This window comes from Brassica napus, chromosome C7 (genome assembly GCF_020379485.1).
Source record: "Brassica napus cultivar Da-Ae chromosome C7, Da-Ae, whole genome shotgun sequence".
In the NCBI taxonomy this organism is placed as follows: Eukaryota; Viridiplantae; Streptophyta; class Magnoliopsida; order Brassicales; family Brassicaceae; genus Brassica; species Brassica napus.
Window position 1 is genome coordinate 38830420 of NC_063450.1, and position 71764 is coordinate 38902183.

At 36.0% G+C, this 71764-nt stretch overlaps 6 protein-coding genes and 2 long non-coding RNA genes across 13 annotated transcripts in view; 1 reads left to right on the top strand and 7 right to left on the bottom strand.

Annotated features, from left to right (window-relative positions):
• Positions 1–3015: 3015 nt before the first annotated feature.
• Positions 3016–7544, bottom strand: LOC106410105 (protein DETOXIFICATION 29). Of its 2 annotated transcripts, XM_048762061.1 has the most exons (8): positions 6889–7537; positions 5514–6055; positions 5342–5428; positions 4743–4799; positions 4396–4634; positions 3738–3856; positions 3531–3617; positions 3018–3436 (listed from the first exon to the last, which is right to left on the bottom strand). In XM_048762061.1, exons 1-8 carry the CDS (start codon positions 7195–7197, stop codon positions 3365–3367), a joined length of 1512 nt encoding a protein of 503 aa, XP_048618018.1. In that variant the 5' UTR covers positions 7198–7537; the 3' UTR covers positions 3018–3364. The 2 variants fall into 2 exon arrangements, with proteins under 2 accessions (XP_048618019.1, XP_048618018.1); XM_048762062.1 differs by lacking the exon at positions 3738–3856 and having other exon boundaries at positions 3016–3436; positions 6889–7544.
• Positions 7545–16459: 8915 nt separating this feature from the next.
• Positions 16460–16978, bottom strand: LOC125590613 (secreted RxLR effector protein 161-like). The gene has a single exon (XM_048764240.1). It carries the CDS (start codon positions 16976–16978, stop codon positions 16460–16462), a length of 519 nt encoding a protein of 172 aa, XP_048620197.1.
• Positions 16979–18678: 1700 nt separating this feature from the next.
• On the bottom strand, positions 18679–25203 carry LOC125589728. Of its 4 annotated transcripts, none has more exons than XM_048762065.1 (3): positions 23775–25203; positions 23267–23367; positions 18679–22509 (listed from the first exon to the last, which is right to left on the bottom strand). In XM_048762065.1, the coding sequence occupies exon 3, from the start codon at positions 21162–21164 to the stop codon at positions 20352–20354; it is 813 nt and encodes a 270-aa protein (XP_048618022.1). In that variant the 5' UTR covers positions 21165–22509; positions 23267–23367; positions 23775–25203; the 3' UTR covers positions 18679–20351. The 4 variants fall into 4 exon arrangements, with proteins under 4 accessions (XP_048618022.1, XP_048618021.1, XP_048618020.1 ...); XM_048762064.1 differs by having other exon boundaries at positions 23267–23370; XM_048762063.1 differs by having other exon boundaries at positions 23267–23429.
• A 5884-nt stretch (positions 25204–31087) lies between these two features.
• On the bottom strand, positions 31088–33730 carry LOC106410106 (protein DETOXIFICATION 29-like). Its single transcript, XM_048762067.1, has 3 exons — positions 33436–33730; positions 33242–33328; positions 31088–33143 (listed from the first exon to the last, which is right to left on the bottom strand). Exons 1-3 carry the CDS (start codon positions 33550–33552, stop codon positions 33072–33074), a joined length of 276 nt encoding a protein of 91 aa, XP_048618024.1. The 5' UTR covers positions 33553–33730; the 3' UTR covers positions 31088–33071.
• Positions 33731–37246: 3516 nt separating this feature from the next.
• LOC106384253 lies at positions 37247–40373 on the bottom strand. Of its 2 annotated transcripts, none has more exons than XR_002656773.2 (3): positions 38820–40373; positions 38312–38474; positions 37247–37554 (listed from the first exon to the last, which is right to left on the bottom strand). It is a non-coding gene; the product is annotated as an uncharacterized LOC106384253 (long non-coding RNA). The 2 variants fall into 2 exon arrangements; XR_007325890.1 differs by having other exon boundaries at positions 38312–38415; positions 38820–40370.
• A 6730-nt stretch (positions 40374–47103) lies between these two features.
• On the bottom strand, positions 47104–48760 carry LOC125589730 (protein DETOXIFICATION 29-like). The gene is made up of 3 exons (XM_048762068.1): positions 48476–48760; positions 48282–48368; positions 47104–48183 (listed from the first exon to the last, which is right to left on the bottom strand). The coding sequence occupies exons 1-3, from the start codon at positions 48590–48592 to the stop codon at positions 48112–48114; spliced, it is 276 nt and encodes a 91-aa protein (XP_048618025.1). The 5' UTR covers positions 48593–48760; the 3' UTR covers positions 47104–48111.
• A 9823-nt stretch (positions 48761–58583) lies between these two features.
• Positions 58584–62462, bottom strand: LOC125589731. The gene is made up of 2 exons (XM_048762069.1): positions 60898–62462; positions 58584–59246 (listed from the first exon to the last, which is right to left on the bottom strand). The coding sequence occupies exon 1, from the start codon at positions 62131–62133 to the stop codon at positions 61174–61176; it is 960 nt and encodes a 319-aa protein (XP_048618026.1). The 5' UTR covers positions 62134–62462; the 3' UTR covers positions 58584–59246; positions 60898–61173.
• An 8417-nt stretch (positions 62463–70879) lies between these two features.
• LOC106409982 overlaps positions 70880–71764 on the top strand; it is a 2672-nt gene continuing 1787 nt past the window's right edge. The window contains exons 1-2 of the long non-coding RNA XR_001282229.3: positions 70880–71350; positions 71489–71618. This is a non-coding gene — a long non-coding RNA (uncharacterized LOC106409982). The remainder of the gene's footprint in view (positions 71351–71488; positions 71619–71764) is intronic.

Consider the following 71764-nt stretch of genomic DNA (forward strand, 5'->3'; position numbering starts at 1 on the left):
TCTTCTATCAAATTTGTTTAATTTAAAACTATTAAAATATTTTTTTTAAAAACACAATAACCATATTATAAAAATTTACATTTTTCTGTATATTTATATTTTGAATTTTAAAAAATGACTATAAATTACTAAAACTGTTAAAAGTCTCACATTCAAATTTTTCGATCCATGGTTTAAAATTTTTGTTACGACAAAATACAAATGATTACAAAATCATATAAATAAAAGTCTAATTTAATTAATCATTAAGATTTAAAATATATATGTATATATATCATTCTAAATTAAACTATAAACCATATTGAATAAATAAATATTTTAGTTTCAAAATTTACTTTGAATAATTTTTTTTGATAAAAGTTTTGAACTAATATTGATAATTTTTTTTAAATTATCAGTTACTAAAATTATTAATCCCACAATAAAATTTTTGTTATCAGTAATTTAAAGTTTTTACTATTAAAAATACACATGATAAAAAAACATATGAGTAGAAAGCATCATTTAAAAAAAATAAAATAGAAATTAATATTAAAAATATATTATGTATGTTAATATCATTTAAATTTAATTACATATCCTATCAATTTTTTTTAAAAAAATGTTTGGATTAATAAAATTGATTTATACGTTCGCACCAATTTAATTATATATGTAATAGTTACTGACTTTTAATTATTCAATATATATTTATTATTTCATAATATGTAAGAACATATAATACATAAAATAATTTATATATATAATGTTTATCCTTCTAGTATTATATTATAATGATTGAGTTTTTGCTCTCTGTTCAGTGCGCCACGTCATCGTTTTGTGGGTCCCACTTTTAAAAGTGTGAAAAAAGTGTCAAGCACATGGTTCGAATCCGGGTTATTGAGATATAAACATCAACGTTTATAAACTAAATGATACTTTGTACATTGATGGTCAAAACTAATATATATTTATGAAGGTCGGAAATCCTTGCTTCTTCGATTTTTTCTGTGGGCCGGCCTACAAGTGTATTATGAGTTTCATTTTTAAATGAGATTAATCACGTTATATGAAGAAAAAAAAACAATTATAGTTTTCTCATATTGTCAACTGTCTTTGTTTAATATGCGTTAGGGTTCTTTTCATCATTGTCTTAGACAAGTCTGAGTTACAGAGTTGCGCCGTGTGTCTGTTCGTAATCTATTTTTCACCGGCGAACTCTTCATCTCCCCATCTTAAATTGTTTGATCATAAATATTCATGATTTGTAGTCCTTCTATAAACCCTATATATATGATGCTCATCTTTGATGAACCCAATTTGCATCTCCACAAAACTCATTGATTCCTCTTAGCTTTAACCATCTTCTAGAAAATGTCTCTTTCTGCCTCTCCAGTTCCTCAAACCGGCGTCCCCGGCGTCCGTCACTCAACCTTCGAGTCTCTCCGTCTTGGTCGTAGTAGTCAGAGCATAGCCTCTAACCTCCTCGCTTATGGGATTCCCTGAATTTCAAGAAAGACAGTGAGTTTATGGGAATCACAGTTCTCTTCCTTGATGAAAATGAAAAGGTAATTTAATCTTTGATTTATCACATTTATTTAACATAATTGTTTTTAATTGATTTCCTGATTCTTTGTTGAATAATATTATTTGCAGATTCCGTGATTCATGGGTTTATTCCCGCCGGACGTGCTAATCATTGCATGTCATCTTTGAAAGACGGTTCCATTGTGAAAGTCGATCGTTTTGAGGTTGCTATGTGCTCAAGCATGTACAAGATAACTGATAATTCATTCCTCATTCGTTTCAACTCACCAACTATTAATGATGAAGTCATCACAGGTGCTCCTGAGATCAATCTCCAGTCATAACTAGACTGTTCGACAATTTCCAAGTGATTGCAAACACAAACCTATAACTCCTAGGTATATTATCATATTGTATCTGGGTTTATATTATGTTTTGATATCATAACTGATATTTAAACTTGCAGATGTGGTTGGACATATCCGTTCTGTCCAGGGCTCTGACTTACCAAAGAAACAACTCGAGTCCTTATCTGTCTCCTCATTGATCCGTAAGAAATAATCAACACACAATTCCCTTTATATTATTATCTATATTGTGCTAACATTAATAATCAAAAATATTTTCTATTTTGTGATCGTCTATTTATCTCCCTTACTCATCAAACTAATTTTACACAAACTTTTATTTTACAGTTTAAAAGAAACCACAACAACCCAAACAATCAAAACATCAAAAACTAGAATTCCAAAAAACAACGAATCATTAATGATTAGCTCTTTTTTTTGTCTAATCTTAGAAATAAACTTCAAAACAAATATACCAAACCAATCACCTCAACTAAAACTCAACGACATACATCAAGCCAGCTAAAAAAAATACAAACTACACGGCCAACTATTTAACAATTTACAAACTTACTTTCGCAACGAAGAAGACGAAGACGGCAACCAAAATCAGTGAATTTACCTAAACAAAAAAGCAGAGTAAATTACGAATTTTGATAAATACTACTAACAATAATTTTTGTTTACATATTACCCATCAAATAAAAGATAAACAAACACAGCTACACCAAGAGATACAAGAGACAATCCCGATAGACACAAAGGCAACAACAACATCTCCACATGCTCACTACTCTTGTCTTATAAAAATAGCTTACATGCCCAATGTCAACATGCCAATACTATTGTCTTCTTATGAGAAATGCATAATTTCGTTTAAAACTGATTAAAGCCCAAATACTCAGAACTGTCACTCATTTTATAGTTATTTCTACAAGTCTTCATGTATTTGTTTTAAAGGTCGGTAAGAGCAACAAGTTTAAAAATAAAATAAAAACATATAACAAACATAATAAGGATAATTAAAATTATTACTTAATATACACAACTAAACTGAAGAAAAAATATATAGAAACAAAAGGTATTCTCAACAACTTTAATATAATTTATGTACTCTCAACAGTACAAAAAACAAATTAAAAAGACAAACAAACAATAAGTCTCAGTGACACAACAAACAACACCACGAACTATATCAATCACATTATTAACACAATTTAGTCCCTTCATAAGTAGAGAACAATGCATAAACAGTTCATCATCACAACTCTAACCCTATAACAATAAAAAAAATTGAAAAACAACTCAAAACGCAAAATTCACAACCACAATAACCCTAGCAAATATTGAGATGAAACAAGAACTCTGTCCACAATGTCCCTAGTTATTATAAAATTTAGGGTGAAATGCCTTCAACTCTAAAATTAAGATACAAAGTGCTGTTGATCCAAACACAAATGGCGAGCTGAGTTTCTTTGATATGAGTACTAGTTTACGTACGTAATGTCTTTTTAGTTCGAGAGTTGCTCTATTTCCGATACTTCTCCTCCCCACTCTCTTATCCTGTCATCAGCCATTGCAGCCTACATAACAACACACATCGCGTTCAGCTAGAACATCGAAGAGTTTTATTTAGAAACAAAAGTAAAGACTTTTTTCAATGCTGTTGAGTTTTACCTCCTTGGCCCAATTTGTTTTGCAGATCATCCACGTCAAGACTATTGTCTGAACCACAGTTCCCGTTAACATCCCACACCAGATTCCCTGATACATCAAAGATTTTGCAACATTGGTCTTTTGAGTTCTGATTTCTGAACTTTTACGTTTTCAAAGGTTGTATAAATTAATATGATGATAGACGTGAACTTTGGGTATCATTTTTACCTTTACACCAAAGTCGAGCTTGTATCCTAACAATAGACCAAATGGGATTCCAAACAAGTAGTAGCAAGCGATGTTAACGTACGCCACCACTGCTTGCCATCCAGCTCCCACAGCCACCCCTGATTTTTCCATTTAATCATCATATTGCCATCGGATTTATTAAATAAGTTTCTCCCATGCCAACGACACAGCCCAGTGTAATTTATTAGATGTATATTTCCTTATATCTAACAATTAGAATATCGAACATATATATATTCACACAACAAGGATGTGATATTATAAGAAACTAACTAAAATTAACTGAAACAATAGAAAAACAAGCAATTACCAAAGAAAAATAAAAATAGAACAAAAGACAATGTTGGTTTGTTTAATAAACCCAAGCCTAAACAAAAAGTTTGTCTAAGCAAAATGTTTACCTAAACAAAACTATTAGTTCGGACATACTATTCACAAACCGTAACCGAAACTCCAAAACAAGAACCGCACCAAAAGACCAACGTCGTCCAAACTTAAATCCATTAGTAAAACTAGAAAAGAAAACTAAACTTATTAAGCTAAAAGATAAACTATGTATGATCTAAGGCTAAAATACGGAAATTGAATCAAAGCCCAAATGAACAAGTTTTTATTTTGAGATAGTTAGACGGATTACCTGATAAGACAGGTTGCACATTATTGATGACAATGGAGAGTGCAAGTATTGGTGTGAGTTCTTTAACCAGAATGATGACTTCTTCATCGCCCACAAATAACGATGGATACTGATTCCTAAAGATGAGTAGAACGGTCGATACAATGACTCCAATCAACGTCGATGTTATCACTGCTACTACTAGTGAGAACTTGGCTGTTCTTGGATGGTTTGCTCCTAATTCGTTTGACACTCTCACACTGCACTCGTTTGAGATCGTTTCAAATGTTTATATTCTTAAAAGTTATAGGCCAGAGAAGTTCAATGAAATTTTTATTTGTGCATGTGTGAAAGACACGTGGTTTTACCTGACGGCTGTGTTCATCCCAATTGCAACCATGGCGGTCCATCCCAAAATGTTCATGCTACAGTTTCAATTTATTTTAAAAATGATTAGATGCATAGATTCAAAGAATAGTCTTTTTTTACTATACAATATTTTTACGATCATATCAGATTATACGTATGCCGACAAAAAAAATAATGAGCAGAAGGACATATTCGACATCCGTTTTTAGTTTTCTTATTGGTCCTTTCACCTTTGGTGTGTATAGTACAATATGATAACAAAGTTATATATTTTATATAGTACAATATTTAAACTTTGAAGAAATGAAAAAGTTTAATAATTATCCAATCAAACTATTTAACTAGTAGGGTTTCACTGCCCAAGAAAGCAACGGCTAAAAGATAAACGTACACTTAAGTCTGCCATGCTGCATGGTCTATGCACGATGTATTAATTATAAATTTCCTAAAGAAGATCTTTGATTGATGATAACTTTTTAAAAGAAAGAAACTGAACATCAGTAGTGCGTAAATGACGTTCAGTGACTTTTAAACAAAAAAAAAATGACGTTGAGGTAACGTGTATAATAACAAATACTAAATAAATTTTAATATTTACCAGATGGAGAGTGCGGCTACTGAGACTTCAGCATTCTTCAAATATCCAGCAAATAATATGATTGCCATAAAATACCAAACCTCCAGACTTCAAAAGTAAAACAAAAAATCAATTAAATTAACGATCATTCGTAACAATATTAATCAAGGAGACAGGTTGGGTATAGACTCACCAGAGCATAACAGCAGAAGCCAAAGACAATCTAACGAAACCCCACAAGTTGTGAAAAGCTTCCCATGATAAACCAGACCAAGCTTCACCGCACGTGCCACTAAATATGTACACGAGCTGTGCCACGTCAATGAACCACCAGGAGCCATTAAGCACGACGGCTAGACCCGCCATGCCCCACTTGAGCTTCTCCATGACAAACCACGTGATGGGCACGTGGAGAGCCAGCGCAGCAGCGGAAATAGCGGCCATGACCATTATCTTGCTTTGTGATTGGAGGAACTTAGCGGTTGGGAAATTAACGGCGTAAGCGAAGATTTGAGGGATCATGTAGATGGAAAAAACTCCCGCGGCGCTAGAGATCGCCGGAGTTTGGCCGATGGAGGCGAGGATTGGGGCGGCGAAGATATAGAGGAGAGTGAGGATAAGAGCCGTCACGTTTAGGATCACCCATGATCGCTGCAGGTAAACGCCAAGCATAGATAATTTCCCCGCTCCAAACGCTTGCCCACATAGCGTTTCCAACGCACTTCCCATGCCAAGCTAATCACGTTCACAATCACACCCATACGTTATTACAAAAGAAAAGAAAAGTATATGAGTATTAAATGTGAACGTTTCGTTAAATACATAACTATTTACATTGATATACGACTGGTTGATTACAAAGTCTTTTTGTTGCAAATGTTAAGATGTTGATCATAAAATCAAATTTGTTTCCAAATGTGTAAAGGTGTTATATTTGTTTTGACTGGAAAATAATAGAAATAATTTTCATTTGTTTGCCTATAACCAAATCGGATGATAAATCGATCAACAAAAAAGTATGTTTTGTGTGGCAGGGGTGCATACTAGACGTCCTAACATAAACCTCGTATATTCATAAATAGTTGCTATTTGTTTACACCCACTGCAAATAAATATCTAAAAAGGTACTAAAAATCCTAAAACTAACTTATGCCTGGTTCGATTTATGCATTTGGATTAATGCCGATGATAAACAAAATTGAATCTTAAATTAAACATATGACCATATTAGTATATAACTGTTTAAATTAAATACTTGGCCTTTGAAAACAAAAATATACTGTGGTTGAAACTAATTTATATTGCGAGGACAATTTTACTCGGTTCGTAAATGAGACCATAAATAAATATACATAAACGGCCACTCACCTAAAAAGTCACTTTATGGTATTTATCGTAATTTCTTTATGCACTAATGTGAAAAAAATTTGAATATGTTTTTTCTGAAAGGAAGATTTTTTGAATATTGAAGAAAACAAATAAGTTTGTTATATTTTTATTAGTAAAATGCAAACATTTTCCACGTTTTGCAAACTCGCAAATGTTGTAAGGGGTGTGATGTAATTTACCATGATGCCAAAGGAGAATCCGGCGATAACAGAATTTTCCACAGAGACGGCGGCGAGAGCGATGGTGCTGACGTGACCGGCGAATACCTGAGTAACGGCGCCAAGAGAATATTGGTTAACGGACGTGAAAATGGCTGGACCGGCTAGGTACCATAGCTTTTTGGCCTCCACGTTAAACTCCTTGACGAATCCACCAATGGTTGTGATCCGAGGAATATCATTAGCGGGTGAGAAGGGAAGATGGGTCGTCGGGTCGGGGTTTTCCGCCGTAGAGAGAAGCGCCTCCGTTAGATTTTTGTCTTTTCCCATGTCGGATAGAGAGATAAGGAGAGATTAAAGGAGGCCAAAGTGAAGGACCAAAGAATGAGGATCTTGGGATTAATCATTCATGAATTATATAGAGAATTGGTGTTGTTTATTATATTGACAAAAAGTTGGCATATATATTACATATTCAAATGAAGAGAGAGTAACTATTTAGCAACTAGCTTTAATTTCAATTAATTAATTACCAAATGTGGGACAAATATTGTTGTGTAGTGGAATCATCTCTTATATATTAAAAAGTATGCATTATAACATTTTACCTATCGTGTCATCAATACGATGATTTTTAGAATTACTATATAATTAAGTTGGTCCGTCTAATCATATAATATATTTTTTATTAAAGTAATCATAAATTAATTATTAATGTATAAAAGGATAATTTTCTTCTTTTTCAAATAAAGACCACATAATTACCTAATATAATTAAAATATATTTTTCAGTTTACTGATTTCGAATAATAAAGATATGGTAACAATTTTTATATCAATCATCTTTTTGTTCAATTTTATCTTATTAAAATTAAATTAAATAATCATATTCACCATAAAATAAAATTTTAGATTTTTTCCCATATGTAGTATTTTGATTTTTTTTTAAAAAAATTAAATTACTAAAAAAATTTAAAGTATCACATTTAAAAATTTGTGACCAGTGGTTAAATTTTTGTTATAAAAAGATACAAATGATTATAAAACTACATGAATAAAAATTCTCATTTAGTAGATATTCATATTAAAAAATATATATATTTTAATACATTTTAAATTAAACTATATATCATATAAATTAAATATTTTAGTTCTTGAATTTGCATTAAAAAATATTGAGAAATTAATATTTTAATTTTGCTATTTGCATTGATTTTTAAATATTATTATAAATTACTAAAATTAATAAATGTCCACACTAAAACTTTTGCTTTCAGTAGTTTTAATTTTTTGTCATTAAAAATACAAATGATTGTAAAATCATATTAGTACGAAGTACTATTTAAGAGATAACCATAGTAAAAAGTATACTATATATGTTTTTTTAGTATCATTTAAATTTAACTATATATCATAGAAAATAGATAAATATGATTTTTTTATTTGTTTATCATAACAAGATTGTAAATAAAAAGAGTGACTGTTTTGATTTATGTGTTCATGACAATTTAATTTTATATATATATAATAGTACTACTTACTTCTCAATTATTTTATAATATGTAAAAATGCAAAAATAAATAATTGTGTATGTATTAAAATCTGTATACTGAAAATTCGTGTTGCGCAAGACGCAGATTTTAACTTACATATAAAATATAGAATGAATTCAAAGGTGTTTTGGTTACCATACTAAATTGACATGTGACCTTTGGTTAAAATTTTGGTGAAAGTTAAAAAATATTTTTAGTCTATTACTTACTAAGCAAATTTTGTTCGTATCGAGAAAATGAACGTGACGCTGATTCACAGAAACCAATAATATAAATTTGTTATTATAAAGACGCTTAATTAGATAATGACGAGACGACGAAGGAACATTTCTTTGAATCGCGATGGCCACGTTATATGTTAATTTAAAAGACCTGGCGGCTAAACAAATTGGTAGTAAAGAATCATCAGAGGAGAAACAGTTCATTTTGGTGTGTAGTAGTACCGCGGATCAAACAATCGGTTTAAAGTTAAAATGAGATTTAAGCGACGAAAAACTGGATTTACAGCAAAGATCTAAGAGGATAAAAATTCATTTTGACAAAAGCAGCCAAGAGAGACGACGTCCTCTTCACAAACTCTAAACCTACTATCTCGAACACAATGAATAGTTGTTAACACTAAGCTAAACGAGAAGAGAGCCGGGATCACCTGTTTTTTTGCTTGTCCTGTCACGTTTACAATTTGGACTACTCTAACAACCACTTTGCTCGGCTCTATAGCTTCTGTGGACTGGTCCACCACGGTGGCCTCTCTGAAGCGACAGTGTCAAAACAATATGGATGTTATTCTACTTAAGATGGCTTTTCACACTACTGTGTATACCACTTGGCAAGAAAGAAATTAGAAAGGGCATCAGGGAGTTTGGTTGACAACGGAAACCATGATTCGTCGCACTGATAAAGCTATCAGGAATATGATATGCTCTTTGAAGTACAAAGGCACCCATAAGCTGGAAGTTTGCTTCGTCGATGGTTTGAGGTGTATTCGAGATGATATATTGATTAGGTGATCTTTTTCTTTTAAGCTCAGTTTTTGATCTAGATCCAACTTTCCATTTGTAAATCTTCATTATTTTTTGATTAATCAATATAAAATTTAATAGAAAAAAAAACACTAAGCTAAACACTGCATTTCCTAATGCCTCAAACTTTGAATGTCGTGCCAAAAACCAATTATCAGTTCATGAAAATGCTTAAACAACCGTACAAATAACAACCGTACACCACTTGCTAAAATTAAGTGTTTTAACGTTAGCGTTGTGTTGTAAAAATAGTATATGTTTTGTTTTTCTGCCACTTCTTTTTCATATTATTCTTGAAAAAATGTTATTGCGTTTCTCTGAATGTCCTGATTTCATACATACTATCTTTGTTGATTCTTTTAACATGAGATTCATTAATAGTTAAGATATTTTCATTTTTGTTTGTCTTCAAAAATGTAAAGAAGCGAAAAAGGGTTGGTGAAATTTTCTATTACACCTTCTCAAAAAGAAAGAAAATCAACAACGGGCTGAATCAAATGCCCGCTGCTGGCTAAACCGAATCCACGAAGATTCGTTCCTCAAGCTCAAGAATATATTCCAAACTCCACTGCAAAGCTCTAATCAAAAATCGCAATAAAATAATGGCGAAAAGAACTAGTCAACATAAGTCATAGCCTATGTAATATTTAAATTAATTAAAAAAACTAGTTAACAATAACATAGTGCTTGCGTAGAAGCATATGTTTTTGCTGGAGCGTATAAATTAATAGTTGATACTTGACTACTATTACATCGTTCTACGAGAACCCCAAAAAGTCACAAAAACCCTACAAAAAACACATGGAAGATTTGAAAGGACATGAAACCGTAAATGCAAAAGCTAACTCACAGAAACAGAGTAAACCAGAGAATATATCTACAAAAATCCCTTATATATTAATTGAGGAACATTTGAAAAGATGTAACCTCAATTTTGTATTAATTAAAAGAGGCCCCAATGCATAGGTGGCACTCAATTAGGTAGTCAATTACATTCAATTGAAAAATAAGTAGGTCCACATTCGATTTTTATATGTTGTTAGATACATAAGTTGGTCAAACTATATGATATAATGATATGATATGATATTTTCTTTCCTTAAATAAAACCTACGAAATTACCATAAATGACTAATATATATATGACAATTAATGAGTTTAATAATAAAGATTTGATAACAATGTATATCTCCTCCATCATTTTTTGTTTAATTTTATATTATTAAAATAAATTAAACAATCAAATTAGCTATAAAAATAAAATTTAGATTTTTTCGTATATGTTATATTTTGAATTTTTAAAAACGACAATAAATGACTAAAACTATTAAAATTATTATGTTAAAAATTAATGATCAATGGTTTAACATTTTTATTATAAGAAGATACACATGATTTTAAAACCATATGAGTAAAAAATATCATTTAATAATAAAATAAATAAATATATATATATATATATATATATATATATAAACACTATATACCATAAGATTACATAAATATTTTAATATTAAAACTTTCAATGAATTTTCAAGAACATTTATAAATTATAAATTTATTAAAGATTTCAGATTGAAAATTTTGTTATCGATGATTTAAATATTTTGTTATAAAACGATATGAACGATCATAGAACTGTATGATTATAAATTCTTATTTAATAAATAACTATACAAAATATACTATTCCTAGAAAAATAGGTTGGTTCATCTTAACTTATATTACACTTTTTATTAAACTAACTATCGAATTGATAAATAACGTACCAAAAAATATTTTGCACTTTCCTTAAATAAAAGCTACGAAATTACCTAATATGATTAACGTATATGTGAAAATTAATTATAATGAATAATAAATATTTGATAACAATTTTTGTATCTTAGTTCTTTTTTTAATTTTATATTATTAAAATATATTTAAAAATCACATTAAATATATAATAAAAACATTTATAATTTTTCTTATATGTTATATTATGAATTTTTCAAAACGTCTATAAATTATTAGAAATTTGAATATCCCCACTCTGAACATTTTGTGATCAATAGATTATTTTTTTGTCATAATAAGTTACAAATGATCATAAAATTGTATTAATATGAACTTTTATTTAATATTATAAGAAGATACACATTATTTTAAAACCATATGAGTAAAAAATATCATTTAATAATAAAAAATATATATTTATATATATATATAGATTATACTATATACCATAAGATTACATAAATATTTTAATATTAAAACTTTCAATGAATTTTCAAAAACATTTATAAATTATAAACTTATTAAAGATTTCACATTGAAATTTTGTTATCGATTATTTAAATATTTATAAAATGATATGAATGATCATAGAACTGTATGATTATAAATTCTCATTTAATAAATGACTATATAAAATATACTATTCTTAGAAAAATAGGTTGGTCCATCTTGACTTACATTATATTTTTTATTAAACTAACTATCTAATTGATAAATAATCTACCAAAATTTTTTTGCACTTTCTTAATTAGAAGCTACGAAATTACCTAATATGATTAACGTATATATGAAAATTAATTATTATGAATAATAAATATTTGATAACAATTTTGTGTCTTAGTTCTTTTTTTAATTTTATATTATTGAAAGATATTAAAAAATCACATTAAATATATAATAAAAACATTTATATTTTTTCTTATATGTTATATTTGAATTTTTCAAAATGTCTATATATTATTAGAAATTTGAATATTCCCACTCTGAAAATTTTGTGATCAATAGATTATTTTTTTGTTATAATAAGTTACAAATGATCATAAAGTATAACGCATATGAATTTTTATTTAATAAATATTCAAACTAAATAATATATATATATAAACACTAATGATTTAAAGCAACAAGATTGGCTGATCAATTTAGTCGTCCAGTTGAAATCTTTCAAAAGTATGTGAAAGACTAAAGTCAAAGTAAATATTGATTTAGAATAGTAGTTATATTTTACTAACCAAATACCGAAAAAAACCGAACCGAACCGAAACTAACCCGATATCCGGGTTGAACACCCGTAATCCAAATGAAGCCAAACTATTGTTTCATTCTCCAAAATATAATAAAAATAATAACTTAATCCCGCGCAAGGCGCGAGTCTTATCCTAGTATGTATTATTACTAGTATTTTTTTAAAGCGAACTTACAAGTATTTCTTTAAATAGAACTCGAACAAGATCAAGACTCTTATTAACTTGTTTCTCTAGCCTTACACGTCCTAAGATCGAGTACAAGATCTCTAGAACCTCTACTCCTTAGCCCTTAGTGTTATTCATTCGCTTACAAGCTTAGCAAATATATCTACAAAGATATGTATTATTACTAGTATTTTTTTACAGCGAACTTACAAGTATTTCTTTAAACAGAACTCGAACAAGATCAAGACTCTTATTAACTTGTTTCTCTAGCCTTACACGTCCTAAGATCGAGTACAAGATCTCTAGAACCTCTACCCCTTAGCCCTTAGTGTTATTCATTCGCTTACAAGCTTAGCGAACTCCACTCTTATGCTAAGAATACAATTCTCTCGCCAACCCTAATCCACATGTCGAGTATGACTATATATACAATACAGCCAAGTCGGCTATCCACGTCTATCTACCCAGTATTTCCTATCTACCCAAATAAGGCAAGTTCCCTAAAACCTCTCTAAAGTCTTTTAGAAAACTTCCATCGTGAGATCTCCCTTCTCCAAGGTGAATCTCTTCAAGCTTGCTCCCCAAGATATCTTCGTATCAACTTAGCCTTGATCCTCAATCCATTCTTCAAGTCGCAATCTTCATCTTGATTTGTTCATCCGCACGTACACTTCTCTGTTGCAGACTGCTCCACTGCTGTACTTGCGTCTGTATCAGAACGTCCATCTGATCTTTGCATCTACAATCTCCCCCTTTTAGCTTTGGATGTCTCTCAAGTACCTGCACAGATCCGCTCAAACAACCACACATATTCGAACATATATATCCTGAATAATATGTGCATTAAAACTTGAAATGAGGTTCAAAACATGCGAGTTCAAGAGTTAGAGATAAACATAAAAACAAAACACCAAAAACCAACAACATTGTTTTATCTCTCACTCCCCAATAATTAAAAAAACGAGAAAAAACTAAATTTTTCTCCCCCATAATCTAGTTCCCCTGGTCATCATGCTGCTGCGGATCAACTGCCTCTTCTTCTCCCCCTGCTTGAGAGCATACAAAGTTAAAATTCATAAAGATCAGAGCAAATAAAGAACCAGATATACAACTTACTTGGAAACATCATGCTTGCAATTTGTCCCATGACGCTAGTCAGAGTCTGCATCGCGGTTGCAAGCTGTTGAATTGCTTCGGAGGTAGTATCTAGAGCAAGCTTTGCTTCTTCAGCATCTATCAGTTGTCCTGGAGAAGCAACTGATCCGAGGTGAATGATCTGGAACTTTCCAGTAGCCCGCAGAGACTGTCTTGGTGGCACATACCCAGAAGGATCAGTCCTCTCAAATCGAGGAGTACTTGGAGGTGGTTCAGAAGTAGGTGTTGCAGTTGATGTTGATGCAGATTTCCTTTCCTTCTTGGTCTGCTTCTGAGCCTTCTTCTCAGACTCTCATGCTTCCTTTTTATTCTTGAGATACTCTTCTCCCAGACGAGGGTCCTTCTTATATGGAATCACATGCATAACTTTTTCTCTTGGTCTTCGCTGAACCATGTGCTGCATCTGAAGCATACCATAGATAGTACGAGGGAATATCAACCACCTTGTATCCTTCTTTTCTCCATCTTTTTGAATAACTCCGAGGTTAAGAACTTGATTGTAGACCAACACTCCTACGTCAACACGGACTCCATGAAACATCTTGTAGACAAGTTTTGCACGATCAATGGACACCGCATTCTTATTAGATGAACGTACCCAGTTGTATGCTGCAAGAACCAGCAACGCAACTTTACACGGAGACAAGAAGCTTGTCGTGAGATTCTTCATCTCCCGTGTTCCCTCGGTCAGGAAGTCAACAAGCTCATCACTGTTGACTTCATCCATGGTTGCCTCTACTTCTAACTCCTCTCCTTCAAGTGGTGAAACATCGAAGTATTGATCAATCATAGCTGGAGAAAATTCATACTTTTGCCCTCGTACTGTCACTATGACTTCTGATCCTCTGGTCATCTCTCCAGGCAATGCTGCATAGAATTCCTTCACGATCTCTCGAATGTAACCTCCTAGGCCTGTAACAGTCTTCTCAAGTTTCCCTTTCTTGATTATACTCAGATAACCCCATGTGTCTTCTGAGCTTAGATCCACAGAGCGTTCTGGAATAATCTCTCTAGAGGCAAAACTTGCATACCTTCGCTCTGCAAGACGTTCTGCACCTGAAGTTGTTTTGGCCTTCGCTTGAGATTTGATTCCTGAGACAGAGGTTTTCCTGGTCGATTTTCTCACATGATTGCTCTGGGTTGCTGATGATGGAGCTTTCCTCTTTTTCTCTTTTTCTTTAACATTGATTGGTGGTTCCACGTCTTCAGCATCAACTTCTTGAGCTTCGTCTGAGTCAGTGTTCTCCGAGCCATCTTCTTCCTCAGATTCACCTGAAGAGACTTCGATTGCTTTTCCTCGATTTTCTTTGCAAGCCTTAGTTGCATCAGCTTCCTCTGGAATCGCTTCAGAGGATTGTTTACTTCTTCCCTCCTTCACGTTCTTCTTCTTCCTTGTTGATCCCACTAGTTCTGACTCGACATCTGATTCAGGATCCAGTTGTTCGGCTCATGTATGAAGATCTTTGGACAATGGTTGAGACGTCTGGCTCTGTTGTGGCGTCGTTTGCTCTTCATCATCAGAGTAGTCTACGAGATTCAATGATGGTGGGTTTGAAGATTTTCCGGCGGCGGAAGGGTTCTTGTTCATCGACATAATTTCTTGAGAGAGAGAGAGAGAGTTTTTCTTTCTTTTGGAACTTTTGAGCTTTGAGAGCAAAGAGAATTGTGAGAGAGATAAGTTGGCGTCTAGGGTTTATCAAGGGGTAATCATTTCCTTTTTGGTGCATTACCCCATGATCTCCTAGATATTCGCAATATCTCCCACTCTCTCCAAAATGGAAGTTTTTCAAATTTAAAAAATTCGAAATCTTCCATTTAGGCTCACACGATCTCTCTCTTCCCTTTCCTCTGATGTTGACACGTATTGCCCACTTATGACTTGCTCGGATCGAATCTTCACTGTTCCACTGTGACACTCGATGATATAGACTAGTGATATTAACTCAATGACTTTAGCTGACACAACCACTTAGACAAAAGAACATTTAGTACATTAAACATGCAAGCAATGAGAGAACACGTGTCACACATATTAATTTTTTAACTTTGAGTTCAACAAGCATATTTGTTTTACCTTTCCCGTTAGCAACTGTTCGTCGAGTGATCCAGAGGTTGACATAGCTTCTGCTACAGATGCACCCTTCTGCTCTACTAGATCCTCATCTGATCATCATGCTTATTTCATGTCTAGCTTTCGCACAAATATGCCTTTATCATGTCCTGACTCAGTTTTTAACCTTTATTCGTCATGAGAAAGCTGGGGGTTGTTACTTCTTTTCTTTTTCTTGCCTTTTTTTTTTCTTTTCTCTTTTCTTTTCTAAGAGTTTTTCTCGTGCTCCCTTTTTTTTTATGATGGGAGACACATGACATCTTCTCCCCCTTGTTACTTGATTGCTCTCTCGATGCAAAACCTGTACTTTTTGAGATCATGACGGCATATTTGGCAGCTCTTTTCCACTACTCACTTCTGATGTAAGACAAAATCTGAACTTTGGGTGCCTCTGCATCAGCTCTTCTGTCATCCCCTGTACATTTACACAAACTTGTTACATCTCACAAACCCTAATGAAGTTTCAAAGAGTAACAAAACGGTTAAGATCTAAAGGTTTAGTGAAAAGATCAGCCAGTTGTAATTCTGTGACAACGTGTTCAATCACTACCTGTTGTTCATCGACTAGTTCCCTGATGTAGTGATGTCGAATGTCAATGTGCTTGGTCCTCTTGTTGTCACAGTAGACCAGAAATGATCCAGTATCCATGCCATAGTCGTGCAGCAACTCCCCATGGCAATGTATTCTGTTTCTGCGGTAGACAATGATACAGAGTTCTGCTTCTTGCTTAACCATGCAATCATGTTGTTTTCGAGAAAGAAACATCCTCCACTGGTACTCTTCCGGTCGTCTACATTTCCTGCCCAATCTGCATTGCAGTTTCCAGGAAGATTTCCATTCGATCCCTTTGAGTAGTAGATCCCAAGGTTAGTCGTACCTTTGACATATCGAATGATTCTCTTAGTTGCCTCCAGATGAGACTTCTTAGGTTTTGCCTGATACCTAGCACATATCCCCACGCTCAGACTTAGATCTGGTCGACTAGCCGTGAGGTATAGTAAGCTCCCGATCATTCCTCTGTACAGCTTTGTGTCTACTGGTTCACCCTCCTCATCTTTGCAACTCTTGTTTGTCGAGCTCATTGGAGTTTTTGCCTCCTTGCAATGATCTAGTTGAAATCTCTTCAGTAGTGCCTTTGCATAGGTACTTTATGAGATGAACACACCTTCCTCTGTCTGCTGTATTTGTAGCCCGAGGAAATATTTCAACTCTCCCACCATGCTCATCTCAAACTCTTTGGTCATGTCTCGAGTGAAACCATATACAAGTTGTTTAGATGTTCCTTCAAAAATGATGTCATCAACATAGATCTTAACCACCAACATTCCTGTTTTGTTCTTCAGCACAAATAGTATTTTATCAACACTTCCTCTGATGTATCCTTTGTCAACCAGAAAGTTGGTCAACCTTTCATACCATGCTCGAGGTGCTTCCTTCAACCCGTATAGAGCTTTGTTGAGTTTGTACACATACTCAGGATTAGTTGCGTCTTCATAACCCTTTGGCTGATGCACATATACTTCTTCAGATAATATCCCATTCAGACATGCACTCTTAACATCCATTTGGTACAGTATGAAGTTCATGATGCATGACATTCCAATGAACAGTCTGATAGACTCCAATCTAGCCACTGGAGCAAACGTTTCTTCAAAATCAACTCCCTCGATTTGCGAATACCCCTGAGCCACTAATCTTGCTTTGTTTCTGACTACAACTCCATTCTCATCAATCTTGTTCTTGAAGATCCACTTAGTCCCAACTATGTGACCATCAGATGGCTTCTCTACCAACTCCCATACATCATTTCTGATGAACTGCTCTATTTCCTCCTGCATGGCTTGAATCCAGAACTCATCTGAAAGTGCTTCGGTATGATCTTTTGGTTCAATATTTGAGACAAAACATGTTGACTGCACCATTTCTCTGAAGTTGATCTTCACACCTCTTGTTCTTCTCCCTTCATTCACGTTTCCAATGACATCGCTAGATGAGTGATTTTTGTGAATGTTTGGAGTGATCGTCTCCTGAGTCAATTCTGAGGAAGTTGTTGTGTCATTCGTTGATTCAGTTGATGGGTCTTTTGTTGCATTTGATAGCGTAGCTTTCTTCTGTTCCTCATCGTTTTCCCATTCCACTGATGTGACATCATCGAACACAACATTTATTGATTCTATGATCATCAAAGACCTCGAGTTGTAGACTCTGAAGGTTGTGATGTTTGCTGAGTATCCTAGGAACATGCCTTCGTCGCTTCTTGCATCAAACTTGCCAAGATGCTCTTTGTCGTTCAGGATGTAGCACTTACACCCAAAAACATGAAAGTAACTGAGGTTTGGTGTTTTTCCTTTCCATAGTTCATAGGGAGTCTTGATAGTTCCTCTTTTGACATAGACACGATTTATGATGTAGCATGCGGTGCTAATAGCCTCTGACCAGAACCTCTGCTTTACATTGTTAACATGCATCATAGCTCGCGCCATCTCCTGAAGTGTGCAGTTCTTCCTTTCTACTACTCCATTTTGTTGAGGAGTTCTAGGTGTAGAAAATTGTTGAACTATTCCGTGATGTCCACATAAATTACTCATGGCTTCATTCTGGAATTCTCCCCCATGATCACTGCGAATTTGCTTCAGTCGTCTCTTCTCATTTGTAACTTGAAGAGTCCAGATCTTGAAGCTTTCCAGTGTATCAGACTTTTCACGAATGAATCTGACCCATGTAAACCTTGAGTAGTCATCAACCAGAACTAGAACATACCTCTTCCCTGCTATGCTCTCTGTCTGCATAGGACCCATGAGATCCATGTGTACCATTTCAAGCATATTGTTTAACTGAATATCTTGAATCATCTTATGTTGAACTTTGACATGCTTTCCTTGATTGCACGGTCCGCATACAGGCTTCTCTGTTTCCTCTAGTTGAGGAATGCCTCTGACTGCACCTTTTCTGATGATGTTGGTCATATGACTCATGTTCATGTGACCAAGTCTTTGATGCCACAGATTTGTTTCATCATGTGCAACAAAGCACTATTGTACACTCTGCCATACATAGCAATTGTTAGCAGATCATACTCCATGGAGCATGACTCTGTTTTCCTCATTCACGACTTTGTACTCTCTCTTTGTGAAGTGAACTATCAACCCTTCATCACACAATTGACTGATGCTGGTTAGGTTTGATTTTAATCCCTTGACTAAGAACACATCCTTCAGAGGTGGTTTGGTTTCAACAGTCTTTCCCTTGCCTTTGATCGCCCCTTGGCTTCCATCTCCAAATGTGAGTCTACCCCCTTTCAATGGCTTTATCTCTCTGAGATTTTTGCGTGTTCCTGTCATATGACGAGAGCAACCACTGTCGAAGTACCATGGATTTTTATCTTTGGATATCAATGCTACTGCTTCTGATATAAGTGCCATGCTGCATCTCGGTCCTTCGTGAATAGATCGTTGAGTTGGTTTCACTGTTGTACGTCCTAAATCAGATTTCCTGATCCAGACTTGATTTCGAGAGCCATTCCACCAGTACTTTCCCTGTCTCAGCAGCTGATTTACTTTTTCCCGAAAGTGATAGCATTTCTTCTTGATGTGACCCGGTTTCCCATAGTAGCAACATCCTTTTTCCTTCTGAGTCTCTGATCGTCCCACCTTCTGGAGATTCTTAACTTTCCCAGCACCAGTTTTTGAGGTAGTAAGTTGTTGTTCTCCCTGTGAGGTTTGAGCTTGGCACAAATTTGATGGGTTCTGTATCACTTTTTCCATACCCAGTGTATCCTAGACCTCGAGAAGTCTGATCCTGTCTTCCCAGACTCATGATTTTATCAAGTTCCTTTGACCCAGTGAGCATTCTGACAGTCTTGTAATGATGTTCCAGCTTGGCATTTAAGTCCGATGATCGAGCCTTCCCGTTTTTCACTTGTTTCTCCAGTAATTCAATATGAATAGCAAGTCGTACATTCTCCTTTTTCAGATCTGAGGTATTTGCCTCCTTCTTTCTTTCATCATCAAGTTCTTTCCTGAGGTTTATCACCGCGTCTTCCAGCCAGCTTTTCTCCTTTTTGAAGCATAGATTCTCCTTACCAATCTGAACTACCGTCTGACACAGTTCTTGATAGCTAATTCCATCATCACCATCTGCACTTGACTGATCATCATCAATATCAGTTTCTCCTTCCACAAATTCTGTGATGCCAATGAATGCTACGAAGTTAGCCAGCTCCTCTTCATCACTGTCTTCTTCTGAGTCTATCTCATCAATTCCGATCATAGATTTCTCACGTCTCCTCTTCTGATCGTTGACGCATTCCAGTTGAGTGTGTCCAATTCCTTTGCACTTGTAGCACTTGATTTCTCTCCTTCGAACAGTTGGACAATCAGTTTTGTAATGTCCATACCCCTTACACTCATGACACTGAACCTCCGCTTTATGATCGTTCTTTTCCGACTCAGATGTTCATTTCTCACCTTCTGCAGCACGTTGTGATGTACTTCCTCTTCTCTGACCTGATTCGGCTATACGAAGGACTCTGTCAAATCGCCTAACAAGCATACTTACTGGATCATCGTCATCTTCTTTGTCATCTGAATCTTGTGATACCAGTGCAACTCCCTTTCCTTTCTTTCCTCCGTCAATCTCCATTTCATGTGCTCTCAGCATCCCTACTACTTCATCTAAGCTTATCTCATCTGTGTTCAGTGAGACTGAAATAGCTGCCTTGTATGCGGTATACTTAGATGGTAGACACCTTAGAAACTTCTTGACCAGCTTCTTATCCTTGTATTTCTTTCCCATTACCAAGGATTCATGAGCTATGCCACTGAGCTGTGAACTGAATTCTTCAACTGATTCACTTTCTCCCATTTTGAGATTCTCAAACTTGGATGCTAGATAATCCAGTCGTGAGCTCTTCACTTTTGACGTTCCTTCGAAGTGAGTTTGCAGTATTTCCCATGCTTCCTTGGCGGTCTCACATCCTTGAATCAGCTCAAAGTGTTTCTTTGTAAAACTGGCGTGTATAGCTGAAAGTGCTCTGGAGTTGAACTTCCCGATCTTGAGTTCTGTCTCGGTCCAAAGTTCCTCTTCTTTGTTGGATTCAACACCATTCTCGTCCTTAGCCTTTGGTTCTGACCATCCAGTTGTCACAGATTTCCATGCCATGGCATCAATCCCTCGAATGATAGACCTCATTTGTGACTTCCAAAGTCCGTAGTTGGATCCATCCAACATCACCCTTGTGCTTGACACCAGCTCATGATAGTTCTCCATTTCTTCCGCAGGATCTCACCTGTTGTATAATCGAATGAGTAACTGCTCTGATACCACTTGTAAATGCAAGAACTAACTCACAAAGTAACGCACAGAGTACACCAGAGAATATCTCTACAAAGATATGTGTTATTACTAGTATTCTTTTAAAGCGAACTAACAAGTATCTCTTTAAACAGAACTCAAACAAGATCAAAACACTTCTTGACTTGTTTCCCTAGCTTTACACGTCCTAAGATCGAATACAAGATCTCTAGAACCTCTACCCCTTAGCCCTTAGTGTTATTCACTCGCTTACAAGCTTAGAGAACTCCACTCTTATGCTAAGAATACAATTCTCTCGCCAACCCTAATCCACAGGTCGAGTATGACTATATATATACAATACAGCCAAGTCGGCTATCCATGCCTATCTACCCAATATTTCCTATCTACCCAAATAAGGCAAGTTCCCTAAAACCTCTCCAAAGTCTTTTAGAAAACTTCCATCGTGAGATCTTCCTTCTCCAAGGTGAATCTCTTTAAGTTTGCTCCCCAAGATATCTTCGTATCAACTTAGCCTTGATCCTCAATCCATTCTTCAAGTCGCAATCTTTATCTTGACTTGTTCATCCGCACGTACACTTCTTTGTTGCAGACTCTGCTCTATTCACTGCTGTACTTGTATCTGTATCAGAACGTCCATCTGATCTTTGCACCTACAGAAACGATGATATCTTATGATGAACGTATTTTAATTTAAACTAGCATTTGACCCGCGCGCCCGCGCGGGTTTTATATGTTTTTCATGTTTAACAATGTCATAAATATAACTGTTTATGTTCTAGCTACAGATTCATATGTTTATGTTCTTGCTACATATTCATATGTTATTGAGTTTTGACATTGGTGTATTTTGTTCAATGTGTTTAGTATCCGAACTATAAGGTTGTGTTTTTTTAATTGTGTTTTTATTCATTTTAATCATGTTTTTAATCGTGGGTTTTATTAAATTATACTACAAATACTGGGATTTAAAGTTGAATATAAAGTTCAAATTTTATAATGAGATTTTTTGAAACAAATACATTATTTAGATAGAAACATAAAAAAAATAATGAAAGCAAGTTGCAAAAAACATTCAAAAATAAGTATAGATTATTGTAATCATCCGAGTGATCTGTTTAGAGCTACACTTTTGCATAACCTTCCAAAGGACATAAGAAGTAAAAGGGTCTACCATCAACTCACAGAAGATCAGAGCTACCTCTCCATATTTGTTACGGGAGAAGTAAGTGTAGTTCCCTAACAGCTGTTGCCAAAGCAAAAGTGTAACATTTGGACTTTAAGATCCACCACATAGTTTCTGAAAGATAACATAATATTGGTGAGTAAACAAAAGGGAGAGATAAGAATACACATAATTTCATCGCACGTTTACGCAAAAATGTTCACATAGAGTCTCAACACGTTATGATTATCTCATGAATCAAATATTGGATTAGCAATCAAATATTGGATTAGCACCTGACGACCATTACCAAGACATTTCTGAAGCATGTAGCAGCCATGTTCATCCATTGATAGCAGAAAATAGTTATAAGGGGGAATTTCAAAAAGAATATGTAAAGAACAAAAAAACAGTGGATAGAAAAAATTGTCCTATTCCAAGACTACATGTTTGGAAAAAATGATTCAGAGACCATCATGTGTCATGACTAACTTTACTTGTACCACAAGCAATACAATAACCATGGTCAGACTTGCTACAGAATATACCATACAAAGATTGGAATATGTTTTCAGTCATATGACTTCTACATAAAATCATGAACAGAAGAAGATAGTCACTACTTAATTGAAGAGGCAACTTGAGACATCAAACTGATTCATATACTTTGATTTGCTGCAATATATTTATTCAACTATATGATAAAGAAAGTGACCTACAGTTTCGAAAAAGACAGAGCCCTTTCAATAAAGGTGAAAACTGACTCCATGGCTATAAACAAAGACTCATCGCATAAATATTTTTTACTAACTAACTTAACTGTTGAGATATAATGATATGGTAAGAAAATACTTCAAGAACTAAACCAGAGTACTATGGATCAGATGCTTACTCGTTTCTGCGAAGGATAGAACTGGTTCAAGTATCGCATAATCACATGTTTAGTACTGTTGCTCCTTGTAAATGGAAGTACTCCCATGCTTACAGCTGTAACTACTGGCATAATTTGTTCTTCAGAACGAAGACACCTCAATAGAGACTATATCTAACGGAGTCTATGATCGATGACAAAAACAAAGAAAGTCACCAAATAAAACAACACTGGTACAAGCATTATCTGTCTTACTCCAAACTAAGACAATAACTAAGCCTAAAAGTTATTACATTATAAAATTAATGGTTGTGATCTTTATTAACATTACAAGCATCTCTGCCTTGCTCTTAAACTCAGATGGCAGACCAAAACAACAAACAAAACCACTTGAGAATAAACGTAACTGTAATTACAAACAATTTTTTTTATTTCATCATTCCTATAGCTCCATACACAACTTATTCAAGTTCAATGATACCATCTTTCAGATCTAAAGATTAAAGAAGAGGAGTGATTGATGAAATACCTGAATATGAGGCGTTTATCCAGGTTTTGTACACATTTAAGGCGGTGGAGGAGCTCGTACATGAGATCCGCCGGAAAGCCTCGCGGTTAAAATAACCGTTTCCGGAGCTGTTGTTGGTTGAATTGAACGGCTTCTCGACGGCGGACTTTCGAGCTTCAACAAATTGAGAAGGTCAACGACGATTTCAATATCCGGCTTGGCTGTGATTAATGGTAGGTTTACACAAATGTCCTTAATGGTATAGTTTAGCGAAATAATAGGTTAGCAAATGTATAAAACGAATGTGTTTAATACAAGTGACATAAGCTGGTAATTATTGAGGAAAACTCAGGAATAAGTACAAAACGTACTCCTATTTTAATAGATTAGATAGCATGAGTTCTTCATGTATAGTTTAAAATTCTCACTTTCTCTAAGAAAATCAGTGTACAAGCTAGATGCTATTGCTACACTATTTGTTATATTTTAAAAGTTTCTTGGAATGTAATATTCTCCTACTATTATTATGTCGTAAAATGACAAGAAGGATTGTTAAATCTCGAACAAAACACCCACGGGCGTTCATTTTAATGGCTTTTTCTCCCTTCCGCATTAATCTACTCTTAAAAACACCCGTGAGCTGCTGTGTACTTCACGCGCCGGTCAAATCGTAATCATAAGTCATAACCGTAGAAAAGAAAAAAACGGAACTTGGAGACGAGCTCTCTACTTCCCTTATCACGGCGGAGCGCCTCCGTGAACGAAGGTAAATCGTTCAAAACATAGTGCAGCGAGGTGGCAAGAATGGCCGAACATGATCCGGTTGCTCAAGAAGAGTTCGCTAGACAGAGTGTGATTAAGCGACTGGTTAATTTGCTTTCACTTTGTGGATGATCTTGAGTCGAGTAAGCATAGTTGTAGCATTCACTCTCTTGTTCAGATAAACAAAGTTTACAGACCGTATAAAAGAGTTCTAAGTTGAGTGTATATAGTAGTGACATTGGTGGTAGTGGAAGTGTTAAAACAAGTAAGGAAAGGAGGGATAATGAGAATCCTAAAGTGAAACATGAGCTTAGGGTCAACTGCGCTGAAGCTCTATGGATGCTTGCTAGAGGGAATGTAGCAAACAGTAGGAGAATAACTGAGACGAAAGGGTTGCTTTCTTTGGCCAAGATTTTGGAGAAGGAAATAGGAGAATTGCAATACAATTGTTTGATGACTCTAATGGAGATAACCGCTTCAGCAGAGAGTCAAACGCTGACCTTAGACGAGCAGCTTTCAAGACGAATTCACCTGCTGCTAAATGCAGGAACTCACAGTCAAATGCTATCATATGTTGGTCCTTAGAAAGCAAGTACAGTTCTACAACTTGATTAAATTCTAGTACAAACAGAATCTCCATTGTTAGATGCTTACATATAAAGAGCAAAAGCAAAACAGAAGAAGTATATCTAACTTTGTGATCATTTGCTTGATCAATCCTGCATTGTAAATTAAACGAAAAAAATAGATGAAAACATAATAAACCTGACTTTAGTCTGTTAATGAAATAACTCAAGACGTTATTTATTCTGTTTTTTTTTTAAATAAAAAAATGAATAAAAACTGGGCTTACATTGTCACAATGGAGCTGTGTGTTATATGGCCCAGTCCAAAACACATTTATTGAAAAGGAAAATGAAAACAAGGAACATTTCTTTCAAGCATTTTATATGTTTAGTTTTACTAGTGCATGGTGTATGTGGTTTTATCTTGGAACCATAAGTTCAAATATTTGCTTTTGTATTATATTGCTTTTCAAAATGTTCAAAACTACATATATAGTTTAATAACTTGTTCACAGTCTTCACAATTTGCAAAATCAGTGTACAATTGCGGGTTGACAGGTACGTAATGAATTAAACGTCATAAGTAGAATTGCAAAAACACAAACTTATCAATTATAAAGTTGTTTTTCTCTGACAAACCATTATATTTTGTAATAGAATATCTCATGTATTTCCAATAGGTATGAAATTTTCTTATTTAAGTATATTTGAATTGATGAATATCATCTTGATCACTACTTTACATATACTCTAATTAATGTCTTGCAGGAAGAACAAAGATATCTTAACATACCGGTACTTGCTTCCGGTTGTCGTTGAACAAACGTCATGAATTCGTTAATGTGCCTCTTGAGTATTCTTCCGTAATTAAGTTGGTGTTTGGATCCATATGAGGTTTATTCATCCACGAACGAAAATAATTTGAAGAAGACATGGTTTCTTTATTTTTCCGGAATTGGAGAATAAAGACAGCGAAGAGATTGAAGATAGAATGAAGAGTGAATGAGGTGAATGAGGGGAACTCGTATTTATAGAAAAAGTTTCCGACACTTCCGATGAACATGTCGTCAGAATTCCTTCAAAAATCTCAAAAAATTTAACGGCTATAAAACGGTAAAAAAATGTTGTCGGAATTTTGTCTGAATAATTTGGATAACTTGTCGGAAATTCGTCGGATATCCAATAATTCAAAATATTTGCAACGGTCAAATGCGTTTCTCGGAAATTCGTCGATAATTTCCGGCGACTTTCTGACGACCTTCTATATATTGAACCGACAAAAATGTTTGCTTAATAGTTATATATTTTTCTTGATATTCCGTCGATATTTTGTCAGAAGTTTCCGACGGATTTTTAGTTCGTCAGATATCTGTAGGAAAATACCGATGAATTTTTGACGACTGTCAAAATAAGCTGTTCGTCAGATTTGCGTCGGAACACCGTCGAGATATTCCCACGATTCTTGTTGTCGTCTCCATCAGATTACACCTAGTTTTTTTTGTAGTGTGGTGTGGAGGAGATCTCCACAAAGAGTTCTATCGTTGTTCTATCTGTGGCTTTTGCTTGGATCTTGATTGCTCTCTCAAAAGTCCACCTCAAACCATCACAAATCCAAAAAATCATCATCAATATCCACTTGTTTTCTTCCCTTGACCATTCTTTACTCCCGTTTGATGCTTGTGGGTTGGTCAACCTTTCGGAGCCAGTTTACACTTGCTTCCAGTGGCACTACGTGGTCCATCAGAGTTGTATCGACTTACCACGCGAGATAAAGATAACTTGTCATCCACATCGACTCTCTTACACTCCATTCTTCCCACCTGATTTTTCAACATGTCATATCTGCTACAAGAATGTTGATATCAAGTATGGCCAATATTTTTTGCAACCACGAGGGATGCTCTTATCTAGCTACAACGCATGAGAAAGTATGGGATGGAAATGAGCTCGAATGGGAACCCGAAAAAACAAATGAAACTGAAGATATTACGCCATTCGAAAAGGTAGGTTTGGGTGTGATCAAATATTTTTGTCATGAACATCATCTAAAGCATATTAGGATCCTTTATGTATATGAAGCATGGATTTACATTGCACTATGGTGATGAAAGTCTGGAAGTCGTTCGTAATAGTAGTAACAGTCGACAAATTTGATGTTGTTATGGCAAATGTTCTATTATGAATAGAAAGCGTAATTGTATTCATTGACAAAGTCATGTATATATACAAGAGATTATGTTAACCCTAATAGGAGAAGGACTAAGTAGATAACAACAATACATACTAGAACTTATCTATAATATATATGTCATTATCTCTATACCCCCCCCCCCCCCCTCAAGTTGGAGATGAGATATCTTGAATCCCCAGCTTGAACAGTAAGTAGTGAAATGACGATGGATGCATAGCCTTTGTAAGAAGATCAGCAGGTTGTTCAGTAGTCTTTATATGTTCAGTAGATATGAGCTTCTCCTGTACTGCATCTCGCACTTGGTGACAATCACTTTCAATATGTTTTGTACGTTCGTGGAACACCGGATTTGCAGCAATGTAGATGGCTGACTTACTATCACAAAATAGGTTCATCGGTTGTTTGTGAGATATCCCAAATGCACGCAGCAGCTGTTTGATCCACTTGAGTTCTCGCAAGGCATAAGCCATCGAGCGATACTCTGCTTCGGCAGAGGAGACTGACACTGTATTTTGCTTCTTGGTTTTTCAAGATATAGGCGAGTTTCCAAGCATGACAACATAGGCACTGAGAGAACGTCGCGTTAAAGGACACGCTTGCCAATCAGAATCGCAGTATGCATTAATTTGAAGAGAGGAGTCAGACCGTAGAAGTATACCCTGAGAAGGAGTACCTTTGAGATATCTTGCGACACGTAGAGCAGCATCCATATGACCTTGCCGAGGAGATTTCATGAACTGTGTAAGAATGTGAACAACATAACTCAACTCCGGCCTGGTGAAAGTGAGATAAATTAGACGACCAACAAGCCGGCGATATGACTCTGGTTTTGGAAGAGAAGGACCGTCAACAAGGGCTAGCTTATAATTGGGCTCAATGGGAATTGTTGCCGGTTTAGAGCCCAGCAGTCCAGTCTCAGCAACAATATCCAGAGCGTACTTGCGTTGTGACAAGAAGATTCCTTCCTTGCTGCGAGCTACCTCGATACCCAAGAAATACTTCAACTTCCTAAGGTCTTTCATGTGAAAGGATTCACCGAGATAGTTCTTGAACTTCTAGAGAGTCGAGATGTCATTGCTTGCTATTATAAAATCATCCACTAGATGAGGATATGTAGATTGATAGAACCCCGAATGTAAGAGAAATGTGAGTAGTCTGCTCGGCTCTGAGCAAATCCGTAGGACTTCAAGGCACTGCTGAGTTTGGAGAACCAGAAGCGAGGAGCTTGCTTAAGCCCATAGACCGACTTCCTGAGACGAGCTACTATAGTAGGATCAGGATCTTGAAAGCCCGGGGGAAGTTTCATATAGACTTCCTCTTCCAAGTCTCCATGTAAAAACGCATTATGCACGTCCATTTGGTGTACTTCCCATTGTTTAATTTCCACAATCTCAAGTAATGGCGTACTGACGTAGGCTTAGTGACGGGGCAAATGTATCTTTATAATATATGCCTCCTTTTTCCGATTACCACACGCGACCAGTCTCGATTTGTGACGTGAGAGTGTGCCATCTGAGTGGTACTTATTTTTATATATCCATTGACAGGAGATAACCTTCTTTCCAGGTGGTAATGTTGTCACGTCCCAAGTACCATTCTCAATGTGTTTTTGATGTTCATCTGTCATTGAGTCTCTCCAAACTTTGTCACGTAGAGCTTCCTGATACGAGGCGGGTTCATCCTCTGATGTGATAGCTGCTAAGAAAGCTTTGTGGTTCGAAGAGAAGACAGCATCAGATATGTAGTTAGTTATGGGATATGGGATGTTACCTGAGACCGTAGTAGAGGCGCCAAGATCAGAGTCGGAAGAGTCGTGAGAGGAGTGTGTATTCTTGACGTGAGACGAGTGAGTCACATAGTTCTTTACTAGTACATATGGTTGCTTCTGACGATGACCGCGACCAAGCAATTCAGGTAGTCCTGGAGAAGGAGGTACATGTTGTGTAGTGGAAGGTAGTGTATGAGATTTAGGAGATGACTGTCCTGTGACGTCTGAAGGCGAAGTGACTGCAACAGGGGGGTTGTAGGGTTACTTGTCTCAGTTGCAGGCTGAGGGGTTTCAGGTGTAGCGGGTAGTGTGTTGTTAGAATAGGAGTCAGGTACAATAGGCGACGGTTTTGGAGTATTAGGCATAGTAGGCGTAGTAGATGTAGAAGGTGTAGAGATTGGTAGTGCAGGGTCTGAGGCAGTAGGAACGGTTACTGGTGTTGAGGATGCTGGAGCGTCTACTGGAAGAAACCACTCGTCAGTTGCAAACTCCAGTTGTGATACTTGAGGATGGTCCTGGCTAGTAATGCCCAAAAACTCTTCTTCGAGGAAGACCACATCTCGGCTAATAAAGAATTCGTTTGTCTCTACGTCATATAGGTACCATCCTTTCTTTTCGTGGGGGTATCCAACAAAGAGGCAACGACGGCTACAATCACCAAATTTGTCTTTATCGCGGTGTCTGCGATGAGCGTAAGCTAGACAACCAAAGACACGGAGCATGTCGTACGAAGGAGGTGAACCATGGAGCATCTCGTATGGTGACTTGCCATTTAAGACACGAGTAGGTGTACGATTTATCAGATGCGCAGCTGTGAGGATGCTTTCGCCCCAAAAGGTGGTAGGTAACCGAGCTTGAAATAGGCATGCTCGTGCTACGTTTAGTATGTGGCGATGTTTCCGTTCAACTCGTCTGTTCTGCTGTGGTGTGTCAACGCATGATGTCTGATGGAGAATCCCTTGTTCTTTGAAGTAGTTTTTAAGAACCATGAACTCTGTCCCATTATCAGTTCTGAAGGCTTGAACAGAGTGTCCAATTTGTCGAGAACTCATGGCACAAAAGTTTTTGATTAGCGTAGAAACCTCAGATTTTTTCGAGCATCAGATGTATCCAAACTGCTTTCGAGTAGTCGTCAACTATAGTTAGAAAATAGACAGCTCCACAGGATGAGGGAGTTCTATAGGGACCCCAAACATCACAATGCACTAGAGAAAAAGTTGTAGAAGCTTTATTATAACTCTCATGAAAAACCTCACGCGTTTGTTTTGCGCGAAAACATATGTCACACGCATGTGTGTGTTCGAAATCTAACTGAAAACTGTCTAATGATAAAGAAGATAACACTTTATTAGTAGGATGCCCAAGTCTCCGATGCCACAATGCTGAAGAAGAAGAAGATGTTTTCTGTCCAGTTTTGTTGGCTCTTGCGACTGTCACACCCAAAAAGTAATACAGACCATCTCGTTCCTCACCGGCTCCAATCAGGGTCCTCGTAAAACGGTCCTGCAAGAAACATAGAGTGTCAGTGAATACTGCGATACAACCGGTCTGTTTAAGGAGTTTAGAGACAGAGATCAGGGTGCAAGTAAAATCAGGGATGTAAAGAACGTCTGTCAAGAAGTAGTTGGGGCCAAGATGTATTGTTCCCGATTTGGTAGCTCGAGATGCCCGTCCGTTTGGGAACGTTACTGCAGACGGTAGTATATCACGGACATCTCCTAGTATCGAGATATCACCAGTCATGTGGTGAGACGCCCCTGTGTCAATAATAACGTCATGTAGATTAGTATTACCAGTCATACGATCTGTTGAAACTTGCGACTGTTGGTTTTGTAGAAGGTTGATGAGCGCAGTAATTTGATCCGATGGTAACAGTGTTCCTGGATTAGTAGTTGACGTGATACGAGAAGCATTGGATCGCCCACGACCACGTCCTCCAGAATTGTTGTTGCGACCACCACGACCCCGTTGAGAATTTGTAGAAGATTGTCATGTCCGTTGTTGTTGTTCGTTGAACCAGTCAGGATAACCATGTAGAAGGAAACATTCGGAAGCTTCATGTCCCTTGCGATTGCAGTGAGTACAGAACCAGTTAGGATCACGGCTTCAGAATGTGTTAGCAGCAGCAGTATTAGGAGTAGAGGAGGTTTGTATGGGAGACTCTGTTTTGACTGAGAATCCAATGAGGTCTTGCTTGAGTTCTGACGAACGCATGGTGAGAAGATGTTGTTCAGCTCTTATGACTCGAGAGTAGACGATGTTAAGATGCGGTAGTGGTTCTTTGTCAATGATCTGAGATCGAATTGTCGAGAACCGTGGTTCGTCGAGACCAAATAAGAACTTGTGTACCTTTGCATCTTCACGTTCTTTTTGATAGCTGAGGAAGCATCACACGTACAAGATTGAGTAGGTTGGAAGCTGTGCAGCTCTTCCCAAAGTTTGGACAAGCGACCGTAGTAGTCTAGAACTGTTTGTCCATTCTACTTACAATTAGTAATTTCATCTTGTATTAGATGCTTTCGAACACCGTTTTTAATTGAGAACCTTCGTTTGAGTGAATCCCATAGTTGATGCGCGTCTGAAGCATGACTTATAGTAGATCTAACTTGTGGTTCAATCGAAGTCCTTATCCAGCCAACGATCATTGAGTTTGAAGCAGTCCAACGAGATAGATCTGGATTTGTTGATGGCTTTTGGATTGTTCCATCTAAAAAACCTATCTTCTGTTTTGCCTGTAGTGAATTCCAGATTTCTGTAGCCCATTCCGAGTATTTGTCTCCTTTGAGAATCACAGGAGTAATTAATGCCCCTGGATTATCAGAAGGATGTAGTTTGTAAGGTGTCTCAGACTTTGGGGGAGTAGTAGGAGAAGAATTGGTAGTTGTAATGGCAGGAGAAGCAATAGAGGAGGTAGGGCTAGTATAGTAGACATGATCGAATATTGTCAATCACGTGAGTAAAAAAAATTTGATGCGGAAGTGTTGTTGGTATAGGATTGTTATTGCTCTGATACCATGAATAGAAAGCGTCATTGTATTCATTGACAAAGTCATGTATATATACAAGAGATTATGCTAACCCTAATAGGAGAAGGACTAAGTAGATAACAACAATAAGTACTAGAACTTATCTGTAATATATAGGAGATGTATGTTTGTCGTACAGCGTGTTTATGGTATGTAGGTGTCTGATACAAGGCGATATGCCATTATTGGATATCTTTGTTATTCTCTTATTTTAAGATTTTTCCCAAAAACCTTTGCTAAACAATAACTTTTTTTTTTTTTGAAATTTAATCAATTACTCCTGCAAAATTAATGTTACTCTACAACTTGTCATTCAACGCAGGTATATGTAGATCATGTATGGTTTTCGGAATCCGCTAAACCGTTGAATGAATATTATGTCTTATGTCTAGTGGCGGAGTCAAAATTAGGTAATTAAATTTCATCATTTAGTTTTTAGTGTGTTTGATTTTTTTGGGGTCAAAAATAATATTTTCATGGGGTCAGCACATTATTTATCTTTAAGAATACATATACTTTTCAAAATGAGGTGGGTCAGCTGACCCCCTACTCCCTTCTTACATCCGCCCCTGCTTATGTCTATTGTCTTTTCAAAACATATCTATATACAAAGGCCAACTTGTTCGTTGACTTTACTTATGACGCCTAGTTTATATAATATGCATGTACTTATTGAATCTTGCTATAACATTTAGCTTCAGAAAACTACGATTTCCAATTTAAAGCCTTGTTACGATTTCACCCTTCGGTTTTAGTTTTAGAAATATGATATAAAATGAATATACCATTCCCAAAAGCAACAACAACCCATACTTGTAAAAATAACTTTTTGCATTCCTTTACTTAGTTCTAGTGCTTCACGACCGTGTGTGACATACCGGACATCTCTATCAAATTTTTGAAAACGGTGAATGCATAATTAACTGTTTGTAAGTGCTCTTGACCCAAACACAGACAGTGAAACTGAGTTTCTTTGATATGAATACTAGCTTACGTACAGTCTTTTTAGTTTAAGAGTTGCTCTATTTCCGATACTTCTCCTTCCCACTCTCTTATCCTGTGATCAGCCATCGCAACCTAGATAACAAAACATATCGGTTTCATTCAGCTCGAACACCAAAGGGTTTTATTTTGAAACAAAATTATAGATTATTTTCAATGCTGTTGAGTTTTACCTCTTTGTCCCAATTTGTCCTGCAGATCATCCACGTCAAGACTATTGTCTGAACCACAGTTCCCGTCAACATCCCACACCAGATTCCCTAATACATCAAAGATTTTGCAACATCGGTCTTTTAAGATCTGAACGTTTACGTTGTCAAAGGTTAAATAAATTAAATGCTGATAAGCTTTGGGTATCATGTTTTACCTTTACACCAAAGTCGAGCTTGTATCCTAACAATAAACCAAATGGGATCCCAAACAAGTAATAGCATGCAATGTTAACATACGCCACCACTGCTTGCCATCCAGCTCCCACAGCCATTGGCGGAGGCAGAAAATATTTCTGTTGGGGGCAAAAAAAAAGGTATGGAAGCAAAAAATAATTATGAGTGGGGATATCATATAGATTGAGCTTTAAGTTACACTATTTTTTTTAATCTTGTTGGGTTCATTGCCCCCATGTTGTTGCATGTGGCTCCGCCACTGCCACAGGCCACAGCCACCCCTGATTTTTCCATTTTATCGTCATATTGCCATAGAAATTATTGAATACGTTTCTCACATAACCAACCCAATGTAAATTGTTAGATGTATGCTTCCTTATATCTAATGATTACATTACCGAGCATATTTAAATTCACACAACACGGATGGAAATTAAAAGAAACTGACTAAAATTAACTGAAATAATAATAAAAATAAGCAATTAAAAAAATAACAGAACAAAAGACAATGTTAGTTTGTTTAGTAGACTCAAATGTTTAGCTAAACAAAATTAGTTGTAGTTCGGACATACTATTCATAAACAAAAACCGCAACCCCAAAACAAGAACCGCACCCAAGAAAACTAATGTCCACCTAAATCCATAAGTCAAGCTAGAAAAGAAACCTTAACTTATTAAGCTAAAAGAGAAACCATATATGATATAATTAAGACTAAGAAACCAGAAACTGAATCAAACCGAAATGAACGAGTTTTGATTTTGAGATAGTTAGACGGATTACCTGATAAGACAGGTTGCACATTGCTGATCACAATGGAGAGTGCAAGTATTGGTGTGAGTTCTTTAACAAGAATGATGACATCTTCATCGCCCACAAATAATGATGGATATCGATTTCTAAAGATGAGTAGCACGGTCGATACAACGACTCCAATCAGCGTTGATGTTATCACTGCTACTACTAGTGAGAACTTGGCGGTTCTTGGATGGTTTGCTCCTAATTCGTTTGACACTCTCACACTGCACCAGTTTCAAATGTTTATATTCTTGAAAGTTATAGGCCAGAGAAGTTCAATGAAATTTTTGGTGTAGCAGGCGTAATGGGGCCACAGAGATCACCATGGACTAGCTCGAGAGGGTGTTTGGCTCTGTACGAAGTTGACTGTGGGAAAGATCGTCTTGTTTGCTTGCCCAGCAAGCATGCAACGCAGGTTTCTTTCTCGACTGTGATTTTAAGCATGTCGTCGACTAACTCCTTATTGATCATCAGCTTCATTGTTTCTGTATTGACATGGCCCAAGCGAGCATGCCACTTCGACGATTCTGAAGAAGCTGTCAACTGCAAGTATTGAATGGTGTCGGCCTGTAGAACAACTTTATAGAGTCTATTTCTCGACCTCGTGCTCTCGATCATTAGTTGTCCTGAACGATCGAATAGCTTCAGTGTCTCTTTTTTCATATTGACCTCACATCCTGCTTCAGTGGCTTGTCCTAAGCTCACGATATTGCTTCTCAAACCAGGGATGTAGTACATATTGTTCAGTAACTTCTTCTCACCTCCCTTTAGTCTGAAAAGTATGGATCCTCTTCCCTTAATGTCAATTCGTGAATCATCTCCGAACCGAACCTTCCCTGTGACTCCTTCATCAAGATCCTTGAAGAAAGAACAATTCCCACTCATATGATTACTTGCCCCATTATCTAGATACCACAAGTTGATCATATCTTGTTCTGTCTCGAACAAACTCGGTTTGACCTTCTGTTCGTTAAGGTAAACAACTTCATGTACCATCAAGTTATCAGCTTCCTCTGTATCTTCGTCTTTCTTTTCAATGGTTTCTTGAAGCTTTAATAATCTGTCGGGACAATCGACTGCAAAGTGTCCAAGCTTGTCGCATCTAAAACACGTGATGTGAGTTGTTCCTCTCTCTTGCCCTTGTTTGTATGCATCTCTCTGTTGATAAAAGCCACCAAATCTTCCTCTACCTCGTCCTCTCCAGCCTGATCGGCCTCTTCCTCCTCGACCTCTTCCATCGCCGTGCAAATATTCCTGTTGAGAGTCGGAGTTTGTATACATTAATTTCGCGGGATCATCAGGATGCTCTTCTTCCTCTTCACATATCCTCTCCTCATAAGATTTTAGCCTACCAATAATGTCTTCGAAGCTTGTTGTATTTAAATCCAATACTTGTTCAAGAGATGCGACGATATGGATGTATTTTTTTCTTGGCAAACTCTTCAAAAATTTCTTGACGAGTTTAGGTTCTTCTATAATTTCTCCAAGGGAAGCGGATTTGGACGAAATCTCGGATAACTTGCCGACGAAGGTATCAATTGTATATGCTTCCTTCATCTTAAGTCTATCGAATTCAGCCATCAACGTCTGTAATCGTGCTTTTCGAACTCTCTCAGCTCCAACGTGCCGCGCCTTGATTGCTTCCCATACTGCTTTGGCCGTGTCGAGATCACCTACCTGAGGCGTTAGGGCCTCGTGTATGGACTGGGAGAGTAAAGCAGTAGCCATATTGTTCTTCTCCTCGTGTTTGCTTCCGGGGTCTATGGTTTCCCATACCTTGTTGACCTTGAGGGCTATCTTCATACGCATCGCCCACACAGTGTAATTTGAAGAGCTTAACATGGGGAATTTGATCGAGGACGGACCCACCCCCTTCGCGGGAGTATTTGTTTCTTCTTTGACATCAGCCATCGTTCTCTGCCGTCAACTTTCAATTTGTTTGCTCTGATACCAAATATAGAATTCAAGAATGAGATTTATAAATAACGCTCTTTATTAATGTCTTAGAAAAATTACTCAAAAACTAAGAATTGTTGTGAAAGTAATGGAAAAGTCTATCTTTATTCATAACATAGAGATTTCTTATATAGGAGATTACACCGTCATAAATAAATGGAAAGATTACAAATCATAATCTCTTGGTTATGAGCCATCCACAATCTGGTTCATAACACTCCCCCTTGGATGCCATAACCATTTAGAGCTTGTAATGTGCTTTAATGTTGCCTCATTAAAACCTTACCAGGAAAACTCAATTGGGACAAAACCTTGGTGAAGAAAAAAGAGTACAACACACATTACTCCCCTTGATTTTGACATTACTGAAGGTCCATTGGACCTCTCCAATTTTCTGTAATCCATGGGTGATGAAGATCTTGGGCAGAATATGCTTCGTCCTCGAACATGATAGTTGGTTCTTCTTTACCATCGGCCATGCCACAATCTGATCGTGAGATCTTCCTTCTCCAAGGTGAATCTCTTTAAGTTTGCTCCCCAAGATATCTTCGTATCAACTTAGCCTTGATCCTCAATCCATTCTTCAAGTCGCAATCTTTATCTTGACTTGTTCATCCGCACGTACACTTCTTTGTTGCAGACTCTGCTCTATTCACTGCTGTACTTGTATCTGTATCAGAACGTCCATCTGATCTTTGCACCTACAGAAACGATGATATCTTATGATGAACGTATTTTAATTTAAACTAGCATTTGACCCGCGCGCCCGCGCGGGTTTTATATGTTTTTCATGTTTAACAATGTCATAAATATAACTGTTTATGTTCTAGCTACAGATTCATATGTTTATGTTCTTGCTACATATTCATATGTTATTGAGTTTTGACATTGGTGTATTTTGTTCAATGTGTTTAGTATCCGAACTATAAGGTTGTGTTTTTTTAATTGTGTTTTTATTCATTTTAATCATGTTTTTAATCGTGGGTTTTATTAAATTATACTACAAATACTGGGATTTAAAGTTGAATATAAAGTTCAAATTTTATAATGAGATTTTTTGAAACAAATACATTATTTAGATAGAAACATAAAAAAAATAATGAAAGCAAGTTGCAAAAAACATTCAAAAATAAGTATAGATTATTGTAATCATCCGAGTGATCTGTTTAGAGCTACACTTTTGCATAACCTTCCAAAGGACATAAGAAGTAAAAGGGTCTACCATCAACTCACAGAAGATCAGAGCTACCTCTCCATATTTGTTACGGGAGAAGTAAGTGTAGTTCCCTAACAGCTGTTGCCAAAGCAAAAGTGTAACATTTGGACTTTAAGATCCACCACATAGTTTCTGAAAGATAACATAATATTGGTGAGTAAACAAAAGGGAGAGATAAGAATACACATAATTTCATCGCACGTTTACGCAAAAATGTTCACATAGAGTCTCAACACGTTATGATTATCTCATGAATCAAATATTGGATTAGCAATCAAATATTGGATTAGCACCTGACGACCATTACCAAGACATTTCTGAAGCATGTAGCAGCCATGTTCATCCATTGATAGCAGAAAATAGTTATAAGGGGGAATTTCAAAAAGAATATGTAAAGAACAAAAAAACAGTGGATAGAAAAAATTGTCCTATTCCAAGACTACATGTTTGGAAAAAATGATTCAGAGACCATCATGTGTCATGACTAACTTTACTTGTACCACAAGCAATACAATAACCATGGTCAGACTTGCTACAGAATATACCATACAAAGATTGGAATATGTTTTCAGTCATATGACTTCTACATAAAATCATGAACAGAAGAAGATAGTCACTACTTAATTGAAGAGGCAACTTGAGACATCAAACTGATTCATATACTTTGATTTGCTGCAATATATTTATTCAACTATATGATAAAGAAAGTGACCTACAGTTTCGAAAAAGACAGAGCCCTTTCAATAAAGGTGAAAACTGACTCCATGGCTATAAACAAAGACTCATCGCATAAATATTTTTTACTAACTAACTTAACTGTTGAGATATAATGATATGGTAAGAAAATACTTCAAGAACTAAACCAGAGTACTATGGATCAGATGCTTACTCGTTTCTGCGAAGGATAGAACTGGTTCAAGTATCGCATAATCACATGTTTAGTACTGTTGCTCCTTGTAAATGGAAGTACTCCCATGCTTACAGCTGTAACTACTGGCATAATTTGTTCTTCAGAACGAAGACACCTCAATAGAGACTATATCTAACGGAGTCTATGATCGATGACAAAAACAAAGAAAGTCACCAAATAAAACAACACTGGTACAAGCATTATCTGTCTTACTCCAAACTAAGACAATAACTAAGCCTAAAAGTTATTACATTATAAAATTAATGGTTGTGATCTTTATTAACATTACAAGCATCTCTGCCTTGCTCTTAAACTCAGATGGCAGACCAAAACAACAAACAAAACCACTTGAGAATAAACGTAACTGTAATTACAAACAATTTTTTTTATTTCATCATTCCTATAGCTCCATACACAACTTATTCAAGTTCAATGATACCATCTTTCAGATCTAAAGATTAAAGAAGAGGAGTGATTGATGAAATACCTGAATATGAGGCGTTTATCCAGGTTTTGTACACATTTAAGGCGGTGGAGGAGCTCGTACATGAGATCCGCCGGAAAGCCTCGCGGTTAAAATAACCGTTTCCGGAGCTGTTGTTGGTTGAATTGAACGGCTTCTCGACGGCGGACTTTCGAGCTTCAACAAATTGAGAAGGTCAACGACGATTTCAATATCCGGCTTGGCTGTGATTAATGGTAGGTTTACACAAATGTCCTTAATGGTATAGTTTAGCGAAATAATAGGTTAGCAAATGTATAAAACGAATGTGTTTAATACAAGTGACATAAGCTGGTAATTATTGAGGAAAACTCAGGAATAAGTACAAAACGTACTCCTATTTTAATAGATTAGATAGCATGAGTTCTTCATGTATAGTTTAAAATTCTCACTTTCTCTAAGAAAATCAGTGTACAAGCTAGATGCTATTGCTACACTATTTGTTATATTTTAAAAGTTTCTTGGAATGTAATATTCTCCTACTATTATTATGTCGTAAAATGACAAGAAGGATTGTTAAATCTCGAACAAAACACCCACGGGCGTTCATTTTAATGGCTTTTTCTCCCTTCCGCATTAATCTACTCTTAAAAACACCCGTGAGCTGCTGTGTACTTCACGCGCCGGTCAAATCGTAATCATAAGTCATAACCGTAGAAAAGAAAAAAACGGAACTTGGAGACGAGCTCTCTACTTCCCTTATCACGGCGGAGCGCCTCCGTGAACGAAGGTAAATCGTTCAAAACATAGTGCAGCGAGGTGGCAAGAATGGCCGAACATGATCCGGTTGCTCAAGAAGAGTTCGCTAGACAGAGTGTGATTAAGCGACTGGTTAATTTGCTTTCACTTTGTGGATGATCTTGAGTCGAGTAAGCATAGTTGTAGCATTCACTCTCTTGTTCAGATAAACAAAGTTTACAGACCGTATAAAAGAGTTCTAAGTTGAGTGTATATAGTAGTGACATTGGTGGTAGTGGAAGTGTTAAAACAAGTAAGGAAAGGAGGGATAATGAGAATCCTAAAGTGAAACATGAGCTTAGGGTCAACTGCGCTGAAGCTCTATGGATGCTTGCTAGAGGGAATGTAGCAAACAGTAGGAGAATAACTGAGACGAAAGGGTTGCTTTCTTTGGCCAAGATTTTGGAGAAGGAAATAGGAGAATTGCAATACAATTGTTTGATGACTCTAATGGAGATAACCGCTTCAGCAGAGAGTCAAACGCTGACCTTAGACGAGCAGCTTTCAAGACGAATTCACCTGCTGCTAAATGCAGGAACTCACAGTCAAATGCTATCATATGTTGGTCCTTAGAAAGCAAGTACAGTTCTACAACTTGATTAAATTCTAGTACAAACAGAATCTCCATTGTTAGATGCTTACATATAAAGAGCAAAAGCAAAACAGAAGAAGTATATCTAACTTTGTGATCATTTGCTTGATCAATCCTGCATTGTAAATTAAACGAAAAAATAGATGAAAACATAATAAACCTGACTTTAGTCTGTTAATGAAATAACTCAAGACGTTATTTATTCTGTTTTTTTTTTAAATAAAAAAATGAATAAAAACTGGGCTTACATTGTCACAATGGAGCTGTGTGTTATATGGCCCAGTCCAAAACACATTTATTGAAAAGGAAAATGAAAACAAGGAACATTTCTTTCAAGCATTTTATATGTTTAGTTTTACTAGTGCATGGTGTATGTGGTTTTATCTTGGAACCATAAGTTCAAATATTTGCTTTTGTATTATATTGCTTTTCAAAATGTTCAAAACTACATATATAGTTTAATAACTTGTTCACAGTCTTCACAATTTGCAAAATCAGTGTACAATTGCGGGTTGACAGGTACGTAATGAATTAAACGTCATAAGTAGAATTGCAAAAACACAAACTTATCAATTATAAAGTTGTTTTTCTCTGACAAACCATTATATTTTGTAATAGAATATCTCATGTATTTCCAATAGGTATGAAATTTTCTTATTTAAGTATATTTGAATTGATGAATATCATCTTGATCACTACTTTACATATACTCTAATTAATGTCTTGCAGGAAGAACAAAGATATCTTAACATACCGGTACTTGCTTCCGGTTGTCGTTGAACAAACGTCATGAATTCGTTAATGTGCCTCTTGAGTATTCTTCCGTAATTAAGTTGGTGTTTGGATCCATATGAGGTTTATTCATCCACGAACGAAAATAATTTGAAGAAGACATGGTTTCTTTATTTTTCCGGAATTGGAGAATAAAGACAGCGAAGAGATTGAAGATAGAATGAAGAGTGAATGAGGTGAATGAGGGGAACTCGTATTTATAGAAAAAGTTTCCGACACTTCCGATGAACATGTCGTCAGAATTCCTTCAAAAATCTCAAAAAATTTAACGGCTATAAAACGGTAAAAAAATGTTGTCGGAATTTTGTCTGAATAATTTGGATAACTTGTCGGAAATTCGTCGGATATCCAATAATTCAAAATATTTGCAACGGTCAAATGCGTTTCTCGGAAATTCGTCGATAATTTCCGGCGACTTTCTGACGACCTTCTATATATTGAACCGACAAAAATGTTTGCTTAATAGTTATATATTTTTCTTGATATTCCGTCGATATTTTGTCAGAAGTTTCCGACGGATTTTTAGTTCGTCAGATATCTGTAGGAAAATACCGATGAATTTTTGACGACTGTCAAAATAAGCTGTTCGTCAGATTTGCGTCGGAACACCGTCGAGATATTCCCACGATTCTTGTTGTCGTCTCCATCAGATTACACCTAGTTTTTTTTGTAGTGTGGTGTGGAGGAGATCTCCACAAAGAGTTCTATCGTTGTTCTATCTGTGGCTTTTGCTTGGATCTTGATTGCTCTCTCAAAAGTCCACCTCAAACCATCACAAATCCAAAAAATCATCATCAATATCCACTTGTTTTCTTCCCTTGACCATTCTTTACTCCCGTTTGATGCTTGTGGGTTGGTCAACCTTTCGGAGCCAGTTTACACTTGCTTCCAGTGGCACTACGTGGTCCATCAGAGTTGTATCGACTTACCACGCGAGATAAAGATAACTTGTCATCCACATCGACTCTCTTACACTCCATTCTTCCCACCTGATTTTTCAACATGTCAGATCTGCTACAAGAATGTTGATATCAAGTATGGCCAATATTTTTTGCAACCACGAGGGATGCTCTTATCTAGCTACAACGCATGAGAAAGTATGGGATGGAAATGAGCTCGAATGGGAACCCGAAAAAACAAATGAAACTGAAGATATTACGCCATTCGAAAAGGTAGGTTTGGGTGTGATCAAATATTTTTGTCATGAACATCATCTAAAGCATATTAGGATCCTTTATGTATATGAAGCATGGATTTACATTGCACTATGGTGATGAAAGTCTGGAAGTCGTTCGTAATAGTAGTAACAGTCGACAAATTTGATGTTGTTATGGCAAATGTTCTATTATGAATAGAAAGCGTAATTGTATTCATTGACAAAGTCATGTATATATACAAGAGATTATGTTAACCCTAATAGGAGAAGGACTAAGTAGATAACAACAATACATACTAGAACTTATCTATAATATATATGTCATTATCTCTATACCCCCCCCCCCTCAAGTTGGAGATGAGATATCTTGAATCCCCAGCTTGAACAGTAAGTAGTGAAATGACGATGGATGCATAGCCTTTGTAAGAAGATCAGCAGGTTGTTCAGTAGTCTTTATATGTTCAGTAGATATGAGCTTCTCCTGTACTGCATCTCGCACTTGGTGACAATCACTTTCAATATGTTTTGTACGTTCGTGGAACACCGGATTTGCAGCAATGTAGATGGCTGACTTACTATCACAAAATAGGTTCATCGGTTGTTTGTGAGATATCCCAAATGCACGCAGCAGCTGTTTGATCCACTTGAGTTCTCGCAAGGCATAAGCCATCGAGCGATACTCTGCTTCGGCAGAGGAGACTGACACTGTATTTTGCTTCTTGGTTTTTCAAGATATAGGCGAGTTTCCAAGCATGACAACATAGGCACTGAGAGAACGTCGCGTTAAAGGACACGCTTGCCAATCAGAATCGCAGTATGCATTAATTTGAAGAGAGGAGTCAGACCGTAGAAGTATACCCTGAGAAGGAGTACCTTTGAGATATCTTGCGACACGTAGAGCAGCATCCATATGACCTTGCCGAGGAGATTTCATGAACTGTGTAAGAATGTGAACAACATAACTCAACTCCGGCCTGGTGAAAGTGAGATAAATTAGACGACCAACAAGCCGGCGATATGACTCTGGTTTTGGAAGAGAAGGACCGTCAACAAGGGCTAGCTTATAATTGGGCTCAATGGGAATTGTTGCCGGTTTAGAGCCCAGCAGTCCAGTCTCAGCAACAATATCCAGAGCGTACTTGCGTTGTGACAAGAAGATTCCTTCCTTGCTGCGAGCTACCTCGATACCCAAGAAATACTTCAACTTCCTAAGGTCTTTCATGTGAAAGGATTCACCGAGATAGTTCTTGAACTTCTAGAGAGTCGAGATGTCATTGCTTGCTATTATAAAATCATCCACTAGATGAGGATATGTAGATTGATAGAACCCCGAATGTAAGAGAAATGTGAGTAGTCTGCTCGGCTCTGAGCAAATCCGTAGGACTTCAAGGCACTGCTGAGTTTGGAGAACCAGAAGCGAGGAGCTTGCTTAAGCCCATAGACCGACTTCCTGAGACGAGCTACTATAGTAGGATCAGGATCTTGAAAGCCCGGGGGAAGTTTCATATAGACTTCCTCTTCCAAGTCTCCATGTAAAAACGCATTATGCACGTCCATTTGGTGTACTTCCCATTGTTTAATTTCCACAATCTCAAGTAATGGCGTACTGACGTAGGCTTAGTGACGGGGCAAATGTATCTTTATAATATATGCCTCCTTTTTCCGATTACCACACGCGACCAGTCTCGATTTGTGACGTGAGAGTGTGCCATCTGAGTGGTACTTATTTTTATATATCCATTGACAGGAGATAACCTTCTTTCCAGGTGGTAATGTTGTCACGTCCCAAGTACCATTCTCAATGTGTTTTTGATGTTCATCTGTCATTGAGTCTCTCCAAACTTTGTCACGTAGAGCTTCCTGATACGAGGCGGGTTCATCCTCTGATGTGATAGCTGCTAAGAAAGCTTTGTGGTTCGAAGAGAAGACAGCATCAGATATGTAGTTAGTTATGGGATATGGGATGTTACCTGAGACCGTAGTAGAGGCGCCAAGATCAGAGTCGGAAGAGTCGTGAGAGGAGTGTGTATTCTTGACGTGAGACGAGTGAGTCACATAGTTCTTTACTAGTACATATGGTTGCTTCTGACGATGACCGCGACCAAGCAATTCAGGTAGTCCTGGAGAAGGAGGTACATGTTGTGTAGTGGAAGGTAGTGTATGAGATTTAGGAGATGACTGTCCTGTGACGTCTGAAGGCGAAGTGACTGCAACAGGGGGGTTGTAGGGTTACTTGTCTCAGTTGCAGGCTGAGGGGTTTCAGGTGTAGCGGGTAGTGTGTTGTTAGAATAGGAGTCAGGTACAATAGGCGACGGTTTTGGAGTATTAGGCATAGTAGGCGTAGTAGATGTAGAAGGTGTAGAGATTGGTAGTGCAGGGTCTGAGGCAGTAGGAACGGTTACTGGTGTTGAGGATGCTGGAGCGTCTACTGGAAGAAACCACTCGTCAGTTGCAAACTCCAGTTGTGATACTTGAGGATGGTCCTGGCTAGTAATGCCCAAAAACTCTTCTTCGAGGAAGACCACATCTCGGCTAATAAAGAATTCGTTTGTCTCTACGTCATATAGGTACCATCCTTTCTTTTCGTGGGGGTATCCAACAAAGAGGCAACGACGGCTACAATCACCAAATTTGTCTTTATCGCGGTGTCTGCGATGAGCGTAAGCTAGACAACCAAAGACACGGAGCATGTCGTACGAAGGAGGTGAACCATGGAGCATCTCGTATGGTGACTTGCCATTTAAGACACGAGTAGGTGTACGATTTATCAGATGCGCAGCTGTGAGGATGCTTTCGCCCCAAAAGGTGGTAGGTAACCGAGCTTGAAATAGGCATGCTCGTGCTACGTTTAGTATGTGGCGATGTTTCCGTTCAACTCGTCTGTTCTGCTGTGGTGTGTCAACGCATGATGTCTGATGGAGAATCCCTTGTTCTTTGAAGTAGTTTTTAAGAACCATGAACTCTGTCCCATTATCAGTTCTGAAGGCTTGAACAGAGTGTCCAATTTGTCGAGAACTCATGGCACAAAAGTTTTTGATTAGCGTAGAAACCTCAGATTTTTTCGAGCATCAGATGTATCCAAACTGCTTTCGAGTAGTCGTCAACTATAGTTAGAAAATAGACAGCTCCACAGGATGAGGGAGTTCTATAGGGACCCCAAACATCACAATGCACTAGAGAAAAAGTTGTAGAAGCTTTATTATAACTCTCATGAAAAACCTCACGCGTTTGTTTTGCGCGAAAACATATGTCACACGCATGTGTGTGTTCGAAATCTAACTGAAAACTGTCTAATGATAAAGAAGATAACACTTTATTAGTAGGATGCCCAAGTCTCCGATGCCACAATGCTGAAGAAGAAGAAGATGTTTTCTGTCCAGTTTTGTTGGCTCTTGCGACTGTCACACCCAAAAAGTAATACAGACCATCTCGTTCCTCACCGGCTCCAATCAGGGTCCTCGTAAAACGGTCCTGCAAGAAACATAGAGTGTCAGTGAATACTGCGATACAACCGGTCTGTTTAAGGAGTTTAGAGACAGAGATCAGGGTGCAAGTAAAATCAGGGATGTAAAGAACGTCTGTCAAGAAGTAGTTGGGGCCAAGATGTATTGTTCCCGATTTGGTAGCTCGAGATGCCCGTCCGTTTGGGAACGTTACTGCAGACGGTAGTATATCACGGACATCTCCTAGTATCGAGATATCACCAGTCATGTGGTGAGACGCCCCTGTGTCAATAATAACGTCATGTAGATTAGTATTACCAGTCATACGATCTGTTGAAACTTGCGACTGTTGGTTTTGTAGAAGGTTGATGAGCGCAGTAATTTGATCCGATGGTAACAGTGTTCCTGGATTAGTAGTTGACGTGATACGAGAAGCATTGGATCGCCCACGACCACGTCCTCCAGAATTGTTGTTGCGACCACCACGACCCCGTTGAGAATTTGTAGAAGATTGTCATGTCCGTTGTTGTTGTTCGTTGAACCAGTCAGGATAACCATGTAGAAGGAAACATTCGGAAGCTTCATGTCCCTTGCGATTGCAGTGAGTACAGAACCAGTTAGGATCACGGCTTCAGAATGTGTTAGCAGCAGCAGTATTAGGAGTAGAGGAGGTTTGTATGGGAGACTCTGTTTTGACTGAGAATCCAATGAGGTCTTGCTTGAGTTCTGACGAACGCATGGTGAGAAGATGTTGTTCAGATCTTATGACTCGAGAGTAGACGATGTTAAGATGCGGTAGTGGTTCTTTGTCAATGATCTGAGATCGAATTGTCGAGAACCGTGGTTCGTCGAGACCAAATAAGAACTTGTGTACCTTTGCATCTTCACGTTCTTTTTGATAGCTGAGGAAGCATCACACGTACAAGATTGAGTAGGTTGGAAGCTGTGCAGCTCTTCCCAAAGTTTGGACAAGCGACCGTAGTAGTCTAGAACTGTTTGTCCATTCTACTTACAATTAGTAATTTCATCTTGTATTAGATGCTTTCGAACACCGTTTTTAATTGAGAACCTTCGTTTGAGTGAATCCCATAGTTGATGCGCGTCTGAAGCATGACTTATAGTAGATCTAACTTGTGGTTCAATCGAAGTCCTTATCCAGCCAACGATCATTGAGTTTGAAGCAGTCCAACGAGATAGATCTGGATTTGTTGATGGCTTTTGGATTGTTCCATCTAAAAAACCTATCTTCTGTTTTGCATGTAGTGAATTCCAGATTTCTGTAGCCCATTCCGAGTATTTGTCTCCTTTGAGAATCACAGGAGTAATTAATGCCCCTGGATTATCAGAAGGATGTAGTTTGTAAGGTGTCTCAGACTTTGGGGGAGTAGTAGGAGAAGAATTGGTAGTTGTAATGGCAGGAGAAGCAATAGAGGAGGTAGGGCTAGTATAGTAGACATGATCGAATATTGTCAATCACGTGAGTAAAAAAAATTGATGCGGAAGTGTTGTTGGTATAGGATTGTTATTGCTCTGATACCATGAATAGAAAGCGTCATTGTATTCATTGACAAAGTCATGTATATATACAAGAGATTATGCTAACCCTAATAGGAGAAGGACTAAGTAGATAACAACAATAAGTACTAGAACTTATCTGTAATATATAGGAGATGTATGTTTGTCGTACAGCGTGTTTATGGTATGTAGGTGTCTGATACAAGGCGATATGCCATTATTGGATATCTTTGTTATTCTCTTATTTTAAGATTTTTCCCAAAAACCTTTGCTAAACAATAACTTTTTTTTTTTTTTGAAATTTAATCAATTACTCCTGCAAAATTAATGTTACTCTACAACTTGTCATTCAACGCAGGTATATGTAGATCATGTATGGTTTTCGGAATCCGCTAAACCGTTGAATGAATATTATGTCTTATGTCTAGTGGCGGAGTCAAAATTAGGTAATTAAATTTCATCATTTAGTTTTTAGTGTGTTTGATTTTTTTGGGGTCAAAAATAATATTTTCATGGGGTCAGCACATTATTTATCTTTAAGAATACATATACTTTTCAAAATGAGGTGGGTCAGCTGACCCCCTACTCCCTTCTTACATCCGCCCCTGCTTATGTCTATTGTCTTTTCAAAACATATCTATATACAAAGGCCAACTTGTTCGTTGACTTTACTTATGACGCCTAGTTTATATAATATGCATGTACTTATTGAATCTTGCTATAACATTTAGCTTCAGAAAACTACGATTTCCAATTTAAAGCCTTGTTACGATTTCACCCTTCGGTTTTAGTTTTAGAAATATGATATAAAATGAATATACCATTCCCAAAAGCAACAACAACCCATACTTGTAAAAATAACTTTTTGCATTCCTTTACTTAGTTCTAGTGCTTCACGACCGTGTGTGACATACCGGACATCTCTATCAAATTTTTGAAAACGGTGAATGCATAATTAACTGTTTGTAAGTGCTCTTGACCCAAACACAGACAGTGAAACTGAGTTTCTTTGATATGAATACTAGCTTACGTACAGTCTTTTTAGTTTAAGAGTTGCTCTATTTCCGATACTTCTCCTTCCCACTCTCTTATCCTGTGATCAGCCATCGCAACCTAGATAACAAAACATATCGGTTTCATTCAGCTCGAACACCAAAGGGTTTTATTTTGAAACAAAATTATAGATTATTTTCAATGCTGTTGAGTTTTACCTCTTTGTCCCAATTTGTCCTGCAGATCATCCACGTCAAGACTATTGTCTGAACCACAGTTCCCGTCAACATCCCACACCAGATTCCCTAATACATCAAAGATTTTGCAACATCGGTCTTTTAAGATCTGAACGTTTACGTTGTCAAAGGTTAAATAAATTAAATGCTGATAAGCTTTGGGTATCATGTTTTACCTTTACACCAAAGTCGAGCTTGTATCCTAACAATAAACCAAATGGGATCCCAAACAAGTAATAGCATGCAATGTTAACATACGCCACCACTGCTTGCCATCCAGCTCCCACAGCCATTGGCGGAGGCAGAAAATATTTCTGTTGGGGGCAAAAAAAAAGGTATGGAAGCAAAAAATAATTATGAGTGGGGATATCATATAGATTGAGCTTTAAGTTACACTATTTTTTTTAATCTTGTTGGGTTCATTGCCCCCATGTTGTTGCATGTGGCTCCGCCACTGCCACAGGCCACAGCCACCCCTGATTTTTCCATTTTATCGTCATATTGCCATAGAAATTATTGAATACGTTTCTCACATAACCAACCCAATGTAAATTGTTAGATGTATGCTTCCTTATATCTAATGATTACATTACCGAGCATATTTAAATTCACACAACACGGATGGAAATTAAAAGAAACTGACTAAAATTAACTGAAATAATAATAAAAATAAGCAATTAAAAAAATAACAGAACAAAAGACAATGTTAGTTTGTTTAGTAGACTCAAATGTTTAGCTAAACAAATTAGTTGTAGTTCGGACATACTATTCATAAACAAAAACCGCAACCCCAAAACAAGAACCGCACCCAAGAAAACTAATGTCCACCTAAATCCATAAGTCAAGCTAGAAAAGAAACCTTAACTTATTAAGCTAAAAGAGAAACCATATATGATATAATTAAGACTAAGAAACCAGAAACTGAATCAAACCGAAATGAACGAGTTTTGATTTTGAGATAGTTAGACGGATTACCTGATAAGACAGGTTGCACATTGCTGATCACAATGGAGAGTGCAAGTATTGGTGTGAGTTCTTTAACAAGAATGATGACATCTTCATCGCCCACAAATAATGATGGATATCGATTTCTAAAGATGAGTAGCACGGTCGATACAACGACTCCAATCAGCGTTGATGTTATCACTGCTACTACTAGTGAGAACTTGGCGGTTCTTGGATGGTTTGCTCCTAATTCGTTTGACACTCTCACACTGCACCAGTTTCAAATGTTTATATTCTTGAAAGTTATAGGCCAGAGAAGTTCAATGAAATTTTTGGTGTAGCAGGCGTAATGGGGCCACAGAGATCACCATGGACTAGCTCGAGAGGGTGTTTGGCTCTGTACGAAGTTGACTGTGGGAAAGATCGTCTTGTTTGCTTGCCCAGCAAGCATGCAACGCAGGTTTCTTTCTCGACTGTGATTTTAAGCATGTCGTCGACTAACTCCTTATTGATCATCAGCTTCATTGTTTCTGTATTGACATGGCCCAAGCGAGCATGCCACTTCGACGATTCTGAAGAAGCTGTCAACTGCAAGTATTGAATGGTGTCGGCCTGTAGAACAACTTTATAGAGTCTATTTCTCGACCTCGTGCTCTCGATCATTAGTTGTCCTGAACGATCGAATAGCTTCAGTGTCTCTTTTTTCATATTGACCTCACATCCTGCTTCAGTGGCTTGTCCTAAGCTCACGATATTGCTTCTCAAACCAGGGATGTAGTACATATTGTTCAGTAACTTCTTCTCACCTCCCTTTAGTCTGAAAAGTATGGATCCTCTTCCCTTAATGTCAATTCGTGAATCATCTCCGAACCGAACCTTCCCTGTGACTCCTTCATCAAGATCCTTGAAGAAAGAACAATTCCCACTCATATGATTACTTGCCCCATTATCTAGATACCACAAGTTGATCATATCTTGTTCTGTCTCGAACAAACTCGGTTTGACCTTCTGTTCGTTAAGGTAAACAACTTCATGTACCATCAAGTTATCAGCTTCCTCTGTATCTTCGTCTTTCTTTTCAATGGTTTCTTGAAGCTTTAATAATCTGTCGGGACAATCGACTGCAAAGTGTCCAAGCTTGTCGCATCTAAAACACGTGATGTGAGTTGTTCCTCTCTCTTGCCCTTGTTTGTATGCATCTCTCTGTTGATAAAAGCCACCAAATCTTCCTCTACCTCGTCCTCTCCAGCCTGATCGGCCTCTTCCTCCTCGACCTCTTCCATCGCCGTGCAAATATTCCTGTTGAGAGTCGGAGTTTGTATACATTAATTTCGCGGGATCATCAGGATGCTCTTCTTCCTCTTCACATATCCTCTCCTCATAAGATTTTAGCCTACCAATAATGTCTTCGAAGCTTGTTGTATTTAAATCCAATACTTGTTCAAGAGATGCGACGATATGGATGTATTTTTTTCTTGGCAAACTCTTCAAAAATTTCTTGACGAGTTTAGGTTCTTCTATAATTTCTCCAAGGGAAGCGGATTTGGACGAAATCTCGGATAACTTGCCGACGAAGGTATCAATTGTATATGCTTCCTTCATCTTAAGTCTATCGAATTCAGCCATCAACGTCTGTAATCGTGCTTTTCGAACTCTCTCAGCTCCAACGTGCCGCGCCTTGATTGCTTCCCATACTGCTTTGGCCGTGTCGAGATCACCTACCTGAGGCGTTAGGGCCTCGTGTATGGACTGGGAGAGTAAAGCAGTAGCCATATTGTTCTTCTCCTCGTGTTTGCTTCCGGGGTCTATGGTTTCCCATACCTTGTTGACCTTGAGGGCTATCTTCATACGCATCGCCCACACAGTGTAATTTGAAGAGCTTAACATGGGGAATTTGATCGAGGACGGACCCACCCCCTTCGCGGGAGTATTTGTTTCTTCTTTGACATCAGCCATCGTTCTCTGCCGTCAACTTTCAATTTGTTTGCTCTGATACCAAATATAGAATTCAAGAATGAGATTTATAAATAACGCTCTTTATTAATGTCTTAGAAAAATTACTCAAAAACTAAGAATTGTTGTGAAAGTAATGGAAAAGTCTATCTTTATTCATAACATAGAGATTTCTTATATAGGAGATTACACCGTCATAAATAAATGGAAAGATTACAAATCATAATCTCTTGGTTATGAGCCATCCACAATCTGGTTCATAACACTCCCCCTTGGATGCCATAACCATTTAGAGCTTGTAATGTGCTTTAATGTTGCCTCATTAAAACCTTACCAGGAAAACTCAATTGGGACAAAACCTTGGTGAAGAAAAAAGAGTACAACACACATTACTCCCCTTGATTTTGACATTACTGAAGGTCCATTGGACCTCTCCAATTTTCTGTAATCCATGGGTGATGAAGATCTTGGGCAGAATATGCTTCGTCCTCGAACATGATAGTTGGTTCTTCTTTACCATCGGCCATGCCACAATCTGATCGAACATATTGAGTCATCGACCTCAAATACACACACACGAAATCTTGGATGATGTTGCTGTGATATGCGTGTACCACCATGTGTAAAACATAACCTGTCTGAAAACAAATCAATAAAACCAAATAACCCCTCTTTGGGCTGGCTAGTATAAAATAAACCAAAATCAAAGGCTTCTTCATCGTCCTTCTTATGGACCAATCAGATCAGTGTCTAAAACAAGACTTCTGCATCGTACATCTGAGGACTAAATGAACTTCTTTATCGTCCATCTTTGGACTGAATAGATCAGTGTCCAAAACAAGTGATCTCACGCCCATGTACTAGATAATGGGTGAGACTGGTCCATATAAATCTCTTGAGTACCCTTTTCTGTATATACTATTTGATGCACAAGGATTTCATTGCTAATGTACTCAAGCTGTAATCCCAAACAAAACTTTGTTTTCCAAGATCTTTCATCTCAAACTATTTCTTGAGATATTCAACTGTTTGGAAAGTTGTATCCAGGGGTTCCTAGGATATTCAGATCATATACTTTGATGATTATCAATATTGTTCTCGAGAACTTGATGTACTTTCAGCTCAATGCCCTCTAGTACTTTCATTATCCAGTGGACCATATAAATATGCAGTCACTACATCAACTTGCTGCAAGTCTAATTTTCTCTCTTATATAGCCAGACTTATGAGAAATCTAAAAGTAGTTGCATCCACCACATGGGAGTATGTCTCCTCATAATCTATTTCTGGTCTTTGTGAGAATCCTTGTGCAACATCAGCTTTATATCTCACGGTTTCTATTCCTCACAAGATCCATTTATATCCACTGGTTTTAACATCATATGGCGTCTTAATCATATGGCCAAATACGTCTTTCTTCCTTAAACTATTTAACCTCATGTTTCCATTCAATCCAATCTGTTCTACGAGTGCACACTCTTATATTGACGTGGATTCATGATCCTCGCTTATATTCATAAATTCAAGTGCTACCTTGTATGAAAATAAATCATCTTATGTCAACATTCCTTATTGGTTCCATTATGTTCCAGACATGGTATAATCGATTGAGATTCATTATTATCAGGACCTTTAATACTTTGCAGCTTGGCGTCCCAAGCTACATTGTTTCGTACCTGTACCTTAGAGCCGGCCGGCCTTATCTCCATGTCTGGGATGGTTTCCTTAGTACCTCGGATTTGGATTTTGATTATCATTCTCTGCACCTTTCTTTTGTTTCCGAGGATTCTTATCTTTTGGAACCTATTTGGTCTACCACGTTTCATACGTTGTCTAGACTCTGTAGCAACTTGACTGTGTCTCTTCTTGGACATCAAATTTGTTGGTGCTTTACAAGCTTGTTTATATATGACTTAGTCATTCTTTTCGGGTCAGCAAATGTGTCTGGCATTTGATTAGCTAGCTTTGTAAATGTATAATCTTTGGATGTCTATTTCACATTCTTTAGTCAGATGATCTTGCCAAGACATTGATGGTTGATTCCATTCTATTTTTTTTACCATTCTTTTACCAGCTTTATTATTTTTTTCTCCTTCTGGTCTTAAAATAATCCGTGTACCTGGCCTCAAATATAATCACCCATAGTTGGCTCAAAGTACTTTATTATTGTTGGAGAATCATATCCAACATATATCCCCATCCTCCTTTTGAGGTCCCATCTTAGTTCTCTGTGGTGGAGCAATTAGTACATAGACATCACATCCAAATGTCTTATGATGGGGTATGTCTGGCTCTTGACCCGTTAATAATTGTGATAGGGGATATCTATACTCACTAAATGGCTTGATACGTATTAACTTAGGTGAATGTAAATTTCATGTGGCCCAAGCTGTGAATGAGAGTTTTGACCATATAAGTTATGGTCTATCAATCAGCTATTTGCGTTTTAAAAGATTTCGGCCAACCCGTTCTTGGTATGGACATGTATCACAGAATTGTCCACACTTACCCCCATGGACATACCATAATCATTTAAACGCTTGGGACATGTATTCACCAGTATTATCTAGACATATAGTCTTTATTTATGAAAAAGGGGCTCGTAGCCGTTTTACTGGTGATGGCCTAATGAGTTTCCCTTGTGTACATGCTACACACGTGAGATTCTTTGGGATAACTCTTCTTATCTTTTAATGTGTGCCTTTTGAATATCAATTTTTGCATCATGTTTGGACCAGGATGGCCAATCCAGTCGTGCAATAAAGTGTATATTTTCGCAGAATTTTAGCCTCTATCATACTGATTTATGCATAGTCTAGGTCAGTAGAGAATGCAGGTATAGTATTTAGGACTTATTATGGCCTTGGGCGATTTATACATATATCTGAAGGAACTCTTTGTTTCCTTCGCCCATTGTTTCAATATGAAAACCATTCATTCTTATATCTTTAAAACTCAATAGGCTGCTCTTGCTCTTAGAGCTGGGTGAATATAAGGCATCACTGATTTCTAGATGCATACCCTTAGGCAATAGTATATTAGCCTAGCCATAGTCTTCTTTCAGACTGGCGATACCTGCTTTAGTACTTATATTGGCGTTTTCCAGTGTACTCATATAGAAAAATCATTCATTCATTTAATCTAAGCAGACAATGTAATAGAAATAAATTCAAGGAGATAAAAATCAGAGAAAACATACAAGCAAAGCAATCACACAAGTTTGATGTCGAAATCAGATTATCAACTTGATTCTTTTAGGCAATAATAAGTCTCATATTCCATAAGATCATCTTGATCATGTTCGAAATTATTTTCACCATCTTTATAGACTAAGTGGGTTTCAGGATTCTTCCCTTTCAGACTCTCTTTGATATAGGTCACAAAAATGTTTGGGAGTCCTTCATATCTTAGCCCAATGGTTCCCCATTCCACATTTATGGCACACTGATTTGGTCGAGCTTTGTGGTTTAAAGGATATACCACGGCCACTGCCTTGACCATGGCTCAAATTGGGTTGATACCCACGGTCTCTGTCATAGTGATTCCCACGGCCAAATGTGTTATAGTGGCCATGGCCACGTCCTTTCCACCCTCCACGGCCATGGCCGTGTGGTCTATCATTCTGGACGTAGTTACCCTTTTTTTCTGCGGCCTTATTGGTATCAGGTAATGGGGTTAATCCAGGAGGTCTCAATTCACTATTTCTCATCAGTAATCTATTATTTTGCCCATCTAGCAATAGATTCATCCACGGACTTATAGTCCTGGATTCTGTGATTCCTCCAATCAAATAGGGTCTTTGGTAATAACACCGTTCTTTGGAGATCATATCTCGATTTTTTTTAACTCTGTCCAAAGGTCTAGAGGATTCTCTATAGTCAGATACTGATCTTTGAGACTTTTAATAAGATGATGACTAATAATTAATATTGCCCTGTATCAATCTTTCTCATTGGCATTATTGCATTCTATGATACATTCACCAAGTCTTCTTGACTCTAGGATAATCTTTGTATCCAATGCCCACCGTAAATAATTATCTCCAGAGAGATTTAGGGCAGCAAATCCAGGTTGATTTTCGACATCTCAAATCATATATCACTCAATATTTAGGTATAATTTTCATGTGGCCTTACTCTTAAAAACAATCAATTCGGATTTCAATCTTGTGAGGACAATGAGACTATCAATCTTAAAGGCATTTAATCAATCAGTCAATTTCTAGCAAGTCTCAGCAATACTATTTCTATGTGCTCATAATATTATGGTTTATCAAGACTGACAAAAATGGATTCAATTAATCATGCAATTAGGGTTTAACAATCAATGGATTTTCGCAAGACTAGTAAAAAGATTTATTAATCACTCAATCAGTTTCAAGGTTGATTTTAGCAATACTAGAATATAGATTTCAAGCATGAATTTCAATGAATCAGTTTCAAGGCAGATTTTAGCAATACTAGAATATAGATTTCAAGCATGAATTTCAATGAATCAGTTTCAAGGCTGATTGGTATTTAGCATAAACCATGTGTAAATAATTTATCTAGTATCTGAATTTATCAAACCTCAAAAACATATAATCTGATCAATCAATTTAATCGAACTTAGCATACAATCTTAAACCTCAAGACATTAGATTTTATCATGAATCTATCAACCTAGCATAAGGATTCTCAATTCTCAAAGACATCCAAATGAGATCAATATAACCTATCATACGGATTATTTAGGGTTTCTATTTAAAACAGATCAGATTACAAAACTATCAATCCTAGCAGATGATATTAAACCTCAAGAATCATGCAATCAGATCATTCGGATTTTAAACAAGTAAACCTCAATCAATCAATCAACCTATCGGATTATATAAGCAAAGCAAGTTAGGAACCTATCGGATTCAATCAATGTTTTAACAGGCTGGTCGGTTTAAAAATTTTTAAATCAGATGAACAATTAACCAAGCAGGATGAGAAAATAAATATATCAATTTAACGGTCAAACAGTTCTAGCAACATAGCATCAGATTCAATCAGATTTAAAACCTCAATAATCAAAACCGAAAACAGTTTTGATTTCAAAATATTTGATTAGGATTTTAATGTGATTTGATAATTATAATATAGTTAATTATGATACTTATATTATTTAGGGTTTATAGATATAGGGTTAGGGTTTATCAGATTTTAACTTGTAAAAACCGATTTGGGGTTTTAATCATGTAGGAACATGATTTAGGGTTTCAGGTATCGTTTAGAGCTTCGATTTACTCAATTAGGATTTTTGATCTATTACCCTATGGTTTTTAGGGTTTTAAGGTTTCATTCTTTATCAATCAATCCATGTTCGATTATGGGTTCTTAGGTTTTGAATCACCTTTTAACCTTAGATGATTGTTGAATCGGACCACCAAAAGAGTTGAGCCGCGAGCTGGACATGAACGGGACGCAAGCTGGAATGGATCGAGTCGCTTCTATCGGGCCGCAGACGTCCTTTGTTGCTTGATCGGGAACGCCTTGATCATCGGACGCGAGCTGTCTGATGCTGTCGCGAACGAGGAAGAGGTCGCGTGCTGGAGCTGCTCTCGGGTCGCGAACGTCTGAGCTAGGATCAGGAACTCCTTGGGCTGAAGCTGATCGGGGACGCGAGCTGGAACAGATGCAGGAACAAGAGACGCGATCGGGGTTTAGGGTTCGTCGGATCGCCGGCTAGGATTAGGGTTTTCAGGTTTTTAGATTTGGGTATTAGCTTAGGGATTTAGAGTTTCGTACTGATAACGTGTTGTGAAAGTAATAGAAAAATCTATCTTTAATCATAACATAGAGGTTTCTTATATAGGAGATTACACCGTCGTAGATAAATGGAAAGATTACAAATCATAATCTCTTGGTTATGAGTCATCCACAATCTGGTTCATAACAAGACTCTCAATCACACAACTCGTGACTAATGCCTTTACTCGACTTAGGATCCGATTGGTAATGACTGTAGATTTAAAAATTTTGCTGTAGAAAAAAATCTGTTAACTTTTTGCTGTGGCTTTAAATTTTATTGTTGTAGAATTTTATGGAAAGCACTAAAAAATTGCTTTGGATATTTGGCTCTGCAGAGCACTTGTACAACTGTAGGTTATTTCAAAAGCTGTGGTTTCAAAAAAGAATTTAAAGCTTGATTGCTCTGAATTTGGTGCTGTAGAAATAAATATGGCTGTGGACAGCACCTACAGCAACTACCAATCACCCCCTTAGCCTTATATAGAGACTTTATATTTCATGTTCCTAATTGTAACACACAAATAATATGATCCTTATCTCTTAAGATCATAAACCAACTAGGAATAGGTAGGTTGACTCTCAAGCTTTCTCCGAGCTTATCTCAGCATTATTTAAGAATTGCGATGGTCAGGTTATATGTTAATTTAATAGACCTGGCCGCTAAACAAATTGGTAGGAAAAAATATTCAAAAGAAAAACAGTTTGTTTTGGTGTCTAGTACTGCGTGCGGATCAAGCAATCGGTTTTTAGGGTTAAAATAAGATATATATATATATATATATATATAAGCGACGAAGAACAGAGTTATGTTAATTTAATGGACCTAGCGGTGATTACGCGTTTAAGCACACACCAATTAACCTAATGTGCCAACAATACCACAATCGAATGGTATGTCATTGTAGCATTTTAGGATCGAATCCACAGAGAACTAGAGACTTATAACACCAAGAATACACAAACCTTCCTAATCTAAGCAAACAAGAAGATAGATGATTTGTAACAAACTAATATCCTAGAAATATAAACAAGTGAATCCATGGGCTAAGGGAATTGATTTCAAGTAACTAAGATCCAATCTAGGTGACAAGCTTTCAATCAAAGTAATCTCTTAAGTCTAAACACAATTCTAGACAAGTCCTATGTCTAGGTAAATGCCCATTTGCTTAGAAATCATTAAACATCAAATGTCTTTGGCTTAATTCAATCAAGCAATCTTTAAGTTCAAGTTCAATAACTATCTAGCAATTTTAACATCAAGTGTCCTTGGCTAATCTCACTAGAGCTTAGTTGAGTTGATTCAAACACTTCATCTAATCATGTCTGATGAGAAGTGTTTAGAAATCAGGTTTAGAGTGATCAAGACTAAACAAGCATTAAGAATACTCAACAAGCAAGTTCATACAAGGATCTAATACAATAACACCATAGATCTTCACTAAGTTACTCTAATCTCCCTAACCCATGAATTCTTAAGGAAACTACTCACTAATCTCCATGAAAACACTTAATCTCATAATAGATTGAAGCATATTCAAGTAGATACAACAGAGAATAAAGATAAACAAGGATTTAAACAAGCAAAACGAAATTAAAACTCAAGAACAGATGATGAACAATGAAGAACACTCAAGAACACCAAGAACAATGGTATTTCAAAGAGAGAGAGTTTTGACAAGTTAAATTATTACAAAGTTAGATTCTATGTTTCTTGCCCACTCTTTTGATAATAAGAAAGCAAATATTATACAGAAAAGTAGGAAAAATCGTGCAAAGGAAAGGTGGGTGGAAGATAGTGGGAAGTTGGTTGATCCCATCAACTTTCAAGTGGTCCCCGGCAAGGATTGATACACCTATAGTAAATCGATCATAACTTGTCCAATACAGCTTCAAATGACTTGAAACCACTTCCATTGGAAAGCTAACTCAATTTCCAGTGTCTCCACAAATTTTGAGCTTCAGAAGAGATTTTTAAGGCTTTCATCCGTGTTCATCTTTCACTCTCCGGATTCGGGAGCGACCTCGCTGTGTCGCTGTGAGAGGTCGCTCCGGATTCGTTGTCTCCGGGTGATCAATACGCGAGCGACTCTTCCCTGTCGCTCTAGTAAGGTCGCTCCAGTAGGGTGATCAGAGCGACTTGGTGGTGTCGCTCCGGACTGGTCGCTCCCATGCCTTGCTCGCCCAATGACCACTCTAAACACTCCTTTTTGAGCTCCAAATGCCTCTGAAAATCCCACCAATGGTCCTCTAACTCATCCATGGTGCTCTCCAACACCTGATATGTACAAATGCAATGATATGCAACCTAAATGTGCCTAAATGATGCTCTAAATGACCAAACCATGCAAGAATAAGAAGTTAAAAACATGTAAATTCACAAGATATCAACTCCCCCACACTAGTCCTTTACTTGTCCTCAAGTAAACTTTCAAGTCCTAAGAAGGAAGAAGTTTGAAAAAGGGAGCTCATAGCCAAAAGACACACATCCTAGCTCTTCTACAACATTCCAAATGATCATAGCAAACAATCATTGGTCATTCTTTTATCAGTCTAGCTTCTCAATGCCTATCAACCTCTTTTTATTTCTTTATACAAAGTGCAATGCTCATCAATCAACAAGTAACTTCAACCAATTCTCACATTCATTCACACACACACACAAGGTGGATTCTCACAAATGGGCACATGATCTCAATCACTTGGCTTGGTAGATTAATGGTCTTTTTTGAATAAAAAGAAAGGTTCAAATACAATCTTTTTAATGGTGGCAATCACTCAAGAACAAGGAGCATGATCATTATGCAAAATTTATCTAAGACTAGGAGCAATTCATGCATACATAGCTCATTCTCATCATTCTACTCTTCTTCCTAAGTGATTACAAATTCTACCCATCTTTTATATTTCAAAACCCAAGTATATACACTTCACTCACATTTCTCACCAAGTGAACTCTCTCTTTTTTTTTTTTTTTACATGATCAACCAACTAAGAACTTGACACTCTTTTTCTTTCCCCATTATGATTTTTCATTCTTTTTTTTTTTTTTTTTTTTTTTTTTTTTTTTGGGGAATTCTAATTGACACACTTAAGAGTTTTTCTTCTTTTATTTTCTTGGTTCCTATTGGTTTTCTTTTCTTATTGACACTCTTTGATCTTTTTCTCTTCTCTCAAACCCAAGATATAACAACTTAAAAACACACAAACTCACTCACCATCCTAGATGCTAGTTCAAATGAGGATCTTATGCTAGCAATAGATGAGAACAAACATATGTCGCTCCCAATACTCTCAAGATTTTGCACATGACAAGCTATCAATAAGAGACCTCACTCAACAAATCAATATTGGTTTCAAAGAATGGCAAGGGTTTAAGGGTAGGGGAGTGCCATTTGGGTTAATCAAAGGATAATAAATGGAATAAGATAACCCAAATGTGTATGAAATCCATGATCAAGTATGCAAGTGCCCATATGCAAGAGAGATTAAATTCATTATGCCCAAGTTCAGTTTGTAATTGGTTTCAAGAACAATGTCAATATCATATGAGCAACATGTTTCAAAAAGAGTTTTCAAGGCTCGAGAGATGCTTGTAGATATGTTCTTTTCATGGCAATTTCAATCATGGCTCCCTATGCATAATTCAAAACTCACATTTTTTTTTTTTTTTTTTTTTTTTTAATTTAGAAATCACAAAAAATCCAAAATGCAAATCATTAAAATCCACACAGATGCAAAGTGCTAGATATGTCAAATGCAAATCATCCAAATAAAAACAAGCAAAATGATCAGTTTTTATAGTACCCCCACCACACTCGAATCACACAGTCTCTTGTGTGACTTTGAATTTGGAGTGGTTTACATGATAAGTAAAATAAAAATTACTAGAGATGTGGAGAGAATTTAAACCGGATTAGAGTACTTACCTTGTGACTGTAGCGACTTGAGCATGTCACTATGGATATGTCGCTATGAGCATGTCTCCACAGCACTTGTGTTTCTTTCCTAGCCTCTTTTGAATCCTTTCCTTTTCCTGAGCACCTTCCAAACTGAAATCACACACAATTCACACAAACAAACACACAAACAAGGATAGTTCACACAATTTATTAAAAACATTCACACATATATACAAAGGATACTCTTGAGATTTCCTCCCAAGTGAGCTTGTTTTAAGTCTCTAGCTTGACTTTGTGTGCTTGCTAATCATAAGTATCAAAAGGCTGAGCCAATGCACCTTTGGTCCTTCTCCTCCAAGAACAAGGAACCAAGTATGCAAAGGAGCACACTACTGTCCATAGAAAATAGACAGATTTTTCCTCAAAGAGCTTCACTAAAGATATGACATGAGTTATGAAATGCTCCTTGAGGTTCAGATGATCATGAGAATCAAAAGCATTAGGTGGAAACACAAAATCAACTACATGTTCAAATGAGGTTTTAACAAAGTAGTCAACTCTATCTCCATCAATCAAATAATACACAATGTTCACATTCTCATGATAGTTTTCAGCATGGGGGTTTTCTATCTCAAGCAAGAGCTTATCCACATCAAGTTCATCCCCTAAATCAGGAAGTTCAAGAAGAGGTCTAGGTTCATCAAGAATGAAAAACTCAGATTCAAGATCAAATGAAGCACATAGATAGCTCTTGTCAAAACAAACTTCAATATGATCTCTAACAAGCTTTTCTATTCTCAACTCATCTAGTTTCTTAGTTTCACATATCAGATCAAGACATTCATTCATGAGCACAAGAGAATTAAGACCAGAGATATTATTCTCACCACAAGGCAAGCATATTTCCTCGAGTTGAAGTTTTAAAGTGGAAATTTCTATACCTTCCAGTTGGAGTGGTGGAGCCCAATACATTACCTCATTAAGGGCACAAGCAGCATCTAACTCATACTGGGTAACCTCCCTTTCTTCAAACTCTGCTCGGTCCCTAATGAGGTGTATCCGGATAAGTTGTGCTAGGTTTCTCTTTGTCTTGTCCCGATTCTCTTTCATTCTCTGAAGCCGATGCAACTCATCCCTTTGGTCTGGTGTGAGTATGCGTATATCAAAGGGTGGTGGCTCCACAAACACATAGGGCTCATCTTCAATGTGATCTTCAAATGTGTCATCCTCTTCTTGTGGCTTCTCAAAGTAGCTTGAAGCCATCACTACAAAAGAGAAAATCTAGAATAAAAGATTAGTAGCTATACAAAAGCAAAACAAAACATAAGAAAATAAAGCTTAGTCTCAAGAAAGATTGAAATCCTAATGATAAATCCACTAGTTCCCCGGCAACGGCGCCAAATTGATTACGCGTTTAAGCACACACCAATTAACCTAATGTGCCAACAATACCACAATCGAATGGTATGTCATTGTAGCATTTTAGGATCGAATCCACAGAGAACTAGAGACTTATAACACCAAGAATACACAAACCTTCCTAATCTAAGCAAACAAGAAGATAGATGATTTGTAACAAACTAATATCCTAGAAATATAAACAAGTGAATCCATGGGCTAAGGGAATTGATTTCAAGTAACTAAGATCCAATCTAGGTGACAAGCTTTCAATCAAAGTAATCTCTTAAGTCTAAACACAATTCTAGACAAGTCCTATGTCTAGGTAAATGCCCATTTGCTTAGAAATCATTAAACATCAAATGTCTTTGGCTTAATTCAATCAAGCAATCTTTAAGTTCAAGTTCAATAACTATCTAGCAATTTTAACATCAAGTGTCCTTGGCTAATCTCACTAGAGCTTAGTTGAGTTGATTCAAACACTTCATCTAATCATGTCTGATGAGAAGTGTTTAGAAATCAGGTTTAGAGTGATCAAGACTAAACAAGCATTAAGAATACTCAACAAGCAAGTTCATACAAGGATCTAATACAATAACACCATAGATCTTCACTAAGTTACTCTAATCTCCCTAACCCATGAATTCTTAAGGAAACTACTCACTAATCTCCATGAAAACACTTAATCTCATAATAGATTGAAGCATATTCAAGTAGATACAACAGAGAATAAAGATAAACAAGGATTTAAACAAGCAAAACGAAATTAAAACTCAAGAACAGATGATGAACAATGAAGAACACTCAAGAACACCAAGAACAATGGTATTTCAAAGAGAGAGAGTTTTGACAAGTTAAATTATTACAAAGTTAGATTCTATGTTTCTTGCCCACTCTTTTGATAATAAGAAAGCAAATATTATACAGAAAAGTAGGAAAAATCGTGCAAAGGAAAGGTGGGTGGAAGATAGTGGGAAGTTGGTTGATCCCATCAACTTTCAAGTGGTCCCCGGCAAGGATTGATACACCTATAGTAAATCGATCATAACTTGTCCAATACAGCTTCAAATGACTTGAAACCACTTCCATTGGAAAGCTAACTCAATTTCCAGTGTCTCCACAAATTTTGAGCTTCAGAAGAGATTTTTAAGGCTTTCATCCGTGTTCATCTTTCACTCTCCGGATTCGGGAGCGACCTCGCTATGTCGCTGTGAGAGGTCGCTCCGGATTCGTTGTCTCCGGGTGATCAATACGCGAGCGACTCTTCCCTGTCGCTCTAGTAAGGTCGCTCCAGTAGGGTGATCAGAGCGACTTGGTGGTGTCGCTCCGGACTGGTCGCTCCCATGCCTTGCTCGCCCAATGACCACTCTAAACACTCCTTTTTGAGCTCCAAATGCCTCTGAAAATCCCACCAATGGTCCTCTAACTCATCCATGGTGCTCTCCAACACCTGATATGTACAAATGCAATGATATGCAACCTAAATGTGCCTAAATGATGCTCTAAATGACCAAACCATGCAAGAATAAGAAGTTAAAAACATGTAAATTCACAAGATATCAAGCGGCTAAACAAATTGGTAGGAAATAATATTCAAAAGAAAAACAGTTTATTTTAGTGTGTAGTACTGCGTGCGGATCAAGCAATCGGTTTTTAGGGTTAAAATAAGAGATATATATAAGCGACGAAGAACAGAGTTTACAATGGCAAACGTAGCCACCGGTCCCATCCCAAGGCCAAGAGAGACGACGTCCTCTTCACAAGCTCTGAACCTACAATCTCGAACACAATAATGCCTCCAACTTTGAATGTAGTGGTAATGGTAATGAACTTCACTTCACAAATAACACTACGGGATCTGCACACTTAGCTAGCATAATTATTCCAGAGACCATCTATTTGAATAAAACTAAACTATATATACTCCGAGGAAAATTAACATTTGGTGTCTATTAACACTAATTAAACCAATCGGTTAAATTAATGATTAAAGACGGTTGTATATTAATAGAGAAACATTTAAAATGTTATAACATGTAATTTGTATTAATTAAAAAGATGTCCTGCTGAGTTGTCACGTAATTGGAATGATAATTTTACTTACGTGTTGGCGGTTTGATAATCAATTAAGAATTTTGTTAGTCCAAAATTAAATTGGTAGGAAATGTTATATTATATAGTATGTCCATTATGGACCATTCATTTATCAAGTTGAAATTATTATATAATCTTTACTTAAATAAAACCTACGGAATTACCTAATGTGATCAAGATATATATATGACACTTAATGATTTTAAATAATAAAGATTTGCTAATAATTTATTATTAAAATAAATTACACAATTACATTAATCATATAATAAAAATTTATATTTTTTTGTAAATGTTGTATTTTGAATTTTTCAGAACAAGTAAAAATTACTAAAACTGTTAAAAATCTCATATAAACTTTTGTGAACAAGGTTTAAATTTTTTTCTATAATAAGATACAATTATTATAAAATCATATGAATAAATAATTTTATTTTAATAGGTTTTTATGTTAATACACACACACACACACACACACACACACACACACACATATATATATATATATATATATATATATATTCATATCGTTTAAACTAAACTATACATCATATGAAAATACATACTTATATTTTGATATCTACGTTGAACATATATTGAAAAGTTAATATTTTAATTTTGAAATTTTCATTATTTTTTTTAAATGATTATAAATTATTGAAACCACTAAATATTTCACATTAAAAAAAAAATAGTTGGTGTAAATTTTTGTTACATAAATATGCAAATAATCATAAAATCATATGAGTAGAAACCCCATTTAATAAATATACATATTAAAAGTATACTATATACCTATGTTAATCTCATTTAAATTTAATTATATATCATATACGATAGATAAGATTGATTGTTTTGATTTATTTACCCTAAAATAATTACGAATAAACAAGAGCGGTCGTTTAATTTATATGCGCACACTAATTTATTACATAATAGTAACTGATTTTTTAGTTATTTAATATATAATTTTTATTTTATTATTTCATAATATGGAGAAAAACATAAAATAAGTAATAAATATAAAATATTTATTCTGCCCAATGCACGAATCTTAATCTAAGTATGTATCTCTTTAATAATTTTAAATCTTAAATATTTTATAAATTTCAGGCCAAAACAAAATAACGAAATGAGAATAAACTCAAAAATCAATATTTATATCGAGCAATAACCAAAATGAAAAAAAAATGACAAAAAATGAGAAAAATATTGAAGATAGATAGGAATGACACGTGAACGTAAACTTCTCATAACCATAATTACTTCTAAATTGCTAAATCATGATATACAACCGAGCTACCATAGTTTCATTGTAACCAAATAGTAGGCCTGAGAATCTTGGCCAAAACGTTAGGTTCTTATGCGATAAATGATTTTTTGACCTAAAATATTTTTAAAAATGAGATAAGCTCATCAGTAAACAAATTATGTAATTAACAAAAAAGTTTAAAAAAAATTGTTTAAGGGCCAAAAACTTTTATTCGGTCAAGGATATAAATTTTTATTTTTCCATACAATATTTCTTAAATAATTTTTATATAAATTCACCTTGCGCAAGACATTTTATCCTAGTGTCATATCCTAGTGTCACTGATATAAAGTAAACTCTTTTCTACTGTTAACAGAATAACAGTTTTATATTTTCTCTGACATTAATATGATCAAAGCCAATAATTCTTTTTGTCAAAGATTTTATCGTTCATCTTTTTCATTTTAAACTTCGATTTGCTTAATTCGAGCTCATATCTTCAAATCAGTAATCGTTGTCAATCGAGCTTCCATTTGGTTGACTATTGCAGTCGTTTTTCCGAATCCGAAAAAACTCACAAAACCCTAGATATTGTAGAATTTCAAAGACATGAAACAATGATACCTTATGATTACCGTGTTTTAATTTAAATAGCATGATTTATTCATGTAATGTTTAAAATGCTCACTTTCTCTCAGAAAATCATTGTACAAGTTAGATGCTACACTATATGCATGCTCTATTATGTCATACAGAATCATCTATCTTCTATACTACTAATAAAGTAAAGTTTTGTATCTCCTTGTGTGCAAAACTCGCCATGTGGCACTTCAACAAAGTCGAAGTCAACTTTTCCGCACACATATATCTGTCAGTCCAAAATGCTTTTGTTTGTTTAAATATGTGGCTCATGTAAATCAGGGCAACAAACCCAGCACTCACGTCATCTCCTCCCTTCTGCCTTCGCCTATGTTTTCTCCTCTTTCACCATTCTGTAACCGACGGAATTAAGGCGAGGCACCACTCCCCGGCGATTAATTTTTGATGTTTATGATGGCATTCAATCGTAGGCATTCAACGCTTTGAAATCCTTTCACTTCCCCTGGCTTCGTCAATCACTTCACCATATCTGTTAGTATTGACACTACTTATGGGTGGTGCTACACTTACTGCTCAAAATGTTATAGAAATCTTTAGCGTGGATTCTCATCCTTTACATGAGCATCAACAACGAAAAGGCAGTTGGTGTTCCAAAGTATACTCAATCAACTACTTTTTAGTCTTTTTTAACTAACGTTTAAAATTTTGGTTACAATCTCAGCACTACTAAACAATATAACGTATGTAACTTATGCAGGTACCGTGTCCAGCTCTGTGGGTCTGATGGGACGTACTATTGGGTTTGTCGCATTTGATGGACAGATGACTAAACTAACCAACTCACGTTCAGTCACTCAACTTATAGTAAACCAGCGTGAATCTTATACAACTTATGGTAACACCACTAAAGAAAACCTCACCTAAATTTTCTACAGGACCCAGGTTTGGAGGACCGCGATCAAAGACCCGTACCACAATGCTTAAAGGACTTGGTTGGTAGCACTTTCACTTTCCAGTTGAAGCTTTCACTTTCACTTCTTCTCAAATAATCAGTCCTTTCCCCATATCAAGAATATTTGACCGTAATCAACGCCCACCAATCCCAAACTTTGCTGGAAAAACGTAAGTTTAAGAACCTTACTAAACATGTTTTCAACTTACTCTTCTTAGGACTACAGTTTCTAATTTGCTTCATGAGCAGGGGATGGTAATAACCCCTGAGATGCAATAAACAGATGTGTTGGGATACAAAAACAAAATCTATACTATTAAAGCAGGATCCTATTGTCATAATTACCTTAGGGGCATGTTTCCTTCACTAACATTGCATGTTTCATTAAGGGCAATTAAGTAATATTAATAACAAATCTATATTGGGTCATTATTTTTGGATCCAGCCCAAATCAAATCTCTCTTGGGCCATTTGGGCCTATTAAAAAATCAGATTCAATTCTCACCCTTTTTTTTTCCTTTGGACCATTGAGTCCAAGTTCAAATAATTTTTTTTCAACTATTCTTAATTATTATTTTTTTCTTTTCTTAATATAATTTAAGCATTCATAAAAATAATTGAATTTTTTTATTGAAAAGTATAAATCTTTATTAAAAGTATATAATTTTTTAATTAAAATATTAACCCCATAATAAAATTAATTTATCAGAGTTATACCAACTTAATTCATTAAAAAAATAAAGTTTAATTTTTTTAACATAAATAGTCATTTAAAATGAAATACGATAAATAAAGATAAAATTTTTAAGTCTTTTATAAAATAAAACACAAATATATGAAAATGTGACATTTACTAAATATTTGTCAATTGAAAAAAAAAAACAAAAATAAACCCGCGCTTTCAAAGCGCGGGTCAAAATCTAGTTCTCTCTTCAAATAGAAACATTAAAGTTCTTCAGATGCAATAAACTGATGTGTTGTGAGAATTTTGTTGCTTACGATCTGTTTTTACCGTAAAAATGCACATTTAGTAGTCACATAGAAAGTTAAGGTTGTCAACCTTCTCTCATTTTCAGTTACCACACTTTGTTAAGAATGAATTAGAAATAATATATTCAAATTTAAATGATTTCGTAACTGTCATAAATTTCTTACATTAATCAATTTATTAATTTTGTGTTAAAGTGTTGTTTGGAAATCATATCCTAATTTGATTAGGAAGAAGTTGAAAATTTATGAATGGTGTTATTATTAAAAAATTTACCATTTTATAAAACCGAAGTTTGCCAAATAAGTCGTACCACAAGTTATGTAAATTTGTTTGAATATCCCATAATTAAAATATGGAAGGAATCACTGGATATCATCACATTCACAGTGTACAAAGATTCATGTTTTAACTTTATACTAGATCTTGAGCCGCGCCCCCGCGCGGATGTTGGATTTAAATTGCGTTCAATGTAAATTTATAAACCATTGATTTTATAAAATGTCCACTTATATTTTTATGTTTTGTAAAATATATTGAGAGTAGAATATATTATATTATAATATAGATGTTTGATAATAATTTTTAATCTGTACGTAATATTATATTTATAATTTTATAACTTGATGCAATTTGATGTAATTGTAATATTCATATATTAACCTATTGATTTTTTTTGTTTATTTATTTAAAAATGATTTATTTTTTTTACAGTAGGTTTTTATGAATTATTATTAATTTTATGATATTTGGTTTTCTTGAAAATTATATTGTAGTAGATTAATATATATTATATATTACAGTTTGTGTTTTTATTTTCAGCAAAAAGAAATAACAATTCATTGTAATTAATTTTATTTTTTTATTTTAAGTGAAGTGGCAAATTTGTAAATAAGAAAAAAATACAATGGCTAAATGTGTAAATAAAAAGAAATATTTAATTTGCTATCCGTGTTTCAAAACAATTCTCTGTTCTCATTTAATCTGCTATCCAAGTTTCCAAACGACAAAATCTGTAAATGAGAAAGAAATACAATGCCTAAATATGTAAATAAAAAAATATTTAATCTGCTATCCTTGTTTCCAAACAACATTCATTTAATCTACTATCTAAGTTTCCAAACAGTACCAAAAGGTACTTCACTTTTAATAATATAGATGCTTAATTAATATATATATAAACATACCTGAAGCAAAAAATAAATAGATTTTGATTAAATAAAAGAAGTTTCCACATCAAATTTATAGAAACATGGATATAAAACAGCTTAAGAAACAAAGTGATCACTACATTACATATTAACTAAAAAATTTGTAAAAAATCTTACAACATTATTTTAAAATGTTTGCTATAATAACTTTTCCTTCCATATATATTAACAATTATGAGTATTCAGTTGCGCAACAAATAACATATGAAAAGAAAAACGAGAAAATTCTATTTTAAACTAAACTAGATCATGACCCGCGCTTCAGAAGCGCGGGATATTATATGATTCAAAATTATATTAACAATGTTACAAATATTTTTGTTAATTTGTAAGAATTTAGTCTATTTAAAAAACTGCATTTTAATCAACACTTTTAAATCTTAGACCCTCGAGTCGGTAAACCCAGTACAATCAATTGGTTAAGGAGTAATATATTGCATGGTGATTATTGCATGTGGACTTATTAGATAGTGGTTATGAAATCTCAAGTTTAACATTATTGCACGTTGGTTATGAAATCGATTGGGCAAGGAGATATTTTTTTTTGAATATAAGGAATATGGGCCAACTGATAAAATGAATGCATAAAGTATAAGATATTAAGTTAGCAAAATAGAATAAAGAAATAATTTACTAACATTAATTGTTAATTAATAGGATCAGAAAATATATAGATATATATATATATCTATAAGTAAGTCCAACTTAAAAATCCACCTAGAAAAAGTCATAATGTTTCTGTTTTAATTAGAAGATGCTTACTTAGAGTCACAAAAGTGGATAGAGGTATGTAGTCTCCATAAATGTGCAGAGCAATGTGAAGAAATCGACGTAGCATTATTTTGTGAATAAAAAATGATACAATTTTGACATGAATATGAAAACGGATCAAAAGATAACCCTAACATAAGAATACAATCCAATTTCAGAACAACATACACATGAGATATCATTTCCTTAATTTGAAATCCAGAAAAACCTACATGAAAATTTCATCAAACACAACATGTTACAAAACACGTAAATGAAAATAATGAGAGGTTGTTAAATGTTGATTTTGAAAGGTTGAATTCCCACGCAAAACGCGGACAAACCACTAGTAAAATATAAATGAAAAAAAACAATGGTTAAGCATGGTACCTTGTCTTTCATCTTGCAGAAATGCTTAAACCAAAACCAAAGTCTTGCTCTAACCAAAGAAAACGCCAAACTAAAAATTAAAATTAACATAAAATGCAACAAATACAAGACTGCTGTTAAAAATTAAACATGGAAACTTCTTTATTTACAACTATACAATCGATGATATTGTCCATATATCGATCAAATCAACTTCTTCCAATGCAACATACAAAATTAATGCTTCCAAAATGCCCATCACATATTCAACACAAACTCCATCATTGTCCAACAACATACACATAACATATTCAACAATGTAAAAAATACAAAACACAATAACATATAAACAAAATTTCACACTCCAAAAATAAAATTTCATACAAAACTGTTTTATTCACATTCCTGCGCATAGCACGGACAAACCACTAATCTATAAATAGGAGAGTTTTTGCTCTTTCTTAAGACTATCCACCTCAGCATGTAGGTCCCACTCAGAAAAAATAATATAATAAAAAACTAACTGAATAATGAAAAATTAAATTATTTTGCTGCAATCATCGTCTCTTTTACATTAAACTATTCATCTTCCCCAACCTCTCCATCCCCCTCTCTTTACGATAAAAAATTCAAGCGAATAATCATAAAACAATGGGATCTCTATAAATAAGTGAGAGATTAGCTTTGAATCCAACTCTCATACACACAACTATCAACCTGTTGCTCACAATGCAACCTTTTACAATCTCGGCCTTGGTCGGTCTTCTCACGTGATTGTTCGTCGTCTCCTCCGTTTATGAGATTCATGAAACATCAAGAAGAATGGAGAGTTCATGGGCATCACCCTCCTGCTACTAGATGAAAAGGTGAGAACATGATAACCCTAGATTATCGCTCTATAACATTATCAACCCTTCCTCAACATAGTTAAAGTTTTACAAGTTTACTCCTCTCTTTGCGCATGATTTCATCATCCATGGATTCATTCCAGAAATTTTGTGCAGGACGTGTGAGAAATTTTGTAAGCCGCTGATGCAGTGGTTGGGACATGTGAATGTGTACTCTTATTGACTCGGTCCTGTCGATTTGGTAGCAGGGGTTGCAGAACGTCAATGGAGTTAATCCCATTTGTTGGTAAACATTTTTTTTGGGTTATTGTGGAATTATGATTACCAGTAAGTGTATTGACTTTTTCAGTGAATTAATTTTGGCATAAGGATGTACACATGGTCAAAATAGGATGTAGTTGATATATGTATGTTCATGATATACACCAAACA

Bases quoted from the DNA above. Each gene is read 5' to 3' on its own strand.
- LOC106410105 (XM_048762061.1), bottom strand. From the start codon at position 7,197: ATGGGAAAAGACAAAAATCTAACGGAGGCGCTTCTCTCTACGGCGGAA. The intron at 4,635-4,742 runs GTAAAACCACGT...AAACGAGTGCAG, and splicing joins GGGATGAACACAGCCGTCAG to TGTGAGAGTGTCAAACGAAT. The intron at 3,857-4,395 runs GTAATCCGTCTA...TGGAAAAATCAG, and splicing joins TGTGCAACCTGTCTTATCAG to GGGTGGCTGTGGGAGCTGGA.
- LOC125590613 (XM_048764240.1), bottom strand. From the start codon at position 16,978: ATGAGCTCGACAAACAAGAGTTGCAAAGATGAGGAGGGTGAACCAGTA.
- LOC125589728 (XM_048762066.1), bottom strand. From the start codon at position 21,164: ATGGAGAACTATCATGAGCTGGTGTCAAGCACAAGGGTGATGTTGGAT.
- LOC106410106 (XM_048762067.1), bottom strand. From the start codon at position 33,552: ATGGCTGTGGGAGCTGGATGGCAAGCAGTGGTGGCGTATGTTAACATT. The intron at 33,329-33,435 runs GTAAAACATGAT...TTGATGTATTAG, and splicing joins AGCTCGACTTTGGTGTAAAG to GGAATCTGGTGTGGGATGTT. The intron at 33,144-33,241 runs GTAAAACTCAAC...TTTGTTATCTAG, and splicing joins GGACAAATTGGGACAAAGAG to GTTGCGATGGCTGATCACAG.
- LOC125589730 (XM_048762068.1), bottom strand. From the start codon at position 48,592: ATGGCTGTGGGAGCTGGATGGCAAGCAGTGGTGGCGTATGTTAACATT. The intron at 48,369-48,475 runs GTAAAACATGAT...TTGATGTATTAG, and splicing joins AGCTCGACTTTGGTGTAAAG to GGAATCTGGTGTGGGATGTT. The intron at 48,184-48,281 runs GTAAAACTCAAC...TTTGTTATCTAG, and splicing joins GGACAAATTGGGACAAAGAG to GTTGCGATGGCTGATCACAG.
- LOC125589731 (XM_048762069.1), bottom strand. From the start codon at position 62,133: ATGGCTTCAAGCTACTTTGAGAAGCCACAAGAAGAGGATGACACATTT.